A 72089-nucleotide genomic window follows, 5' to 3' on the forward strand; every position below is an offset into this window, starting at 1 on the left:
TCCTTGTCTTTAAACTCTTTGTCTCTGTCTCAACCCTCATATCAGCGCAGTAGCACTCTCTGTGCTCAGCTACCTCTTGTCTCTCTGTGTTTTAATAAACTTCTTGTCTTGATAAATTTGTGGATTAACCTGTAGCACCAAAAATTCCTGACAGTTATCTTGACAAAATAAAAACAATTTTTAAGACAGTTTTTTTATAAATGTTATCAAGAACAATATAATATTTTTAAGATAGCCTGGTTGTTATGAGCTTAGAGAATTAAGTTTTAGTTTAACATCAGTACATTAAATTTTACAAAACCTTTAATGTAACTGGATTTTAGTCAACTTAATCACTTATATAAGCATTTAAAAGCTCTATCTTTTTTTTTTTTCTTTTTGGTGTTTAATTTTTGTTGTTCTCGCTACATTTGAATATTAATTTTTTATTTGATGAATAGTTGTCAAAATTTTCTTCCATTGTGTACTTTGTCTCTTGACAATGATGATTGCTTCCTTTGCTATGCAGAGGCTTTTAATTTGATGCAATTCCATTTGTCAGTTTTTGTTCTCTTTTCCTGAGTAATTGTAGTTCTAGTCAGAAAGGACTTTCTTTCACTGCCTTCATTTGGTTTATTCCTAGCTATTTAATTTCTTGAGGCTATCTTCAACGTGATGATGCTCTATCTTTTTATGACAACTTACTCTGTACCTTTATGACAACTTATTTTGCATCCTCTGGGGGAACTTGTTTTTATCCTTTTTTTTTTAAGTATTTATATAACCTTTTATTTTTTAAAAACTATATCCTTAATACTTTATATATATTTTTGTTACTTGTTGAAAATGACTTATAAACCCTTTTAACTTAGAGCCTTATATTTGTATAAAAAAAAGGAAGTAATCTTAAAATTATTTTTGCATAAAAACAATTTATAAAAAGCCCATTTGTTAATAGACCCATGTATTATATGAGAGAATTAAAACCCAGATTTTATTTATGACAGAATGAAATAGGCTAAGGTCATTTTTTTAACTACCCAAATTTTAAGATTTTTGCTGTAGGCTGTGCCTGCCCCCTCTTTTCTCCCCCTCTGGTCTGAGCCAGAGTGTTAATCCCTGAATGCCTGTAACCTAGTGAGATGTGATTAAAATAAGTTTGAAAACTGTTTTTCTTAAAAGTAGTGGTAGAACAGAGTAGCAATTTTTTTACATTGACTTTATAATAAGAATCATCCTCAAGATGTTTACACATTCATATGTAAAAAGCTTAAGCAGTTTATAACAGATCTTTACAATAAACACCCTGGTGTTCTGTTACCTTGAATATCATATTAACCTTATAACAGCAGTTTAAGAACCATTTTGAAGATGCTTATACACACACACACACACAAAAGTTTTATAAAGTAAGCATGCCAGAAAAAAATGTCAACTTAAGCACACATAAGATGAGCTGGAATTCCAGGTGTAAATTAAATTTTACCCAATGTTGTAAACAAATTGATGTACACAAAATTAGAGTGCACTCTCAGAAAAACCTATTTAAACCACAACCAGAAGGCTATCCAGTGGAATGGTGAATGATGCATCTGTTCTCTTGTGAGTCTCCCTCTTTGGAACTGAATTTTTGCTATCTATCCCTTAACCTCAGTTGTGGCTATTTACAGGGAAGAGCTCAAACTCCTCCATCCTGTACTGGAGGGTTTTTGCATTTAACCCAAAGTGTTTTCTTTTTACTTGTGTTGTTTCTCATCCCGGTCTATCTTATTGGTGAGAAAATCTGGTAGGTGCTCAACCTTGCCAATTCCCAGAGGTGTCTCACATATTTTTGTCTGGCTCCCTAAACCTGAGAGACCCAGTTTCACCCTAGACAAGGTTACTCAGAGTTCTCTGGGAGGTGATCGGTCTCCCCTTCTGCCTTCTAAAGGCAGGCCTATTATTTGAATCCAGGTTCTTACCAGTCCGACAGGTGGTGCTCTCCTCCCCTCCCTGGTTCCTGCACCTCATCAGTTCAATTGTGCATCCAAGGCCTTTACCCCACTCCCCGGGATGACAAGTCCCTCCTCTGGATCAAGCTGTCCATTTGTGCCTGGCAGGATCACTTCTCTTGGGGGTCTGGGGATGCACCTGGTGACAAGGGAGGTGACAAACCACCATCTCCACAATCCTGGACAAGCCCCCAAGAAATGTTGTAGGAATCTCAAGCCAAGATATGGGACACTGAGGCAGTTTAGCAGGAAGAAACATTTCATTGTGTCAGCACAGACTCAGCAGACTCGGGTCCAAAGGCTGAGCCCTGAGAACAAAGAGGTCTCACCTTGTGTACCCTTGCAAGCAAATGCAAGGTTTAACCCATATATATGGTTGTATGTGACTTTATTGGCTATTTTATTCTTCCAGTGCTATGTGACCTTTTTTATGTTTTAATTCTTTAAGTTTTATCTCTCTGTTATGCCATACCTTCCCCCATTACATTTTCAGAACACAGTAGTGTCTGTTTCTTTTCTGGTCTTCCTCCCTGCTACATAAGTACATCTTCAGCTGCCCTTCCCCACCCGCCAGAGAGTCAGGGATGGAGTTTGAAGCTGTTTTCTGCTTTTCTCAGTCACCTTTCTATTTCCCCATGTTTTTCAGTTTTCCTGCCTCCACTTTCATGATCCCCAATGTTCTTCCTCTGTCATGTAGTAAGATTTATTCTTTCCCACAATTTCATGTTACACACAGACAGAAAATACTGTCTGCAAGTTCCTGCCTCTCAGGAGCTAGGCTCCTAACCTCCTAGTTCACTGCAGGATTGTTCCCCACTGGTGTGGACTCTGGTCCTGCTCCCTGTTCAAAATGTGGCAACTTCCACATCTCCTACACTCCCACCAACTCATGACGAGCATGGTTCCCACATCTGTTACTCTGTGCCAGGTTCTGTGTTTTCTGTTACTGCCCACACCCACACCACTTATGCTTGCACCAAAATTTCCAACTGCTTTCCATTCAACTCTTGCTAAATGCACCTGAGGCTAAATGTACCTGAGGCTAGCAGAACTGTGCCAGCTATCAGAGCTCTGGTTGTCAACTCACAGGATTCTCTCTTGGGTCTCTTTCATGGCTTCTCCACTGATTCCCAGATACCTCGAGGATTGTGGCATCTCCATGCCAGCAGTTTCTCTCTGTGTAGCAACTCAACTCTGATGTGCAACATCAAAACCTCACAGAGAAGTTGGAGAGTGTTGCTGGCTTCTTGGGGTTGGGGGTGAGAGGAACCTAAGCATTTAATTTTTTTGTTACATTTCCTTTTCAGATAGCACATTATTAGATATAGAAATATAACTGATTTTTGTGTGTTGATTTTGTATCTTGCAACTTTATTGAATTTATGTATCAGTTCTAGAAGGAGTTTTTTTGGTGGAGTCTTTAGGACTTTCTACTGTAAGAGCATATAATCAACCCAGGTGCCAGTGGTTCATGCCTGTCATCATACCTACTCAGGAGGCAGAAATCAGGAAGATCCAGGTTTGAGTCCAGCCCAGGCAAATAGTTCGTAAGACCCTATCTCAAAAAAACCCATCACAAAAAAGGGCTGGAGGAGTGGCTCAAGATGTAGGCCCTGAATTCAAATTCCAGTTCACAGAAAAAACAAAGAGCATGTTATCAGCAAACAGACTATCTCACTTCTTCCTTTCCAATTAGGATGACTTTTCTTTCTTGCTCTTTCCTCACTGCTCTGTATCGGACTTCAGATAATATGTTGAAGAGAAATGGTGAGATTAAACATCCTTGCCTGGTCACCTGATCTTAAAGGAAAAGCTTTCAACTTTTTACCACTGAGAAGGATATTACCTTCAGGTTTGTCATGTATGTGATTATTATGTTGAGGTACCTTACCTTTATATCTAATTTCTTCAGAGTTTTTATCATGAAAAAACTCTTGTCAAATGCTTTTTTTGTATCTATCAAAATGGCCACATAATTTTTTTCTTTCATTTTGTTAAGGCAGTGTGTCACATTTATAATTTGCACATGTTCAACCATCCTAACATCCCAGGGATAAATCCCACTTGATCATGAATAATTTTTATGTGTCCTTGAATTCAATTTGCTAATATTTTTTATTGTCTGAATCCACTCAAGTTATTTATTTCTGACAAGAACACATAACCTCAATATGAGATGTCTAACTAAAGCAAGGACTTCCAACAAGACCAGGACAGCATTTCTTTTTCTAAGGTTTAGGTTTTGCCCAGAATTCCCAACACATGGAATAGCCCATATCAAGAGTCATTGCTCCCACAACGAAGTCTTGGGCCACCACATGCATGTAAATCAGGTCAATGAACATTTTTGTATTTCCTCTACTCTTCAATTTGTATAATCCATATGCAACAATTGCTGCAAAACCTGCCATTCCAATAGAGACAAATGTGCCTCTTTAGCTTTTCGGATAAACTTAGAACCTTGATCGTCATCATATGAAGAAAGAGAAACATCTGTGTTGGTTGACATTGTGACTTCTTAAAGAATCTTCCAAGGATAACAGGACACCTTATGACCCAACTAGCTTCTCAATTTGCTAATATTTTGAAGATTTTTGCATTTTTGATCATCAGGAATATTGGCCTATAATTTTCTTTTCTTGTAGTATCTTTATCTGGCTTTGGAATTGCCACAATGTTAACCTCATAAAACAAGTATGGAAGCATTCCTTCTACTTTGATTTTTTTAAAGAACTTGAGAATTGGTGTTAGTTCTTTAAATGTTTGGCAGAAACCAGCAGTGAAACTATCCAGTCTGGGAAGGGAGATGGTAGGAGACCTCTTATTACTGATTCAAAATCCTTACTGGATATTGGTCTGTTAAGATTTCTTATTTCTGCCGGGCTCCCGTGGTTCATGCCTGTAATCCTAGCTACTCAGGAGGCAGAGACCAGGAGGATCAAAGTTCAAAGCCAGCCTGGGCAAATAGTTCATGAGACCTATCTTGAGAAAAACCATCACAAAAAAGGCTTGGTGGAGTGGCTCAAGGTGTAGGCCTGAATTCAAGACCCAATGCAGAAAAAAAAAAAAAAAAAAGATTTCCTATTTCTGGGCTGGTGAAGTGGCTCAAGTGGAAGAGTACCTGCCTCGCAAGTGTGAACTCCCTGAGTTCAAACCCAGCACTGCCAAAAAAAAAAAAAAACCCAAAAAACAGGAAAAGAGAGATTTTTCTATTTCTTCATGATTCAATCCTGATAGGTTGTATGTGTCTAAGAATCTGTCATTTATTCTAGGTTTTCCAAATTGTTGATACATAATTTTCATAATAGTTTACCTTTTGCATTTTAGTAATATCAGTTGTAATGCCTCCTCTTTCATTTCTCATCTTATTTATTTGAGTAGTTTCTCTTTTTTCCTAATCTAGCTAAGGGTTTATTTTTTGTAGAAAATAACTCTTACTTTTTTGATTTTCCTTTTATTTTTCTAGTCTCTATTTCAACTACTTTTGTTATAATCTTTGTAACTTTCTTTATTCTGCTAACTTTGGGTTTTACTTAATATTTTTCTAGTTCCTTGAGGTGTAAGGATGATTATTTATTTTGGATTGTGTGCCTGTACATGTGTGCACTTGATTTTTTGTTCATATTGCTTATTTGGCAGTACTGTAGTTTGAACTTAGGGCCTTGCACTTGATAGAAAAACACTCTATCACTTGAGCCACACTGCCAGCCCAAAAGTGGGTTGGGCTAATAAGATTTAACACAGAAGACACGGATGTTGCTTTTTGTTTTTGTTTTTAACATAGAAGGCATTTTTTTGGTGGTACTGGGGTTTGAATTAGTACCACCAAAGGTCTCACACTTTCTAGGCAGGAGTTCTACTACTTGGATCATCCTCCCAGCTCTGTGTTCAATTGGGATTGAACCCAGGGTTTTGCACAAGCCAAGCACATACCCTGTCACTGAGCTACCCCTCAGTCTATCTTCTCTTTTGACATAAGCATTTATCATTATCATTCTCTCTCTTGTTTTCTCTTGCACTGCATCCCATAAGTCATGGCTTGTTATATCTCCATTTTCATTTATCTCAAGATATTTTTTAACTTCCTTTTTTACTTCTTCTGTGACTCATTGGTTGTTTAGGATCATATGGATTAATTTCCACATGCTAGTGCATTTTCCAAGATTTCTCCTGCTATTGATGATGGTTTCATACCATTGTGATCAAAAGTAATACGTGGTATTATCTTGGTCCTCTCAAATTTGTTAAGATTTATTTGTGGCCTATAATCATGGAGAATATTTCATGTGCACTTGAGAAGAATCCATGTTCAACTGCTATTGGATGGCATGTTCTGTATATATATCTATTAGGTCCATTTAGCTTAAGGTGTTATTTTTCCTTTACTTAACCAATAATCTTTTAAAGATATCTTTAAAAATTAAAATGTCTTGTGTATTTTTACACATATTTATCATTTCTAGTGTTCTGGATTCCCTTTAAATTTCCTGTAGATATTTAAATTTCTGGTTGGTATAAGTTTTCTTTCTGGCAGAACTTCTTTCTTTTAATATGTCTTTTGATGTTCTCCTTGCCATGAGTTGTCTTAGTTTTTCTTTATGTAAAGAAAAAACATAATTTGCTTTCATTTTTTTTCAAAGTATTTTTGTGTAACTATAACTTTTGGTTGATAGGATTTCCCACACCTTTCCCAGTACTTTGATAATTTTCCATGTCTCAGAAACATGAGAGTAGCAAACGATGAGGGAACTCTTAGCAATCTAACTTAACCGGAATTGACAGAGAGGGATTTGGATAAAAACCACAATCCTTTGACTTTCAAAACCTTAACTATCTCATCTAAGAAATGCAGGATAATAAAACTGACATTTGTAGGATCAAAGAAGGCATTATAAAATCCTGAGGATAATCTGCCAATGGTAGGCATTAACAAATAGTAGTTATTATTATGAAGATGACTTCCCATTAAAAATTCAGTGGCTTGGGCGTCACAGGGGCTACTCTGGTTGATAATCCCTGTCACTTTCTCTTCCTCTCTCTCTCTCTCTCTCTCTCTCTGTCTCTCTCTCCCCCGCCCCTCTCTAAAGTACGGGGTTTGAACTCAAGGCTTTATAGGCTAGGTAGGCACTCTACAGCTTGAGCCATACCTCCAGCCTACCTGTAATTCTCTTAAAGGTGAGCCCACCATGTGGGCTACAGAGTCTTGCTATGTAGCCTAGGTTGACCTCAAATTTGCAATCCTCCTGCCTTACCCCTCAAGTAGCTAGTATTGCTATGCCTTGCTTTCTACTCTGTTTTTAAAGACCTGTTAACATGATTTATGGTAAGCTGTCCATTAAGATTTTAAATGCTCAATAAACCTGCCAACCACCTTATAAACTACTCTTAATAAATTAATAATAGAAATAATTTTGATTGCATAATCACGTGTCCCCTGATCTTCATTGTAGAAAGTGATTATAGATATAGAACAGTGAACTGACTAAAGACAGAAAGAAAAGACAATGTAAAGTAACTTCTCCATTCACCATCTGAGCAATCAGCACTCATCTCAGCCTCAGTTTCCCCATCTATTGGACAACACGTAATAGGATGTTTCCTAAGCCTTTCACATCTGTGGTTGTTGCCAAATTGGACCCCTACTTATATAACTACTTACTAAATGTCTTCTTAAAATAAATCCAATCTAATATCTACTCCCCCCTAAAAAAAAATGTCTAATTTCTTCTGGCTTACACAGTTCCTGATGTGAAATATGTCATTGTATATATTTTTCCTGTGGCTACTTTCAAGATATTCTAGTTATCACTAATTTTTCATAGCTTGATAATAATGTACTTTTGTGTACTTTTTTCATGTTTCTTCCATTTGACATCATTGAACATCTTTGATCTGTGAGTAGTTTCCATTAAATTTGGGGAATTTTTGCTAACTGCTCTCTTTTGAAACCTTAAATACATAAGTAGATATATATGTTATGTTGATTGATATGTCACTACAGCTCTGATCATTTTTTTGATGGAGGTCTTTTTTCTCCATGTGTTTGAGATATTTTTTAATTTTATGTTTTCAAGTTAAATGATATTTCTTTCAGCAGTTTCTAATCTATTTTTCAACCCATTCAGTATATATTCATTTTATTATTTCAGATTTTATCATGTCTTTCCACAGGGAAAGAAAAAATGAATCTTAACCCACATTCAACCATACTCAAAAATTCAAAATAGATTAGATATTAGCATATAAAACTATAAGGCTAGAAGAAAACAGACCTACAATCCAAATGCCCATCAAAGGAATGAATAAATAAGGTGTGGAATATTCATCCAATATAATACTACCCAACTAATTTCACACAAGAGCAGTATTTCATAAATATTATGTTGTGAAGGAAATCAAACAGATTCAAAAGATACATAGCACATGATTCAACTTAATGAAATTCTAGGATAGGCAAAACTGATACATGGAGAAAAAAATCAGAGCAATAGTTGCCCATAGGGCTAAGAGAAATAAGTGGAAAGGGACATGATGAAACTTTCTTGGGTTATGAAAATCTTGTAAATCCTAATTATAGAGTGGTAACAGTTATGATGCATTTGATAAAACTCATTGAATTGCATACTTAAGAAGTATGTCTTTCATCACTTATGAATATTACACATCTACATGTATTAACATATCACATTACCCTATTAATATGTACAAAATATATGCTTTATGTATCAGTTAAAACTTTTCAAGTTAAAAAAAAAAAAAACTGAATTGTCCTCATTCTAGTCCCTCAGGCTATTGCTGTGAAGCAGATGGTCTAAACTATTGGTAAAATTGTAAATGGGTTATAACACCTGTCAAACCACATGGTTTTCCCCACAGGCTTCTATGCACATTAACAACTCGGGCAGTTATATACATCTGTTACAGATGTAGCGGCTAAATAGAAAGGAATCTATAGCATCTCATTCCTCACTCTAAGCCCTTCCCATACTATTTTCTCTACATGTCGCAGAATGTTCAAGGAGCGGCTGAGCAGGAATCCACAGACTGAATTGGTTGGAAACAACCACCTGATTACACTCCTGTTTATTGAGAGTGTCTCCTTCTGATGAGGTAGAAATTTCCTGCTTTAATTGTTGTTGGTATTATTAATTATTCATCCTGTTACTTTTATGAACTAATGCAATTTTTCCAATAATGAAATTATGAGAAATTTTATTGACTGCTATTCATTTGTTGATATTTTAATTCCAAAAATAAAATTAATTTTACCTCAACAACTAAAATGGAACTTTAAATGAATATTGAATTCTAATCAGTAGGATTGCTTTACACAGTGCTATGACTTATCACTTATATAACTACTTCCTATGCTTTCTTTTGTGTGAACAAATGTCAAGAGCGATTATATGAAGTCAGTGAGAAACTGGGTCACTCTTGGAAATATGCAGAGGCTTTCTAGCTCTGCTGAGGAACTAAGGCAAAGACACACAGGCAGCTGCAAACACAATTTGTAGCCAGGTTCCTCAATTCCATTCTCCACGAAAGAACCTATTGAAGAAATGCCACATTCTAGGGTAGGAAAGTTACATCTTTTTTATTTTTTAATTTTTATTGTACATATTTAAGGCATGCATGTTTTGATAAACATATACACAGTGATTATTATATCCAAAGAAATTAACATATCTGTCACTTCATGGACTAATCTTCCTTTCCATACTTTCTCTCCCTTTCTCTTTCCCCTTTTCTTTTTTTCATGGTAAGAGGACCTAAAATCTACTAGTACACAATCTTTGCATTATTCATTAGAATTCAGATTTACACATCCTATATAACTGCAACTTTGAACCCCTTGACCTATATCTTCTCATTTCCTCCACCTCCACCCCTGGTAACCACCTTTCTTCTCTTTGTATGTAATTCTTTAAGATCTCACATACAAATGAGATCATGTGGTATTTTTATTTCTGTGTCTGCTTTGTTTCATTTAGTATAACGTCCTGCAAGTTCATCCATGTTGAAAAATACAAGATAAGCATAGAAATCTAATGTGGCTAAAGGTAAAAAAAAAAAAAAAAAGAATTAAAAAAATGATGTAGCTATATCAAAAGGATAAAGGAACCACCATAAAGAGGCTCCCAGTGGTTATTCAACAGTGGCCCACACCCTCCAAAAGCAATTCGTCTGCCTCATCAGTGGGCTACATGTTCCTGTGACAGGAACCACACCCTCTCCTGAGAAGTCTGAATCTCTAACCTTGTGGTTGAGGAAGGGAGCATTTCCTTTAAGTTTTTAAGTTACTCCTTTAACAACTCTTCAGCTTTAGAGGTAACAGTGGATTCATATAGTTGCTACTTCTGTATAAGAATCCTTTTATCTCTTTTAGTAATTGATCATGTCTTTTAATACTAAAAAACATTTAAATTTTTCCTATTAAAAGGAAACAAAAAATGAACCCAAAATAAGAGTCATTCTACAAAATAAGTGGCCTGCACTTTTGAAAATTTCAAGGTCAAATAAGGTAAATAACTAATTGCAACCTGTGACTCTGGCTTGGTTCCTGTGGTTGGGGAATGTGGAATAATTACGAAAAGCATTTATCAGGACATTTGATGAAATTCTGAATACAGACTGTGGATGACATAGTGTTTTATCAATGTTATAACTCCTAACTTTGATAATCATGTTGTGTTAATGTAAGAGAATATTAATGGTTTAAGGAAATACACCCTGATATATTTAATAGCAATGGAGAACTTATTCTTAAATTGTTCAAAATAAACTAATGTAGAGGGGTGGGAAGAATAAAGTAGCTGGGATAAGATGAATCTAGGTATTTACAAGCATTCTTTGTACTACAATAATCCCACCTTATTTGTGGATTTATTACACATGGTTTTGACCAAGCATGGTAAATAAATAAATAAATAAATAAATAAAAAGAAAAAGAAATTTCAAAACCAAAAATTTAAAGACAGGCTGAGGGTGTGGCTCAAGTGATAGAGTACCTGCCTCGATAGTTTGAAGGCCTGAATTCAAACTTCAGTATGACAAAAAAAAAGGTGTTTGTTTTTTAACTTCTGCAAGCACATTACATAGCTCAATTGATGTAGAGAAACTCTCACTCAAGCCTAGAAGTTTAGAGGAAACTGGGTGGCACTACAGGAAAAAATGAATCAAGCATCTACAGTACAGTACTGAGCTCTATGCAACCTGAGCATCTGTATCTGTAGGTATTCCTCAATAGTAGTCTCCTTGGATATACTTGGAGATACCAAGGGTCTGCTATATTCTTTTCTTTTCATATATATTTAATTCTTGAAATATGTTAAATGTTATCATTTGGAAAAGCATCAGTAAAAATTCAAAATTAAAATCTGACTTAAGATGGCAAGTTGAATCATGCATGACAAACCCCAGAAAACACAAATAAATTCCAAAAGATATCTGAGCAGATAAGAAACTGTGAACAGGTCAGATGTGTTTGACAGAAAACCACAGCAAAAATCTGTTAACACAAAGCTCATGCCAACGACATCAAGAGGTTAAAAAACAACAACACTCGCAGCTCAGTCAACAACTTTAGCCATGGCAAGAACCTTGAGCTCTGCTCTCTGCGGCAGGAAAAGCACACAGAATGGGCACTGAGGCCCTAGACCCAGGGAAGTAACCAGGATTATTTTATCTTTGTTCTCTACTTCATCTTGAAAAGTTATAGTAGTGTTTGGCACATAGTAGTTGCTCAAGAAATACTTGATGGATGATTGATAAGAGCAAGTCAGTAGAAATAAACTAGCTGTCCAACATTATTGGCATTAGTTAAGTTGCAATCTGTAAAGCTAAATAGTATGCAACTATTGAAAAGTCTCTTTGTGGGTCTAGGGGTATAGTTCAGTTGAAGAGTGCTTGCCTACCATGTGACAGGCCCCCCACTTTGATCCTCAGCTCTGAAAACCAAAAATCGAAAAAAATATTTCCTTCATGAATTTTCCTTTTTTCACAAATGTAATATGTCAAATATTTCTCCGTATCATTAACTTTACAAGTAAACGTATTTCTTTAATTTTTTTTTCCCTGAGGAACCACCCAATATTCAGCCCACATGTGATTTCTAACTAGCCTGAACTGAAGGTACCAATCAATGAATTTATCTGAATAAGTGCCCATGCCTATGATCCTAGCACTCAGGAGACAAAGGCAGGAAGATTTCAAATTGGAAGTCATCCTGGGCTACATTAGCGAGACCTAATGTAGGTCTCAAAAAACGAAACAAAATAATAACAGTAACAGTAATAATAATTAATAAATAAATGTACAATGACATACGGTCAGAATAGTGGAGTGTTTGAGAGATGGGATTCTGGAGACTAATACTCCTAAATTTGAATATTAACTCCATAACTTAATAGCTGAGGGGCCTGGGGGCAAGTAACATTCTTAGATTCTATCTGCTTTAACTATTCAGCTGTAAAATTTGGTAGGATTAAGTCGATGACTACTCCTTTGAAAGCATTTACAAAAGTGCTGGGCAGCACAGAGCTATGCAATTATTAGCTTTCAGTATTTCTATTATTACTAGATTCAAAACACTGCACTAGGTCTAATGAGATTCGCGGATTTGATCCCTTTTCTAACCCCAGGAGTCAAAACAGAATGAAAGCAAAGACAACGCCAAGTTCAGCGAGCCGCGGTGCTCAGGGGAAGTGAGATCCGCCCTGGAGAGAGAATCCCCGAGCTCACAGCAACGGAGATCTGAGAACCAACGGGGCTTCGACGAGTGGCTCCTAAGACATAAGGCGTCCTCAAAGACCTCAGCAAAGACACAAATGCAAAAATTATCTCGCTTGCTCCCCTGAACACCAGAAATGCCAATGGGATGGAGGGAGCAGGGCAAGCAGAAGAAACCTCTGGTGAGCAGAAACGGTTGCAGAGTACGTTTCTCAAGCAAAGAAAGGTAATCATAAAGATAATAGTGACGAGAATAACACACCCCAAGATACTACATTGTAAGAAGGAAATAAAGAACCCCAAAGTGTCATTAAGAAAACCAGGACACCCACGATACTATCGCTTCACTATCCTATAGGTACAACCACAGACAAGTGTAGACTCTGAGCCTGCAGACGGCTAAATACTGTCTCCCGCAGGCGGCGAAAGACCAGAGCAGTGCCGGGAGACGAGCTAGGCTGCGAACTACAACTCCCAGCGAGGAACTAGCGAAAGGGCTGGCCGCTTTCCGTAGTTTCCGCTTCCGCCGTCTACCCTCACGTTCCCTTTTCAATTGGACCTATCAGAAGCGGACCTCGCGCGTGACCGCGCGTGACCCCGCGTGATTGGGACACATGAGCCAACAATCCCAGGAGGCGGGACTCTGGAACTCTTAGTAGAAAGGCGACCCGAAAAGAAGAAACTAAACTAGACAATCTCGGTAGTGATTGGAGTTAATGGGACAGGGGCGGAGTTAGTCGCCAGAGTTACTGGCCAATCAGAGTTTAGGATTGTCAGGGAGCCCGGAAAGAGGAAAGGGGAGAAATGGTACTGTGGTCACATGGCGCGGGGTCTAGTGGGAGGAGCAGTTGCCCAGCAGCCGCTTGGCGCTTCCTGTTTCCGGTTCCTGGAGTGGGGGACAGCGAAGATCCTGGGGGAACACTGGCCTCTGACAGGAGCTCTGGCACTGGGGTTCGCGGCTGGCCTCTTGCTGGCCGCGTCTCCCTACCTCAGAAAATTATTCATCCGCGGGTTTTGCGCTTTGGCTACGCCATTCTCCCGTGACACGTGAGTGCGAGGGGCGAGGAGGAGGAGGCGGGCTGGGGTACTCACACCCCAGCGTCTGACAGAACGGGTGTCGCCAAGTCAAGCTTGGCCATGGTGCTGGCCAGAGTTCCGGCTGTGGAGCCCTAGGGCCGAGTGAAGGCGGAGGCGTGAGGGTGCCAGCTTCAGAGTCCCCATAGGAGGCAGGGAGAGAGGGGACTTCCACGACCAGAGGGAATGCACCGTATTTTGAAGGGAGGGAAGGGAAGGTCCCCGGGTACGGAGTCCTGTTTGAAGTGTTACTGAGTGCTTGTAGAAGGGGTGTGGGGCTGCATCATGGAAGGAGAGTAAGGCGGCATCGTGTAAGTTAGGTGTAACTCCAAACAGATGGAAAGTGACGGTCTCTGGAATGCTGGACGAGGTTTGAGGGTGTCAGCTTGGTGTGGATCAGCGTGAATAACACAGAGATTATCTTGTGATTCTCCTTGTGGGGAGCTGGGACATAAAACCCCTTCTCTTAGGTTCTTTCAGCACAGGGCTGCTTTTCTAAAAGAGTAGGCTGCTGTAGAAAGGGGATAAGCAATCAGAAAAGAACTAGCGGGAAGAAAGTAGAGATTCCATTGGACAGTGGCCATGGCTAGTCTTCAAGAGTTGGGAAGTAAAGTGCTACAGAGACCCAGAGATGTAAGCTGCTTCCAGGTTCCTGTCATAGCCAATGGCCATCCCAATAAAGGATGATTTTTCAACATTGCCAAAGAGATCTGTCTCCATAGAATAAGAAAATTGAAAGAGATTTTTTTCAAGATCATAAAATTCAAGTTTCCAAAGGATCTGGATAAATGCTTGCACCTGGAGAATCTAATTGTATCAATAAAAAGGGACTGCCCAGCCCTTGGATATCAGACTTTCTCTAATTGTTGTACCCCTGTGTATATCAGTTTCCCAGCAAATACCTCTATGCCATTAATCATCCAAGTTGCCCCAGTAACTTCACAAGTTTAATATTTCTATAACCTGAAGCAAGCATTGGTTTCCTCATCTTTTTAAAAATCTTTTTTTTTTTGGTAGTACCGGGATTTGAATTCAGGGCTTCACACTTGCTAGGCAGGTGCTGCTTGAGCCACTCCACCAGCCCTTTTTTTTTTTCCTTTGGTGTGTGTGTTGGGTGTTTTCAAGAAAGGGTCTCTTGGACTATTTGCTTGGGGCTGGTTTCAAACCACAATCCTTCTGATCTCTGCTTCCCAAGTAGCTAGGATTATAGCTCTGAGCCTCCAGCACTCAGCTAGTTTCCTTGTCTTTAAAATGGGGAAAATTATACCTAATTTTCTGAGTTGTGAAGATTAACAATCTAGGTAAAGCATTTAGAGCATACACCACACTGAATCAAAGAGAAGCATCTTAAATGTAAACCCACAGATTAAGCAGGAAAGAGAGAATAATTTAAATTTATCCTCGTCAACTGTTAACAAATAAGGAACTAACTTTGAGGCCAGTGAACACAGCATTCTGTGTTTAAGCATCCCTCCAGAAACTACGCCTGGGAAAATTAGGCCCTAAGAAAAATAGCATGCTAAATCTAACAAAAAGAGTTTCCTATTTCTTTCTAGTGAATCAGCTGGTCAAGTATGTTAGCAATAGGTTAACTTGGGGAAGGTAGGAGTTTAAAATCTGAGCTCTTTATTCCACTTCAGTGAACCATGTGAGGAGGAGTCACTTCTCCTTCTTGATTTCTCTGGGAGGAGGGGGAAAGCCAGTAGCACAGCTTTGGTTAACTATTCTCATCCCTCAATAATTATGACAAGAGATGTACTGTAATGGTTAAGCATAGCCCATGAGCTATGAAGCCAGAGCTCATGCTTACTCCCTTAGCTGTGTCTATTTTCTTATCTGTGAAATATGGACAATAACTATTTATTGCTTAGGGTTGTTTGGGGGGATTAATTAGTTAATACATGTTAAGTGCTTCAAACAGTGCCTGACTGAATTCTATCACTCTATTAACTGTTTCCTACTGTTGTGGTTTGGGTACTTTAAATGTGTTTGTGGGGGCCTTTGACCTCTTGGCTAGCATTATTCTCTGGAAATACTTTATTAGTATTACTATAGTGAACTGATGTTTAGGATAAATAACTTCCCAAGCATATGTTGCCCTAGTGATGTGTGGGAAATACAAAATCAAATACAAGATTGTCAGGGGAGAAGGGAAAGTACATTTAGGGCTCAGGGTTAGAGCTTCCATTTTCCTGTCTTAAGTAAGCAAAGTTCAGTAGAGTAAATTTTGCATCAGAAAAATTAATGATACTGTTATGAAATTAACAAAAAGCAATGGCCTGAGGGATCATTAATGTATACCAGAGTTAGGTCTTCTTCAAGAGTAAATCAGTGTGTTCTTGGTATAAAAATGGATTAGAGAAAATAAAATGAGACAACTATACTTACAAGAAATCTAGAAGCCCTTGAAATTTGTGACTTGTACAGGGGTGGGGTAGTTTTTAGAAGACTTCTTCAAACTATTTAATTTGACCTAGTGAATTTTCTTCCTCCTATAACTTAAATGATTAAATTATTTTTCAGAGAAGATAAAACATGAGAATATATGAATACGAAGTTTTAGGTACTATAGCTGTATTTACATCTATTTAGCATTCTTATGATAAATATGAGCAAAGATGATTGGATGCTCCTGGAATACTGATATGAGAAATTAGGGCCCAAAATATTCAAGTTCCTTTCTCTATTTCACATCCTTCTTAATAACTGCCAACTACACATACTCAAGGGTTCATTTAAATCATAATTTAAACCAGGTACCTGTGGCTCACACCTGTAATCCTAGCTACTGAGGAGGCTGAGATTGGGAGGATCGCAGTTTGAGGCTAGCCTGGACAAATAGTTCATGAGACCCCATTTCCAAAATAACCAGAGCAAAATGAACTAGAGGTGTGGCTCAAGCAAGAGTGTCTGCTTTGCAAGCATGAAGCCCTGAGTTCAAACCCCTGTTTCACACACACAAAAAAAATTGTAATTAAGTGTTTTCTTAGGGAAGGTAACTAGCTTAAATCTGTAAACTTGTATTAAACTTTGAGTAATGAGCTATCAATGTAACTTTTCACCAAACAGTAAAGAAGCAAAGATGGTTTCACCCAAGCTGTCATAATTAAGTAATTTCTTTATTCTTTCCTCCTTTGTACTCCCATAGTTTGTCTTGAAGGACTCACCTATAAATTAGACTAAAAGTTATATGGGTTTCCTGCTATAGGTACTCTTGACATAGAGATATTTAAATGTACTATTTGTTGGCATATGTCAAAGAATTGTACTTTCTGCATAATCCAAATGCATGCATTTATTATACATTCATGTGGTTTTATCTCTTTCCCTTCTCTTCTGATCCTGCCTGCCCTCTCCAACACATACTCCCTGCCAAAAGAATGTTCCCCTTCTTTAGCTGCTGGAGGACTGGACTGCTATTGCTGCTACTCTTGGCTGTGGCAGTGAAAGAATCTTGGCAGACAGAAGAAAAAACTTGTGACCTGGTAGGAGATAAGGGTAAAGAGTCAGAGAAAGAACTGGCTCTGGTGACAAGGCTGAAACCCCTGTTTAATAAAAGGTAAATGGGGAAACCTTAAAGGGCTTAAGAAACTGTCTTTATTAGAGTCTTTTCTTTTTACTGGTTTTTTATTCAGTTTTGTATAGTGAATGTGTGAATGATAGGTTCTAATCTGAACTTAAAGCAGTATTAATTTTATTTGGTCATGACAAATTGCTCTCTTTAATGATATACAGCAAATTTTCAGCCCAATTTTTTGTAACAGTGTGCAGTTCACTTTATCTTCCACAGAAGTATAGCTATGTCCAAGACTGGATCCAAGAGGCCAGCTTGTAGAAATTCAAGCATTATTTGATGCCTCAGTATAACAGAATTTTAGAAGAATTAGATGACATGTTTTGATCTATACACGTCATCATTAGTGTCGGGAATCCTCAGATACATAAATCTGAAGCCTTAAGAAACGGAAGTAGCCCAGGCACCTGTGCCTCATGCCTGTTATCCTAGCTACTCAGGAGGATCGAAGTTTGGAGGCAGCCTGGGGAAATAGTTTGTGAGACAACACAAAAAAGGGCTAATGGAGTGGCTCAAGTGGTAGAGCAACTGCCTAGCAAGTGTAAAGCCCTGAATTCAAACCCCAGTACTGGCAAAAAAAATCATGGAAGTGTCCATTAACTTGGACCCTTGTTATGGGGAAATGGTAGCTAACACATTAGCATAGCCTAGAATAGGCATTGTAGAAATAATCTAGAAGGTGTAATTGTCTTAGATGGCATATTTTAATCATGTAATTGTCTATCATCAACAATTAGGATGGTCTGTCAGGGTTGTGTCTCATAATTCAACAGATGATACACTGTTACATTTAGCCATGACATCAGATGAGTAAATCAAGCACATTTTGTTTTTGTCACCAAATGATTGGAGGGGAGGATGGTTCTTCCTGAATCTAATAGCTAGTAACTCTTCTTTCTTCCCATTTCACTTTACAGTTTTGAGAGTACTGTGGGCCAAGGCTCAGAAACTTATATCTACATATTCAGAGTGTGCAGGGAAGCTGGCAACCACACCTCTGGGGCAGGCCTGGTGCAGATCAACAAAAGTAATGGGAAGGAGACAGTAGTAGGGAGACTCAATGAGACTCACATCTTCAATGGAAGTAAGACTCCTTCTGATGATTAATTTATCCCAAGTCCATCTTTTCAACAATCCTGCCTTGGCCTTTCTGTTTCTTCAGTATATCACATTATGTGTGATTTGGTACACCTGAGACTATAAAACACAGGGCACCTAGTTCCACAACTGTTGTGGAGCCACAGTTTAAGGCATTTAGTGTTTGAAGATAGTGAAAAACTCATGCTAAAAGAATAATATAGGCATAGGTGTGTAGCTCAAGGGTAGACCATTTGCCTAATGTGGTTCAGTCCCCAGCACCACCAAAAAAAAAAAAAATCAACCAGAATTGTGTAGCCTAGACTCCTTGTATTTATCCAGATACTTAATATATTCCACACCATTTGACTTCTCATCAAATTAATCAAAGCATGCCAGTTAAATTTGAATGGTTTAAGCTTTTTTGCAAACCAGGAAGTCTGTAAAAAATTTCCCACCTACTTATGCTAAGGTGGTAATGTTTCTCAAAAGTCATAAAACCGTGTTGCTGAAAAGGACTGTGTGATGAGCACTTATTGTCTAACTCCTTCCCATAAGCAGATAAATAACTAAATTGTCCAGTGTAAATACTCACTCCTATAAATAATAAAATGTAAGACAGTTTGGGGCCAAGATCAGGTAAGTGCATTCTTGACTGAGCTCACCATATTTCCTAGTCCTGTAGCTTTGAAAAAGTCATCTCAAGTTGTTTATCTTGTTTTTATATGCAAAATTGAAAATCTAAGATTGTTGGATCAAATGATACTTTAAATACAGTACATACTAAAGAGAAATGTATTCCCATCTCAAAAAACTCATATACTTTGAATTTATCTGTGGCTAATTTTAAGTGATAGGCTTCTCCCTGCTGCCTACCAGTTATATGGAACCTCTTCTTTTGCTGTTAGCATGTATTCAGAAAATGTGAATCAGTACTAAGGTATGGACCATAAAGGTTTTCACACTGTAAGTTGCCTATCTTTAATGTGGAAAGATTATTCTTACATGAATAGGACTTCAGTTGTCTAAAACAAGGGAACATAAAGTTTTATAAAGAAGCAGGTTCTAATTTGACACTTCTGGTATACAGAGCTCTTACCAATGAGGATTATTACTACCTAGTTGCCTGTTTTCCCTTCCATCCCATAGTGTCATTTCCTTGTCCCTCCTTAGGTAATTGGATTATGCTGATTTATAAAGGGGGTGATGAATACGACAACCACTGTGGCAAGGAGCAGCGTCGAGCAGTGGTGATGATCTCCTGTAATCGACATACCCTGGCGGTGAGGCACCCTGGGGAATATTATAGGCAAGAGATTGAAAGGACTGACCCAAGGTGGAGAAAATATCCAAAGGGAACAAGATTCTTAATGTCGGGGTGGACATCAGAAAACTAGTTTAGTTTTTCCCTGTGCCAGACACCCATCATCCATCTTACAAGGAAAATAGGCTACTGGACCAGGAAGAACAAATGTTTGAGTTTTTTTCCTTCATTGATTGGATAATAGTTAAAACACTTTACCACATAAATATTATGTTTGGTCCTGTCATTATTAGGACAATTTTAACCCAGTGTCTGAGGAGCGAGGCAAAGTCCAAGATTGTTTCTACCTCTTTGAGATGGATAGCAGCCTAGCCTGTTCCCCAGAGGTCTCCCACCTCAGTGTGGGTTCTATCTTACTTGTCACGTGAGTACTTTTCCTTTCTTATTAGTAAAATCCCCTTTTTTTAACTGAATCAGTGACTATTTGGTGATTAAGGACACACATTGTGGTATGTGCATGTGTTACACAAATTAGAGGTGACTGAAAATACTGACTCTTGACTATGCAAGCTTAAAGAAATTAAATATTGAGAATATTTACTCCCCAATAAATATTTGCCTTTGGAGATTCCCCCTCACCAACTGGAGGGCTGGACAGTTTTTAGTACTATCCCATTAGATTATTGAAACACTGGAGAAACAAAACCATGTCTACTGTATTGTTCCTGGCTGCTACAAGCACACACTGGGTCACTTTTTTTTCTGAGCCTTTGCTTCTATCAAATTGATAGCATTCTTGGTGGGTTTTCTAAGGAAGCTACCAGCCCCCCTTTTTCATTTTCATCACTACCCTTTTTTCTCTTTTCATAGAACATCGCTTAGAAAATAGCTAACATTGAACATAGAAGTTACCCGTAATATCTACATTTCATTGTTTCTTTGGAGGGAAGAATGTTGGTTTTTTGTTTGAGGCAGGGTCTCACTCTGTAACCCCAGATTAGCCTGGAATTGGTGATCCTCCTGCCTCAGCCTCCCAAGTAGGTGGGAATACATGTATACAGCTCCAAGCTTCAGGCTTTTGTTTGTCTTTTGACAGTGCTAGGGTTTGAATTCAGGGCTTCATGCTTGCTAGGCAGGCAGTCTACCTACCACTTGAGCCACTCCACCAGCTCTTTCAGTGTTGGGTTTTTCAAGATGGGGTCTCCCAAACTATTTGCCTAGGCTGGCTATATGAACCATGATCCTCCTGATCTCTGCCTTCTGAGTAGCTAAGGTTACAGGCCTGATAGACCGGGCTTCAGTTTTTAAGTATAGATGCCTTTCTTCCTCTGCAGGTTTGCATCACTGGTTTCTGTCTATATCATCGGGGGTTTCTTATACCAGCGACTAGTAGTAGGAGCCAAAGGAATGGAGCAGTTTCCTCACTTAGCCTTCTGGCAGGATCTTGGCAACCTGGTGGCAGTAAGTAACAGGAAACTGGCTGAGTCTATAGCCTGTGGACAAGGTTGGGTAACCAATAGTCTTGGTTTGCTCAACAGACAAGTTTGCTGGGACATTGGGTGCCAATATCATAAAGTCCTAGCAAAGCAAAACAGTTGATTGCCATAATATAAAGAAATAAGTAGTATGTCATCAGTTTTTGGACTTCTTAAGATGTAGCTGAAAAGATCAATATTGTCAATTAGATGATCTCCAAATCCAATTTAGTTATGACAGCCGAGGTGGGGAAAAGTTGTAGCCTGATTAGAAAAAATCTCTTTGTATTCCCTAAGTTGAATTTAAGCTAATCCTTGGATTGGGGGCAGGGGGTCCTTTTAATTATCCCCAAGGAAAACTACTTATCACATTCTGAAACCATAAATATCCCCTCAAGTTGGAAATACTAGATTATCATTTCTTTTTTTTTCCTTACAGGATGGTTGTGATTTTGTGTGCCGTTCTAAACCCCGCAACGTTCCTGCTGCATATCGTGGTGTGGGGGATGACCAGCTAGGGGAGGAGTCAGAAGAAAGGGATGATCATTTATTACCAATGTGATTGCACTTTAAATTTCCAGCCTCTTCTTCAGTCCCCCAAACCAAAGCATACTCAAGCCAGATTTCTCAAGCAGTCTCCACTACAGTCTCATCTTGCCCTTAATGCTGTTCCTGCTTTCCAGTTTTTGATTTGCATCCTCTTCTCACTAAAACTGCTTTCCCTTTGCTTCCTGTTTTGCTCTTCTCTAGAAAGGTACAGTTCTAGGACAGAGATTATATAACAGGACTGTGAAAGCAGAGGCTACTGTACTATCTCTTGCTATCAGAAGATACAAGTAGGACAGTTAAAAGTGGACAAAAGGGTCATTGGCCCCATCCTTTAGAACATATTTCCTAAGTTTTTGAGACACTGGATTCCTCTAATTACAAAAAAAAAGCATACATTTATTTATTCATTTGACTGTTTTCATGCTATTACTCTGTGCCCTATAGTTGTCTCCATGAGAATCTGGATGTCACTTCTGCTTCTTAGAACTACTTTGCTGTGATTACTTGGTAATCACAAGTATTCCCATTTGATCTGAGCCTGGAGATATTCTAGACTTCTTTCTCCCATTTCTGGGATTAGGACAGGAAAAATGTGAAATTTCCTAGTTATAGATTTCTAAGGTACCACCAAATCCTTTGTAGGCATTGGGGTGACTTTATAGCTGGAATTGGGCCCTGGATTGGTCTTGTGGCTGTCAATCCCATGTGTAGCCAGAATGGCTAATCTGCCAATCCAGTCCATTGGAAGGGGAAGTTGAAACAGACCTATGCTGTAGGGGTTCCAGAACAGGAGTATGTTTACCTTGTGGTGTGGGGTCTTTTCCTCCCATTTGTACAGCTGGTAAAGCTGTTGTTAACCCTATTTCCCTCTACCAGTATTTCTAAACATAAGTTGCACTTTTTTCACAGGCCTGTGGTTATTTGACTTTTGTTTTTTTTTCCAATCTTCTGGAAAGGGAATGGAAGTAGAAGTAGGACATGGGGGGCTTTGCAGTCCTCTACTCTGGGTGTGGAATGCTGCACCTGTCCCTTCTGCTGGCTCAGGGAAGTGTCTTCTTGCCCACATTTATGTGGGGAAAGGTTTTTAATCCTCTGATGCTTTTATCTTTCTGTTTAGGTCATGTGCCCAGAATTCTAGGCTGATCTTTCTGTAACAGTGAACCCCTAGGCCACTAACATGGCTCCACTGGATATAAGGGATGGAATTACTAGGCAGGGGGCCTTTTATAATATAGCTTTAGAGAAGAAAATGAAATTATTTCATCTTTGGACTTTTCAATACTGTTAGAGCTGGGTTTTTTTCTCCTTTCTAAACAGGGAAATAATGTTACAAAATATTATTATAAAAAGCATCTTCTTTGTTACTGGTTTGCATTCCTCCCCCATACCCTGGTGTTTTAAAATGTAAAAAAAAAAAAAAAAATTACACCACTTTTTTTGTACAAAAACACTTAATGATTAAAAAAACAAACAAAACATGCTGTCTTTGTTATTTGTGTGAGAGAGCTGAATTACTGGAATGGAGTTAGACAACTGAGACCAATATTCATCCTTTTACTAAGGAAGAAAAAAATATTTAATATTTGTTGTATAAGCGCCTAAGGCAGGTAACTTATAATCCTGACCTCAGCCCCACACACTCCTGTTTATAAAGCTATAGGACAAAGCAGAGTTGGAATTGAAAAAAAAAAGGTACGGTAGAAGATGACAGATACACTGGAAGGGAGGAGGGGGATGCAGAAAGAATGACAACAGCCACACATGTGCCAGTCAAACACTTTTAGTCCCTGCAGCAAATCAGAAAGATGCCAACCAAGTGTCTACACTGGCTGGTAACCCTGCCATGGATGCAGGAGAAAATATTCAATACTAAGGGAGCAAGTGATAACAAAGGAAACTGAGCCACAGCTACAGTGAGACAATCCAGAGGGAAAAGGGGGAGTACCAGATTTTGCTACTTGTGTCACACAAGCTAGGAAAACCCTACCTCTCCCACTGGGGAGGCAAATCTACATTCCACCCATTTCCTTGCCTTACCATACAATATATTCCTCCTCTTGAGAACAGACCCTGGCCAGATGCTCCACTCCAGGATAAGGCTAAGCAGTTCAGTTCTCTAGACTGCTTCTTTATAAAGATTGGACTAAGGTAGGTGGAAATGTGAAAAACTGTAAAGATTTTTTTTAAAGTGAAACCCAGAGAAAATGTCAAAGCTGCCACCATGTAGCACCAGCAACCAATTCTTGCACTTCTCTTCCCTGTCTTGTTAATCCCCCTATAGAAGGAACAGCTCTTTCTTGCCTGCAAAGTCTGCTAGTTCCAGGTTATAACCTAGACAGTGGGGAGTGTCTGCCTTAGGCTAGTTTGTGCAAGAGGGCCACCTTAGGTCTCCTTGAGGACATTTATCTTGGCACAGATCTTGAGGGCAGGGCCCAGTTTGATGTTCATGGCACTCATAAGATGTTCTTCTTTAAGTAATAAAAGGGCCTGTCCATCAATCTCCTGGGAACGAAACTCCTCTGCAATCTCCTGGCAGCCTAGAAGGAAAAGGTGAGACGTGTGAGAAACTGCACGGTAGCAGCATGAGAGGGGAACTAAAACAGGCCTAGGAATGGTTAACCCCAAAGCATTTTTTCTAAGACAGCAAGCTTTGAAAGCAAAATTAGAGCCATTAGCTATTACAAAAAAAAAAAAAAAAAAAAAACTCAGTGGTTCAACCATGCAAATAACTTCAAATAACTTAGGAAAAAGAATATATGCATGTTTTCTTTTACACTGGAAAAAAAGATTGAAGTTAAGAGCCTTTACAACATTTTTGTTTTAGGGCCCGGAATTCAGGCAAATAGCAAGGATAAAGTGATTTTGTCTTATGAACAGCAGTTCTGCCTTAGAAGTGGAGCAACAATGGTCCTTTAGTTTCTAATGTTCTCCACTGAAAATAGTCCTTCATTCATAGAGGGATCATACTTAAATCACACAACGTATTTTATCCAGAATTTACTGGTGAGAAATACAGCTGAAACATAGTATGAAAATTAAACACTACAAAATTTTTGTCATGGTAGAAGATAAGTGTCAACCCGGAGTGAAACTAGGAAACCAAGCTGTAGGCAAGCAACTTGAATAACTTACTGGAAGAGCTTCTGTACTACTGTACTCAAGCCCAACTGCTTACAAGTCAGTTATGTTCCCTCTTATGAAGGCCCATGTGGGATGACCTAAGACCAAAGGCCCGTATTCTGTTGGAGGGACCCCTTCATACCTTGGAGAGAAGCAATAAATTCATACACCTCCTCTACACTCCATCGGCTAGGATTACTAGACAAGAACACAGGGTTGATCCCATGCAATTCTGGTGTTGGTGGAGCTGTAATGGTGTTCCCTAGGTCACGGTCTCCATGCCCAGCTCTGACTGACAGTGGCCCAGGAGATGTTGGGGAGAGTGCTTCATCATAACTGGAATTATCTGAACCCCGGCTAGAGTCCTCCTGACCCTGTAAAGAAACAAGCAAAACAGGTCAGCAAAACAGTTTCATGAGCTCCCCACTCCCTTCCCATGTGAATCTGCACTTCACCTGCAGATGCCAGAAGCCTACTCACAAGTACCTTTCAAATTCGAACTGTAATATCACTTTCTTTGTACTAACAAGTGATCTAGTGTTGTCTCCTCAAGTACAGTGTAAGGATTTACAAATATGATTAGGTGAAAGAAGACAAAGGAGGCCAGAATGCTTAGAATTTGGAGTAATGCAATCAATGTGAAACCACAGTTCTGGTCTCACATCCTTTTACTTCAACAAAGGAATTGCCCTCTGGGGGAAGTGGAAAGGCCCGTTTTCAAAGTAGCTGGCTCTGCTACTCACCCGGTGGCGCTTGCCCTGGATCTTGGCACGGGCAATGTCAGATGAGCTGCGGCGAGGTCCTCGCCTACGAACACGAGCATAGTTGGCTTCTTGAAACTCTTTCATTTTTTTCCTCTTCAGCCGGAACTGGTGGCTACAGCTCACATTATACCTACAAGTCAGGGCACATGTAGGATGTCAAGGTGCTACAGTAGCCTACATCATATCCTTCCCTAAGTATGAGCTGGTATTTTAAGAGCTGATTTGGAGAAACTAAAGCAAGGAGTGGAACACAAAGTATCAGCTGTAGGTCATCCTGGAGAAGGAATGTAACATTCAACAGGGAACCAGTGCTGAGGGCCAAGCAGATGTGTCCACAGTACCTCTTAGCACAAGTCATGGAGCAAAACCTCTTAGAGCCACGAAACTGTTCAGCAGGGGCATACTTCCCACAGTACTCGCACTTGAGGAGATTGGCCTTCTTCTCTAACTCTAAAAAACAAGGAATCACTGGAGTTAACCATGGGTTTTTGCTGTCCTTAGTATTAAAGCTCAGAACTGCATACTAATTTTTCTCAGTGTTTGCCCCCAAAGACCTGCACGACCTAGTGTAGACTGAATTTCTAAACCAGACACCATGAAGATTCGTCCTTCAGGAAAACTATGGTCAGGAGTGGCAGTGCAGGCCTGAAATTCCAGAACTCCAGAAACTGAGGCAGGAAGCAGTTCAAGGCCAGCCTAAATTACAAAGTGAGACCTCGTCTTTAATTAAAAAAGATCTTCCTAACCTTAAACCAGTCTATTTACATTTTGAATGTCTCACTCATTTTTATCCTAATGCAACTCATTTCAGATATGATTCCATTTCTGAGCAGGAACAGAAAGCTGTAACAATTCCTTTCCTACAAAGACTTCTAAAAGCATGGAGGAAAATTTTAAGAGTCCTTTACTAGGTTACAATATCTAAAAAAAAGAACTAGAAATTAAGAATTTAAATGTCCTAATTTCTTTTTTCTCTAGCAATGAACAGGATCATAGCCAGTGCTTCATGCATGCTAGGCAAGTGTGAGCTATACACCTGGCCTATATCAGCTTTTAAAAAATATAAACTTACATAGTAAAGAGTAATTCAAAAGGTTACTTTGGCTTGATAAAATTCTCCTACTCTTGGAACTCCTTTTGTGTGATTCTACATAGTCTGTAGAATACACTTGTATATAGATGGACTTCCTCTCAATTCCTACTTTAATTAAACAAGCCCTGATCAGGCGTGGTGGTACATGCCTGTATTTGTGCCTGTAATTCCAGCACTCAGGAAGCAGAGGCAGAAGGATCTAGAATTCAAGACCAACCTGAGCTACATAGTAAGCCCCATCTCAAAAATTCAAGAGCTAAGGACATAGCTTGATGGTAGAATATTTGCCTAGCATGCATAAGGCCCTGGATTTGATCCCTAGCACGACAATAATAATGATAATAATAATTACTACTGTACACTGAATCATCAAACACATCTCTATGAGCTTCCTTCCCCCAAGTGAATCTCAATAAATACTCACCTACAGAGGGGCTGTCCCCTCCCAAAGGGCCACTTGACTGACTCTCATTCAGCCCCGTTGGGAGGCCAGTCTGTAGTGGCTTCTCAGATTCCTTCAGTAACTGAGAACATCCCACCTGTCCCAGAAAAAGTTCACAGTTAAGGCAGCCTAGTTCCCTTCTGCCTCTCCATAGCCTTCCCCAGAATTTCCCATCATTTTGTCTGTGCCTGGATCTGATTCAGAGAATGTCTTTCAAAAGGGCAATCAAGGGTCTCTAATTGGCTTTATTCAGAAAAGCTCCCTCCTTATCTTGTCCTTTGAAAGTGGATGGAAAGCAAGAGAAGTAAAGATATAATAGGGTTCTAGTCTTGATTCTGCAACTCCTATACTAGGAAACTCCCTCAACTGCTCTACCACACGTTTCTTCATTATAAAGTCATTTAGTCTACCTAACCAAGCATTATAGTTTTAAAGGCTATTTTCTTCTCCTCTTCCTAACCTTTTCCCTATCTGATCCACTCTCCTTTTCTCCTTTCCTTCTGCAATTAACTAAGCAGCATAAGCACAACTGAAATGTTCTCTAATAATTAAATAGTTCTGTGCCTCTTGTTTTCAGAGGAATTTTAAGACAACAAAAATACCAAATCCCCACCTGCAAGTCCCATCTTATGGCCCTGCCCTCACCGGGAAAGGTTCTGCTCCTTCTTGGATGACAAAGCCTTCAATGATGTGTGTGAGAATCTGGGGCTTCACAATGGCCTGTGGGGGTTTGGAGTCACCCATCTGTCTGGACACCATGGCTAACGTAGGAGGTGGTGCTGATGGAGCAGGGGTCAAGGCTACCAGTTCACTGCTTGGAGTATTAGCATTCACACTGGCCACTGGATCAGCTTTCTCTGGAAAATAAGCACATATAAAGGAACAGGTATGAGATCACATAATTGATCTTCTATAACTGAGCCAGCCTCATCTTCCACAATAATACATGTTCACCTTTGAGCATTGACCCTGGATTCTACTCATTTGTCTACCAAGTACAGGCCCATTTCCTACTGAATCAGATTTATCTTTAAATGAAGAACATTCCTCTATCATCTGCACCTTCAACAACATCTTAGAAGTTACTCACTCACCTCCAAGACTGCTCTTCTCCTCCATGACCTTTGGACTCTCTGCTGCTGGAGATGCCTTGACAGGAAGCACTGAACCCAACGAGGAGACATCATCTCTCTCCTCCTCAGACTCAGCTTTGCGTTTCACAGCCAATGTCTGGGGTTTACCCTAAAGTGAAGTACAGGAAAGAAACCAAGATTTAAAATGAAGGATATAAAGGAACTACAATTATTTCCATACTTTTAGAGCAAATTTTCTTAGTTCCAAATGCCCCAATTTGCACACTTCCCATGATGCACTAAGAATCTTGGTACCCCAATTAGTGTACTTCCTGTATCAGGACAAAAGGCAACTTCAATTAGTCCTAACTTAATATTGTAAGACCTTGCATTCATTGTAGACCAACCAAGAACTGCTGTCTTTCCAAAAACTGATTTGGTTAAAGCTATCTTGATCTAAGTTACGATTTATACAAAAATCCAGAATGACCAGGTAACCCCAGCATTCGACAGAAGTGAGGAGGATTATGAGTTTGAGGCCAGTATGGGATCCATAGCAAGACCTTGTCTCAAAAAAAAAAAAAAAAAAAAGTAGATGATTTCAATAACAAATTTTAGGAGTATGAAGTTCAGGTATACATATTAACATCTTACTCTCCTTTTTTGGTGGGACTAAGATTTGAATTCAGGGCTTCATGCTTGAATAGTTGACTCTTTACTGCTTGAGCCACACTCCAGTTCATTTTGCCCTGGTTATTTTGGAGATGGAGGTCTCAAGTACTTGCCCATCTTGGCTTCCAACCTCAATTCTCCTAATCTCAGCATTCTCAAGTAGCTAGGATTACAGGTGTAAGCCATGGGCACCAGAATTAAATCTCACTCTTAACAAAAACAGCAGATAAATATCACTTTAAACTTTCTCAACTCTATTCTCCCTTTAAGTTAAGCTCTATCTGTACTTAGTCCCAGATCACCTCTCTCATGGGTGGTAGTGCCTTCAAACCATCAGACATCACTCACCGGCAGGTGCACAGACTGCATGTAGAAGGCAGCAGGAACCTGGGCTACAACAGGTGAAGAGGTGGTAGCCCCACCCTTTACTACATGTGCTGTTCCCTGCATAGGAGCAAGGCTCATCCCAGGGGCCAAGGCAGGAGGACATTCCTGCAGCGCACCAGGAGCCTGGGACGAAGGTGGTGAGGAGGCCAAATGGGCCTGGCCAGGCTGCACTGTACCTGGCATCCCTCGGGAAGTAGGTACAGCAGCTGCCAGCTGTGCCAAACCTAAAGCCTGTGCCTGGGCTGTACCTGGCTGCCGGGTACCCACAACTTGCACAGGGATGTGGGGTGGTGGTTGTTGAGCAGCTGACATCTTGGCAGTTCCTAACTGAGGAGGCTTGATAGGTGCTACAGATGGTTTGGACTGGATAGGGATTGGTGGCTTGGGGGTTGGGTCAGGTGGAAGGGACAGGGGTGAAGACTGAAGCATGGGTTGAACCACCAGGGTCTGGGCTTGCTGTTGGGACTGGGAAGGTGGGACCTGCTGAGTAGGTGGGACCTGGGGTGGCTGAGGGGCAGTGAGGGTTGTAGCCTGCTGCTGCTGTGGCTGCTGCTGCTGCTGCTGTTGTTGCTGCTGCTGCTGCTGCTGTGCTAACTGGAGGTGTGTAGCTGTGTGAAGCAGCTGAGACTGACGGTGCTGGAACTGTTGCTGGTGGTGGATGGCAATCTGCTGCTGGATCACAACCTGCTTCTGCTGGAGGTGTATCTGCTGCTGTTGCTGAATCAGTGAATGAGGTTGGATCTGTGTGTATGTGGCTATAGGAAAAAGACCAGAATGGAACAAAGGGGAAAAGAGCAGAATAAAAATAAAATCATCGTCCCACAGTGGACCTAGAATCATACAGTGAATAGAAATCTAGCCTGCACGGAACTTGCACATCTCTTCATTCATACTCTTTCCACTGATTCAAACGTTACCAACCACCTCTAGTGTTAAAAATATCAAAGAAAGAACTGCTGTGCCTGATAACATGACAATCCTCAGTCATTTCTTGTGTTTATTTTCTTTACTATACTTAAACACCTATCCTTTTACTCTGTTCTCAGCAAAGGAGAACAGAGTAATATGATCAGAATTTGACTTCTCAAAGGCTGAGTACATGTTTTATTTATTTTCACATCCCTAAGACCCAGTCTCTGACACATGAGAAACATTTACTATTCACTGAAAGAATATCCACAAAGTTAAAGATAGCAACATCTTCCTATGAACACCTCAGTTTTTAAAGTTCATCAGTTCAGGTTGCCATCTAAGAAGTCTTAAGAGTCAGTGGCTTGTAAGCTTTGACTACTCATTTCCTCCACTGCAAACTTGGGTGGGAATTCATCAATTCCACCCCTCCATATTTTACCATTGTCTGGAGAACACACAAAGAATGTGATATGAAAGCACTTATGGAATGGAAGTGCTACAGTATTTAAATACCTAATATTAGCAACAAACTAAATTTTGTGACTAAATTATTCAAGAATATCAATATTAGTGATTCAGGTGTTAGAAACGAAGGAGGCAAAAATCAAGTAAGATATACACATTTAACTTTATCTTCCCACAATCTGAAAAAAAGTAGAACTATTTAAGATTACCATTACTACTTACTGTTTTTTATATCAGAAAGAGGAATACAAGTTGACTACACTTAGCATTGTTCTATTTGCTAGTCTTAAGTGCTTTACCTGCTTTACATTGGACCAACTAGACAGTGAGGAAAGAATTCATCCCTTATACTAAACTGTATGTAACATGAGGAGAGGAAATCTGCTTTTCAAAGATGCATCGCCTGCTCAGTAAGCAATTCAGTAAGAATTGTGTGAATGAATAGGTAGAATGAGTAAACTAAAGAACTCAAAAGACCTAAGAAAATAGACAAGGCACCTTGTAAGCTTGGGGGAAACACATAATCTTCATCTGTTTCTGAGCTAGTGTATTTAAGTATAATGTAATTCTTTCCTTCCACTACTACAGGGCCAAGAGAAACAAAAAAGTGGCAATGAAAAGTAATCTGAGATTTGAAATGACTTCTGAAAGGTTAATGACAATGTGAGAGATGACAACTTACCTGAGCTTATAAGTGTCTGGCTGGGTGCAGGTGTAGCTGTTCGTGTCAGATTCATGCCCACATTCTGCTGACCACTCCCATCTGCTTCTGCCTTCTTGGCCGCTGCACTTTCTGCCTCTGTCTGGCTGCCCTGGCTCACAGTCACTGTTTGGGCTGCAGGCAAGGGCTGTACTACTCCTGTGCCCTTCCTGGGACAGCTTGCACCACCCATTCCTGAGGAAGGCAACTGACCTAAACCCCCAGGTGTCTGGCTACCTCCACCTGGACCCATGGACCCTGGGAGACTATTCCCACTGCCTCCAGCAGCTTGACTAAGGTTGAGGGACTGGCCTGAGGCCCCAGAAGAAGCCTGTGCCACAGCTAAGGCCTGGCTAGAGGCCTGGGAGAGACTAGACACAGGAGAGGCTCCAGGAGGAATGGCCTTCTGAGTAGAGCCTGGAATTTGGGGTCCTTGGGCTGAGGCCTGTTGGTTCCTCACTGCCAAGTTCTGCACCTGAAAGACATTTTTTAAAAGTAGATTGCTGTGACTGACTCAAAAGCATTAAAGATAGCTGCAAAGTCATATTCGATTACACACTCAATATATTCCGGCCCTATCTCTATAACAATACATATTACAGGCCTTCTAGTCTCCCAGAGGGGAGCTTTTTAACATCTGACTTTTCAGTCTCCTTTATTCACTATCAAGTCCACCACCAAGTTTCATCATTCTTTCCTTCAAAGTGTCTCACATTTTCCCTTTCCTCTATCCATTCATTCAATACCTACCCAATACCTATGATACTTCAGGTACTACACTGGATACTAGAAATGTAGGGATGAAAAACAGTCCTTGCTCCCAATGAATACTTTCTGTTAGAGGAGAAATTCACCAAGTGTAGTATAATAATCTACATATATATATATATAAAAAACAAGTTCTATGAGAGAACAGAGGAGGAAAATCAAGTTAAACTAAGGAGATCAAGGAACACTTCCCAACACAGAGAAGTGATATCTGTTGTGAGACTCTGTAGATATTAGTGAGGTACAAATACCAACAAATTTGCAAGACTACACAATCAAGAAAGAGCACAGCATTTTTAGAAAGTATAAATATTTCATTATGCTTGCTTATAGAAAGAAATTAAGAAAGATAGATTGGTGCTAGGGAGGAAGAAAAGTGCTAGATCACTAAGAGCCTAGTATGTTAAAATAAAGACAGTCTGAACTTTAACTTAGAAACAGCAAGTGTTTTTTTTTTTTTTGGGGGGGGATTGTTTTGTCTTATTCACTGTTATGGACCTAGCACCTAACACAGTGCCAGGCATACAGTGTTCCAAGATGAGTAGAGAAAAGGAATGATGCCTACTCATACTGGTTATAAGAAGCCACTGAAGAATATTAATCAGAATAAATATGATCAAACCTAGAGTTGAAACCATTGTTTTATAAATACTTTGGAAAAAAACTGCCATCATATGCTAAAGCTGAATATTCACATACACACTCAAACCTCGAGTTCCACGAGGTAAACTCCTGCCATGTGCAACAAAAGCCATGTATAGGAAAGATCCTAGCAATACCATTCAGAGTAACAAAGGCCTGGAAACAATCCAAGTTGCCATCTATAGATTATATGAGGTATAAACTATAGTATGTTCACATAATAGAGTATTATATAAAATTAAAATTAATAAACAGTGACTACAAAACAAATGGATCTCAACAATATGTTATTAAGAAAGTATTCTCAGGCTAGATGATCCAGGGCTGTATGCCTATAGTGCCAGCTCCTGGGGAAGCTGAGGCAGGACAATCACTTGAGCTCAGGAGTTTGAGATAAGCCTGAGCAACACAGAAAGAACCTGTATCAAAAAAGAAAAAAAAAAAGATTCCCCAAAAAATTACATACAAAACAAGTACTTTGAGAATTTAAATACTAATAAAACACATAATAGATATATAATATAGATTATTTGCATCTTACTGTATTTATGTGTATATGTGTGGACATACACACAAACTGTATCTTTGCTTCAAATGAATCCATAGGCAGAAGGGAAGAGCCTGAACAGAATGGCCATGTGTTGGTATCTGTGGAAGCTGGATGATAGGCACATAAAGATTCATATTTTTGTTTTTATATATGTTTGAAATTTTTCATCACAAAAATATCTTCTAGAATTTCTAGAAGGTACATAAAAGTACCTTCTAGAAATATATAGAGATATAACAAAACTAAAATAAAAGGGACCCAAGAGAAGGATGAACCTAGAAATCAGAATGATGGATATCATGGAAAAAGGCAGATAGAAGTGAGCAAGTGTTCATTATATTTTGTTCTTATTTTGTAGTGCTGGGTATTCAACCAAAGGCCTCATGCACGCTAGCGAAGTGCTCTACCACTGAGCTACAACCCCAGTCTGCTTATTACATTATTAAAAATTACTGAATAAATAAATAAAAGTGGGCCATGTATGGACCAATGATGAGAATGTTATGACCAAGGACTATCATTTATCAAATTGTGCGCGCTAGAGGTACAACTTTTTTAAAGATAGTAATGAAATGTTCCTTATTTTTTAAAAAAACATCCTAGCAGTAATGTGGAAGAGGATTACAAGCTGATTAAGACTGAAGACAACCAGACCATTTAGAAAACTAGTGAAGTTCTGCCAGGTGGAATAACCTGAATTCAGACAGCAGCAGTAGAGACAAGGGCCTGCCTTTGGAGAGACATTTACCCAGGTCATCAGACCTGGGTGCTGGGGCAGTTACAGTTTTTCTTCTTTTTGGAGGTACTGAGGTTTGAACTCAGGACCTCATGCTTGCTAGGCAGGTGCTCTGCCACTTGAACCATGTCACCAGCCCTACAGTTTTTCTAATCAGCTTCCTTTCTGCAAAGGCTATTCAAACTTTCCTACTCTCCCTATGCCTCAGAACCGCCTCTTTCTCCTTTCACTCTTCACCTCTGCAGCGAATATAAAAACCATATCAGCTCCACCACCAGTTACCTACATATGTCCCTACCACTTCTCCCTTCAGTCTCTACTCTTCCTCCTAGCAAAGGACAGTCCTTCTCTATGCTCCGGATCTACCTCCTCCAGCCTTCCAAGAAGCTTATCACATCAACTGTCTTCTATCTTATAACCTCTCCTCTTACCAACCCCTCCCCCATCACTGTTTGAACGCTGCATTCCCCTCCCAGCTTTGCCATCCTTTTCCAGTGTCTGCTAACCTCTTGTGTACATTCATTCACACTCTCCATTCATTCCTCAAATTCATACTTCTTCGGATTCAACCCCTCCTCCAACTCCACAGAACTAGCTCTCCCTCCACCTTAAGAAATCCATCCTTTTCTCTTTACTACATCTGAAAGAGATGAGCAGGTGTGTAAGTACATAAGCGCACATGCATGCATGTCTTCTAATATCCTATTCCCTTGTCTTTATGACACTACAGTCCAGACTTGCCTTTCTCTCTTGCTCTTTCTTGCTTGCCTTTGTCAGACCATCATCCTCAACCTAATTTGAACTACTTTTCTAAGGACTCATCCTAAATCTTAAGAGAGAGGAGAGAAGGAGGGGGAGACAGAGAGAGTGGGAATGGGAAAGGGGGAGAGGGGGAGGGTGGAGAGGGAGGAGGGGGAAAGGAGGGGACAGAGAGAGAGAGACTCCTCCCCAGGTACTTTTAAAACTTATGCTAATCTATGGGAAAGGAAGAACCAGGGATTCCCATCCAATAATCAATGAGTAGAAAGGGGCACGAATGGCTCCTGGCCAGGTGAGGTGGTCCCTGAGCCAAAGCAATATTAATCTGAGATGTAATATTTTTTGAGTCCTGAACTTTCCCTAATTTTAGCCTGCCTCCACAGCTCCCAAGACCCTGCAAGATGAGGTCCCTCTCACTTGTCTAGCACCCTCTGCCAAACTCCAGGACAAGAAGCCTTCTTTTAATCCCTCAAACAAACCAAGCTCCTTCCCTCCTCAGGACCTTTAGACATCATGTTTTCCTGGCCTTCATCACTTTACCACATCCACACCTGACCACCTCCTTGATTTCTGTCCCCCATCCGAAGGCAAAACTAAGTCCCTTTGCATGTTCTTAGAATAATACCCTATCCTTTCTAATGAAGCAATTATTATACCATTCCAGTGACTGTTCAATGTCTATGGCTTTAATGGTCCATCATCTTCATGATCATGACTTTCTTGGGCATCTAAGACTAAGGAATGTCTTCCAGACACTGTTCAAGCAATATAAGCCCATTTAGCCTTCACAACACACCATGAGGCAGAGTTGTGTGTGTATATGTGTGTGTGTTATGGTGAGAACTGGGCTTTGAACTCAGGGCTTTGAGCTTGCAAAGCAGGATCTCTACTACTTGAACCACACCTCCAGTCCATTTTACTCTGTTTATTTTGGAGACAGGATCTCACAAACTATTTGCCTGGGCAGGACTTGAACCACAGTCTTCTGAATCTCAGCCTCCCAAGTAGCTAGGATTACAAGTATGAGCCATTGGTACCCAGCAGGAGGTAGGAATATTATAAATCTATTTTATAGATGGAGAAACCACAGAATTAGATTTTAGGTCATTTTCCCAAGGGCATTCAATTAAGTAGTGAGGCTAGAATCTCACCCAAACATAACAGGCATGTTTTTAATTACCACCCACCCTATGTCCCTCAACATACTGATACTCAAATAGTTGTGAATGAATAGATTAATAAATCTGAATGAACAGATGAATAAATAAAGGAACTGTATATGGAAGCAAGACCAACCTCATCTTTGGCTCTCACTGCTACTACCAGTGTCCAGTGAAGGTCTTACTTTTAATTTAAGAGTGTTTCAGCAGTTTCCCAAACTTCTCTTCTTCAGGCACATACTCCTAGATGATTTATCTCTCAAGCACTTTTCTTATCCTATTAGTTTGTTGTTCAATAGCCAGTAATGGCTCTGCCACCTACAAAGTTAACTATAACCTCCTTTTCTTGACTTTCAGGCACCTCTCTAATAATGGCCCCTTCTACCTTTCAGACTACTATAATCATGTTTTTTGGATTTTTTTATTTTGTGCAATGGTGGCAACAGAATCCTACCACTGAGCTATATCCCCAGACCTGCTGTCTCCACATTGTCCACTTTCTCACCACCAATCCCACCATACACTTTTATTTACGTAAGTGAACTAACTATACCTAACACTTACTGTTTTCTCTCCAGTTTTCCCTACTCCAAATTAAACCCTGCCTATCCTATAAGACTCTGTTCAAGTACACAAAAATATAGCCAACTCTTCTCTAAACTCATGTCACTCAAAGTTAGTACCATTTAGTTTAGCACTTTTCTTCTCTAAGCCACATACAGTAAACCACCTTATTAGCAGATTTAATACAATTTTGACCAAATGTAGTTCAAAAAATTAAATAAGTAAATAAATAAAAGAAATTTCAAAAACAAATTTTTTTAATTCCCACATGTGCATTACACTGCTCAACTAATGCAAAGAAATTCTCAGTCAGTCCCACATTATCAACAGTTGAGATCTGCTGCGTTTTCCTGCCCTTAGTCTTGTGAAAGTATGCCTCCTGAAAAGCAAATGGTGCCCAAAATGCAAGGTAAAAGTTATGGCAATCCCTCCAAACCAAAAAGGGTAAGTAAAGTGATAAAATAAAAATTTCAGATTTGTTTTGAAAGGCAGCATGTCTTTAGCAGAAGTTAGATGGCATTATGGGAAAAATAATCGAGTATTCAGAGTATTCAAATAAAGAACATAAACTAAGATCAAGCTTTTGATGAGCAGTATTAATATGCACAACATAAATTTTGTGACAATAATGTAGCCTACTCCATGCAATTTCAATTTATGGGTACTCAGAGCTACAGTATGTACAATATAGATAAATTTGAGTAATTTTAGAGTTCTGAACTCTATCCTGAGTATTTGTGGTTTCTCAATGGTGAGCTCTTTGGAACCACATACCCTGGGATACCAAGGGTCTACTGTGTTTTTTATTCCTCCCAGTACATATTTGAGCAAATCAATAAAAAAGCTCAATATTTACTTGCTGACAGACTAACAGAATGAAACAACTAGTATAAGATCCTACTTTATATCCCATACATAAGCTAAAAATTAAAATATATATGTTCAGAGAACAAGTCACAAAAAGCAATGGTGAGGAAGACTTTTCCTAGAAAAACAGTTAATAGAAGCAGGAAAGTGAAAGTTGAGAATTATAGTAACTCATGAGCAAGAAGCAGCAAATACTCCTCCAGCAACTCAGCCAGGTCCTTCACATGTAACTAAGAACACAATTTCCTTAGCCATCCCTTATCTTCAAGAGACACTACTATGATAGAATTAAAATTAAGACTCTTAATAAAATTTAGCCAGAGGACTAGCAGGGTGGTCAGAAAAATTACCTAGTATTAAAAGACTTCCCAGATCCCTAGGGCTCTTTTTAGGCAATTCTACTCCCCTTTCTAACTCAAATCAGCTCAAAAGCTATAAGGCATTCAAGTTTTATAGGAGTTAAGGAGAGGGAAAATGACATATACACAAAGTAAGAATTCTGAAAAGCAGTAATAGGGCAGAGGGTGGGGCCTGGTCCATGGTTGTTCCCTCCATGCTCCCCAGCACTCGCCCACAGCAGAGTGGTTGCCACTGACCTGATCTGCATCTGCATGGACTCCAGGAGACTGTGCAGATGGCACCTCCTGCTGGACGGCAGCCACTGCCCCGTTAGGCATCAGGATGAGTTGGGAGGCTAGAGGCACATTCCGGCCCAGGGTCCGGTTTACCTGCAATAGGTTCCCCAGCTGTGGCTGGCAAGGAGAGGAGAAGAAGAGCAAAGAGTACAGAAGAAAAGAGGAGACAGAAGAAATGGAAGGACCACAAGACAAAATAAACAGCTGATATTAAACAGCTAAGCCCTGCCTCGTTCCACACCAACCCAGGAACTTCTTATCCTCCATGTGATGTATCATCGAGAAGAAAACCTAGAATGTATAGAAAACTATGGACTGACAACAAAAAGTCAAACATCAAAGAAGTTTAGACAAAAAAGACTAGCATAAGTAGTTATGTATAGCAAGCAGATAAGCTGAGAAATACAGCACTTGAGAGTTTGTGTACCTGAGCCGTTAAGTCCAAATGTTAGATTACATCTAACACTAATTTAGTCAAATGTTAAGACCACATCTAGCATGGGATCTCAATGGTATCTGAAGACCACCTGTGAATACTGAGCATCACCTCTAGTGTAAGGCATAGGAGGGAAATAGATCAGCTTGTCTCAAAACATCTGAGTAACCACAGTTATGTAAAACAGCTTTCAGGCTGGAGTGCAGCTCAGTGATGGAATACTTGACTATCATGCATAAAGCCCTTGGTTCCTTCCCCAGCACACAAAAAACCAAATAAGTAAATAAATAAAAGAGCTTTCACGCAAGTCCTTGGCCAGAGAAAGCACAATTATGAACCATGTCCCTGGAACAATGCTGACTGCCTGTGGCTTACCCGCAGATACATCTGGGCCTGGGACTGGTTGAGGGGTGGGGAAGTGGTGTTCCCCAGTAGCACAGATTGGGTCAAGGTGGTAGCACTGGGAGAGCTCACACTCTGGGATCGACTGATAAGCTGGGCGGCCGATGTGGTAGCCAGATTGATCTGTGTGGTACAGAAAGGATCCAGGTCTAAGGACTTTGGAAGATGTAAAAAGAAATGTACACAACTGACAAATTCAGAGAAACACAATCAAGAACAGAATATCTCACTTTCATGGAGTTGAACAAATAATAACATCCCATCCAAAAACTGTCATGCCGGGTGCTGGTGGCTCACACCTGTAATCCTAACTATTCAGGAGGTAGAGATCAGAAGGATCTTGGTTCGAAGCCATCCCTGGCATTGTTCAAGAGACCCTATCTTAAAGAAAACCCATCACAAAAAAGGGTTGGTGGAGTGGCTCAAATTGTAGGCCCTGAGTTCAAACCTCTGTACCACATTAAAAAAAAAAAACAAAAAAACCCTGTCATCATGGCTATTCTCAGGTATTATCAAAAGAAAGAGGAAAAAAAACAGCCCCTAAGCACTAATGTTAACATCTGAGAAGGCAAAAAAAGGAAATGGAGATTTTATCTCTCTATGAAGAGGTGACCCTTTCCTGTGTTATCTCTTCTTCTTCCCCAGGATTCCCGTCTTCCTTCCTTATGGTTCCTCATTAGAATCCGATACAGATCCAAGTTGGTTACCTTCCCTTCAGTACTGTTCTCTACACATTGATGGCTACATTCTCAGATCTGCTGCACAAAGCAGTTTAACCCAGAGAAGACCATACAAGTCCCCACAGAGGGAGGGGCAGTACTCACTGAGGCCTGGGTAGTTGTGGTCTGCTGCTGTGCAGTGCTGGTGTTTGGAGAGCTGGCCTGCCGACTAGCAGCAATCGTAGCCTGTTAAAAGGGAAGTATAACAGAGACAATGCAGGAGAAAGCTCAGTCTTCCAGTAATAAATCAGAGACACAAAACAGAGACTTCAGGTAAGAACAGAGACTCTACTCTAGCATAAGGAAGACTGTATTCACTACCCCAGTAACCCTCCCATTACCACCTATGCTAACTCAATAACCTTCACATAGCCTTCCTGGCTCAGACAGGCAATCTGTCCTACATCTCTGGCTTTCTTTTAGGTAGAAGATCAACCTATGGTCAGTTCAAAACATAAGTCACTGATAAATCTAGTGCAAAGTTATCCAATACAAACATAATGTGATCCACAAATATAATTTCCTATTATGCACATTATAAAAAGAAACAGGAGAGCTGATGGAGTGGCTCAAGTGGTACAGTCACCTCCCTAGCAAGCATGAGGCCCTGAGTTCAACCCCAGTGCTGCCCCCCCAAAATAAAAAGATTACCTAAAAAAAGAACAGGAGATGTTAGCTTTAATAATTTAATTTAACCCAATGTATGTAAAATAAATATTATATGGGGTTGGAGGTATGGCTCAAGTGGCAGAGCACCTGCCTAGCAAGCACAAGGTCCTGAGTTCAAACCTCAGTACCACCAAATAAATAAGTAAATAAATATAACATTTATTTATTTTTTTGGTGGGGGGGATGATTCCTAAGGATTGAACCCAGGCTTTCATACACACAAACACATTTTCTACCACTGAGCTACACCCTCAGCCCCTAAAATATTACCATTTCAATGTGAAATTGATATAAAAAAATTACTGAGATATTTACATTCTTTTGTCATCCCAAGTCTTGAAACTAAAACCTTATAATACATCTTAATTTGGACTAGCCACATTTCACGCAATCAATAGCTACATGTGGATAGTAATGCCATACTGGACAGAGCATGTCTGCAGCAGTCATTCTACCTCTAAAATGTGATTTTCCCATAGTTCTTACTGCAACTCCAGAAACTAAGATCCATCCATCCTCCTCCAAGAGGATAGGAGGCAAAGGAGATTACCTTAGTGCAGGATGTGGTATGCCCAGAATTCTCCCCTACCCACCTGTAGTGCCTGTGCCCTCCCTCTTGGGCCAGCTGGCTGCTGACCGCTCACCTGCTGGACGGCAGCCAAGCTGTGCAGCTGGGCATTACTGAGCTGCTGCTGGAGCATGAACTGGTGGAAATACTGAGCTGCATTGGGCTGCCGCTGCAGTGCCTGCAAAGCCTAAAGGAAGACAGACAGGAAACAACATTAGAATAGATCACTGCTAACTCCCTCTCTATGCAAATCACCATAATTACCAGAATAGGAGTCATGGAAGGAGAGAAACCAAAGAGATGGGAGGTTGGGCTAAATCATCAACATCTGACTTGTCCATTTTTATATTAGAACCAGTAAGTCTATACAGTCCTCTAAAAATTGGGAAAGCATTTAATAATATGGTCTATCCTAACAAATAAAGAAAAGTAAAGCAGTACAATTCATACCAACTTACTTCCCAAAATAGGACCTCGACATACATGATATAGCAAGAACAACACAGGTTAAAAATAAATGGGATATCAATTAATGTAAAGAAAAGAAAAAAAATGAAAGACTATCTTCTAGGTAGACAGTAAGCAGTATGGAAACCTAAAGGGTTAGAAACAATGGAAAAACAGAATACGGAGTGGCTTCTGAAAGATTCTGTCAGGTAAATTTTTCAACAAGTTGGCATTTTCACATGTCTATAGTATAATACTAATCGATGTTTACTAAAACAACGCTGTCAGTTCATTTCAGTGTTAACTGGATTTTACTATATTCCTATTCTTTAACTATTACAAGTGTTCGTATGATGTGCAGTTATTCTAGTAACCAAAATCCCTTCTTACTTAAAGTAAAAAGCTTTATCACAAACACAATTTTTAAAACATGAAATTTGCTATTTGTCTAAACAAAAATCTAGGAAGCCCATGATACTTCCATGAATTAGTCAGGGTAATTTATAAGAAAGGTCAAAAGGCCTGGCACCAGTGGCTCATGCCTACAATCCTAGCTACTTGGGAGGCTGAGATAGCAAGGATCGTGGTTCAAGACCAGCCCACCCAAATAGTTTACAAGACCCTATCTCCAAATCACCACAGCAAAAAATGGACTAGTGGCATGCTCAAGCGGCAGAGCACCTGCTTTGCAAGCACAAAGCTGAGTTTATACCCCAATCCCACCAAAAAAAGAAAAAAAAAAGGCCAAAGATCAAAAACCTGATAACCCAGGAGAGAAACAGCTACAGTCTAGCTAGACTGAATGTTATTTGAAAAATTCTTACTTGAAAAACTGAATTTCACTCTCTATTTGCTTGTACAAACTTTTGTAAACTCTTAAGATTCTCAGAGCTGGAAAGGTCCCTATTCATTACCTAATCTAACTGTCTCCAAGAAACTGAGGACAATTATCTTGCAGCATCTTTGCCTACCCCACACCAATACTCACAGCCGCTCAAGAGTTGAGGCTCACCTGCACTGCTTGCCGTTCATACAGGGACATTTGGGCTATCTGGGGCCGAGAGTTGCTCCCTGAGCTGGAACTCCCATTGGTGGAGCTGGAGTTCTGCTCACTCTCAGTCTCCATGATAGCGTTCCAGGGTCCCGGGGGGTGGTGCTCTGACTCAAGACCTAGATGAAAGCAGTAAAGGATTAATCTAACTGTTATTTTAGGCTATTAAGTCAGGACTTACCACAGTAAGTCTAAAAGCTATCTAAGATCTTCCTTGTGGAAGATCACAGAACTCGAATCTGCAATACAATCTTTCAACCGTATCTTCCTCTCCTTACCATCTTCTGAAGCTATTTACTCACTGTCTCAAAAGAAGTTAACTTTTACTGATTCCCTCCTGGCTGTCATTAAATAAAATGGTAAGAATATAACAAGGCTCCTTATAATACTGAAGTCAGTTTATACCCCTGTGGTGCTTTTTTAACATCTGAAAGCCTCCCCCTCTAAAATTTGCTGTTATTTTTATCTACATCTCCATCATTATCATTTTAACAATAGTCAGATTACCGGGAAGCCTCTAGCTTCCTCCTTTCTCTGGGCTGTGCCCTTCACCTATACTGTTATTTCTCACAATGCTATAAGGTAAAAATTACCCTCATTTTATAATGGTGAATATCAAGTCTTTACAGTAGTATATGTTTCTTCCTCAAACCAAAAGATCTGTGATTAAAGCAGTATCACCAGATGAGTATTTATTATCCTCACTTGTGGAGGCTGGCCTTAAAATACAGATCTGTTGAGTGAGTCATGGAAGGGCATTAAAGGTAGAGGCAGAGGAGCTAATGTATAGCCCAAATAGCACCTGGTTCCAGCCCAGGCCACTAGAAACAACTCAGGCATGCAACTTTTCTTCCTTATACCTCAGTTACCCTGTTTGCAAAGGTATCACACTGAATCTAGTACATCATTTTAACAATGACTCCCAGGTATGACACATATTTCATATATATATATATATATATATATATATATATATATATATTTCAACTTTTTAGCCTATGAAAGTATCAGAATTTACCCCCTGGGGACTATCAAAATTTGCAAAAAGACACATGAAATCATTGCTAAGAACTAAGCAGAGACAAGAAATGAAAAGAAATATTCCTCCAAAGCAGTACTCGATGACAACAAATGCTTTTGCTCATTCTTGGTTTTTTTTTTTCTCTTTTGTTAGACTTACATACTATATTCTCTACTTTTGAGACACTGGAAATATCAAGTCACCAAAGCACTATTTGGTTTAGCAACATAAACATCAAACCAGAATCTCTGCTAAGGGCTGTCAACAGTTTTATTAGGTGAATGGATTTATCTGAGGAATTGTATCCCAAGCAAGTAAACGAAAGTCAAACCACTTGTCCCTGGTAATAAAGTTGAGCAGATTTCTCCTTATTTCATTCCCAGCATCATTGGATCACATCATCACCCCCCAAGAACTCTACCCATCTCTTCCATTTCATTTAGGAACAGCAAATGTGACCACAAACATGGACATAATCCAAAAGGTACACAGGAGAAATCTTGTCAGTTTTAACTCCAGTCTACCTTCTCCCCATATCTTTTGCCAAAATATCAAAGCACTAAACAGATACAGACCCATGAGTCCTCATTATCAGCATGTGAAGAAAAAAAGTGGGTAAGGATTAGAGGCAGCACGGCATAGTTGTAGAGATTACTGGATTTATCTCACTAGACTCTGAGACATGAGACCCTATTACTAGCTACAGTGGGAACATTAATTCCTACAGGCATGTGTAAAAATGCTCATAAACTCTGAGACCCCCTCATCTCCCCCAAAAATGGAAGTCTTATTAATATTTTTTTTCAGATTGTTCAATAGAAATAGAAATGGAAAGGAACCAACTTAACGTTGGTTTCAAAATTGCCATCAAAACCAGGATTCCTGGATCCCAAGCACTTAATTCGTGTGTGATCGATGTTGTGACTGCAAGGTGAAACACAGAAAGTGCAGACAACGAATAGTTTGGGAGGCACAATGAACTGAAATTTTCTGAATTAAACTGGAAGGGAGTGTGAGGAGGTGGTCTGGTCATTCTGCAAGGCAGCACTGGGTGTGTACGGGACCCACTGGGTAGGCACACAGACCTGTAGATCGGAACTAGAATGGGATTTTGAAGGGGACCTGGTACTGAGCCTATTGGGTCAAGAGTTGGAGGAAGTAAATATCCCTAAGTATAAAAGAAATTTGTCTTGCAGAAAGAATGGGGCATGAGAAGGAAGACAGAGGAAGGACGGTGGTCCGGGGAAGACTGCCAAAGGGGTTCTTGTTCTGGAGAGAAGGGTGATGAAAATGCCAGTGCCAACAGAACTCAAATGGACCGTGGGAAGGGGGTGAAGAGTGGTGTGCCGGGAGCTAAGTGATCGAATGGGCAGAGAAATGTGCATTCTGATAGTGGGGAGACAGGCAGTGGGGACCCGGAGCACAAGCCAGGGACAGCATGCTCGGGTGGAAGGACCCAAGTCAGACAGGGGGAATGAATGGGAGGTGAGTGGCGAGAGGCGGCTGGGGTGACTGACGGACAGACGGACGGAGCAGCGGGAAGGAAGCAGCCCCGGGCCGCGGCGCGCAGGGGCGCCGAGGTGGGCAGGGACAGCGCCCGGGGGAGGTACCTGGCGTCACGCCGCCCGAGGTGGCCGAGCGCCTGCCCCGCGCGGCCCGGCCCCCGGAGGTCCTGCCCTCCCCGGCCCGCGGCTGCCCGGTTACCTCCGCGCGCGGCTCTGCACCCAGGTCCTCGCGGGGGGCGTCCACCTCATGTGCAAGGGGGTGGGGGGACCCCACAGTCGCCGGGCTGGGCGGGGGGCTCGTCGGCCTCGGCGGCGGGCTCCCCTCGCCGCCTCCCCTTCCTGGAGGGGCGGGGGCGCCGAGGGCGGGGTGGGAGGTGCCCGGCGCGGCCGCAGCTCCCCGCCCCTCCTGCCGCTCCGGGTGCCGGCCCGGCCGCGGCTCCGCCAAGCCGAGGGGCTCGCTCGGGGCCTGTCACTTCCTGCCCGGCCGAGAGGTGGGGGCTACAGGCCGGGGGCTGCGGGCCGGGCCGGAGGAGGGGGCTGGCGGGGAGGTGCTTCCGGGGCAGCCGGACCCCTCCCCCGGTCCGCCCCCTCCCCTCCCGCGCGTCCCTCGTTTCCTGCCGGCGCCCGTTGCCATGGCGACGCCGCTACCGGGCCTCTGCGCTCCAGGCCCTGGGGTTGCTTTTTTTTTTTTTTTTCCTTCCCCCCTCCGCTTTCTCTATCGCTCTCTTTCTTTTTTTTTCCCCTCTCCTTTCTTTCTCCGGCTTCTGCTCGCCCCCTGGAAGGAGGAAGCTAAGAAAGTGCTGGCCCCTAGTGGGGAACTCACCTCTCTCTCTCGGAGAGGAGAGGGAGATGGGAGAAGGCCGGGAAGTGACGTGAAAGGAGAAAAAGAAGGGATTTTCTGCATGTTCTGGGAATAAGGCATAGAAAGAAAGGATCAAAGGGGCCAACAGGCAGACGGAGAAACAGCAAAGCAACGGCCCCAGAGAAATCAGTGTCTGGCAAAGGAAAGAAAAACTTTAAGAGTGAGGGAAAGGAGAGGGAAGGTTGATTGTTTCCATCCCTCACCTCAACTCCAAGAAGGCGGGAAAGGAGCAGCGCACCCATTAGGAGTTGACATCCACTTAAAGGCAGAAACCTCATATAGCTTGTCTTAAAGAACACCTAAGTCTGCAGATTCAGAGACTGTGTGCTTTGTGTTCCTCGATTTACATTTGCATGTAAAAGCTAGAACGACAAAAACAATGGGAAGGGCAAGGTGTAAAGAGATGTATAACAATGGTGCTGTTTTGGGGAACCTAAACATTTGATGGAGGAAGACTTTGTCGTGTTGTTTATGACATCAATTTATGACTGTTTAATAACTCAGTCTTTCTACCTTCATAGAGCACCTACTATGCACTGGCCATTATTCTAGAAGCTTGAATCAGTGTACAAAACAGATAACTGCTCCCATTAACCTGTACAGAAGCGGTGGGGTGTTCCCTTGTTTAATAGCTAGGACTGATGCGTTTCTATTGCTGTCTTAGTCTTTTGCTAACCACTTATTTCTCTACTAACCCACTCTTCATTCTCTCCTTTAAAAGCCCATGTGTGATTTGTATTTAGAGAAAAAAATTGAAGTGTTCTCCTTATTTATAAATTATATTCATATAGGCTTGTATTAAGAGTATTTTAACTGCAGCTCTTAATTTGTGGTAGCCAGATTTATGTCAGGTAAAATTTCTGCCAGGCTTCTAGGAACCAGTCAGACAAGTATTTGAGAGAAGAAACTGAGGGCAGCCAAAGGCCTGGATAAGAGAAAACAAGGTGTGGGAAGGTGAAAAGGTAGGTTGCCAGCCATGGATGACAGACCTTGGCTGAGGATGAATTGAAAAGACTCTGGCAAGGAGACCCAGTGGTTAAAAACTAGGTGAAGCATTAATCACTTAATTCACACCTAAATTCTTGGCATGTCAAAGAAACTTTAAAAGCTTTCTTACAGAAGCTTACAAATGGATATATTTAGCCTAAGCTGAATTTAAGACCAATGAAAATGGACCTATGGAAGGTTTTCAAATTATACAATCTAAAGACCAAGAAACATTACTCATATGTTTCCACAGGAGAACTATCACTGTTGAAGGATCTAAAGAAAACCTGTAGTATATTCCAAAAATAAGGAATCAAGTTGCCAGAAGGTATTTGCTTATTTCTCCAAAAACCTATGGAACTTGTATACCGTCTCAATAGCACATAGCCTTCACATTTCAGCTCCTTTAGAATCACTACTGCTGCGTATAATTACATTCCACTTCAAGATTGTGTGTGTGTGTGTGTGTGTGCTTCCTGGGTCACTGGCTCCTACATCTACTAGCTATAAAGGAATAAGATAATGATGTATAATTTCATTGAGTGCCTGATACAAATTTAGCCTGAGAATATTCTTATCACAGAGTATGCTATATTGATTATGAGCCAGTAGTTCTATTCTCATATGTAAAGGTCTCTCTGAGACAGATCAGTTTTCCAAGGTCATAGGTCTAGGCAATTTCCACTAAAATAAATTTAGCATAAAAAAGAAACATATCTACAGCAAACTGAACTTACAGGAAAGCTTCCATCCATAAGAAAATCATCTTGTAGAGTAAAGTAGCTTGAGAGCAGGCACTAAAGAGTTATCTCAGTCTAAACAAAGGAGAATGATCTGTGTTCCCTAGAGAATCTTCAGCTGACTTCTTTTTTATTTTTTTCTTTTTGTTAAACTTTCTCATTTTCATTTAATGATTCTGCTGGAATTAGTCTTTTCTTTTTCAAATCAAATAGTTCCTCTGAATAGAGACTAGATAATTTCTTTTCTCTGCATAACACTGAAGGTCATTTAGCCTAAACATGTGACAAGGAAATGCATTCAACCTGTTTTGTAGAAATGGAAGCCCTCCTGCAAACTTATCTAAATAAGGAAAGACCCGGATTTGAAAGGAAGTCATCTATTTGGCAGCAACTAAAACAAAAAGAATAGAAAGTAAGCTAATATTTTGCATTGAGCATTGAATAGCATTCATTAGCTTCCCCTCTAAACCCTCCCTTGTGCAGGGTACCGTAACAAAGAAATGGTTCTTACCCTGGATGTGGTAGTGTTACTGGAATGCATCTATCTATAATTAATCAAGAATGTGTGACCATGGTTTTATGCAAATATGGATAAGACTAAGTAGAGAAAAGGGAAATCATAACCTTTTTTCTAAAACACATAGCAATTTATTGTGAATAAGAGCCATCATACACACCCCACCCCCATCTCCCCACAATTCTTTAGGCCACTTTAAGGTCTTGTTGGGAGAAAATGAAGATTAAGAAGATTTCTAGACTCTTGGATATTTAAAGCCAAAGAACATTTAAATTATCCAGGTCTCTCAGTTTTCAGTGGAGAAAATAAAAACCTAAAAAAGATACATGTAGAAGGGAGACATTTCAGAGCTGGAGGTATGTATAGGTCAGTGGTTGAGCATGTGTAAGGCTCTGAGATGGATCTCAACACCACAAAAAGAAAGGAGCAGGAAGAGGCAGACATTTCATAATTCCTGGCAAATTGAAAATGTCTAATTATAGTTAACTAAATTTTCTTGATTCTTGTTCTCTCAAATGAAAAGAATATGGAATTAAAGGTTATAAGGGTAGGGTGCCTCTTATCACTTGCCATTAATACCTTTTCTTCAAAGCAATTTTAAATTAACGATTGTTCAACTCAGTATTCCATCCATCCTTACTTTCAAGAAATAGATATATCCCCACATAGATTTTTCTTGTGCGTGTGTGTGTGTGTGTGTGTGTGTGTGTGTGTGTGTGTGTGTGGTGGACGAGAGAGAGAGAGAGAGAGAGAGAGAGAGAGAGAGAGAGAAAGAAAGCATGTATGTAGTTGCTTTATAACTGAACTATAAGTAGCATGAGACTGAATAACATGGGCATCAACAGTTTAGATAGTTACTGTTTGAATGAGAGCAAGTCATGCTTCTCTCACCTTCGGTTCTTTCAATAAAGTGGGTCTAACACCTAGTGCTTGATAGAAATAAATGAAATGTTTATAAAGTACTTCATCCACTACCTGACGCAAACAAAGCACAAGCTCTTATTGTTACCTTTTAGTAACCCAAGTCTTTTTGCCATTACCAAATGTATCCGAACACCACTTTATTTTTTATTCAGCTTACAATTTCAACTTTACTCACAATTTAACAAGTTTATTCAGTAATGAGTTCAGTTAATGAACTTTCTGTGATTTATATAAAAAGAACATTTCCTTTCTTTGAAGCCTACCTTTGTTAGGCTTCAAATGTGCTTTCTGGTCTACTATTTTAGATTAGTTAGGGTACAGATTCATGTTGATACCAAGCACTAGCTTTATACCATCAGGATTTTGTGCCCTGTGCTCAGCACCTGGGAAGAGGTCTAAAGGGAAAAACAATTCAAAATACATTTTGAATCTCTGCTTATGGCTTCACACACATTGTTGAATGTAACCTTCACAATTATCTTACCTGCTAGCTATTATTAGTCTTTAATTTAACAGAAAAGGAAATTCAAGATTAGGAAGATTAGATAAATTGCTCAAGGTTCATGGGGGTAGCAAACATTGGAGTTAGAAAAAATTTTTTTGGCAGTACTAGGGTTTGACTCAGGGCCTCAAGCTTGCTAGACAGGTGCTCTACCACTTGAGCCATTCCACCAGCCCTTTTTTGTGTTGGGTATTTTCAAGATAAGGTCTCTCAAACTATTTGCCAGGGCTGGCTTCAAACTGTGATCCTCCTGATCTCTGCCTCCTGAGTAGCTAGGATTAGACAAGAGCCACCAGCTCCTGGTTTGGAGTTAGAATTTAAATTCAGGTCTGTAGAACTCCAAAACTCACAACTACATCACATGCTTCACACTGTGAAAACAGAGTAGTGCAAAAATACTTACTTAAAATGCTTAGCACACTCATATATGTTTGCACAAAGAAGCTTAACATTTGCCACTGTAAATGCCTGCAATGGGAGGCCCATTCTGCCTTTGTTGACTAAGGAAATAGCTCTGGTTATCAGTCCTCAGAGACACAGGGGAAATGTCTCAGCAAACAATAAAGAGAAATGTGTATGTGATTCCCCTACATTCTGTTTTCTGTCTTGCCTACTTGTCAACTGTGATTAGCAATAATGGACCCCAAAAATGTTCTCATCCATGAAATCTGTGAATATGTTATGCTATGTAGCAAAGGGAAATTAAAGTTGTTAATCAACTGACCTTTTAATAAGGTCATCCTGGAGTATCATCATAGATAATCTTTAATGAGATTATCATGAATTATCTGGGCAACCCAATGCATTGCAGGTATCTTTAAAAGTGAAAGTAGGAGTGGAAGAGACAGGTTGAGTGACATGATGTGAGAGGTACTCAACCTGTCATTGCTGTCTTTGAAGGTGGAAAGGAGCACCAGTCAAGCAATGTGAGAAATCACTAGAAGCTAGGAAAAAAACAAGACTCAGACCCTCTCCAAATCTTCCAGAAAAGAACATAGCCCTGCCAACACATTGATTTTTACCCAGAGAGATACATGTCAGATTTCTGATTTACAGAACCAGAAGATAACACATTTATTCATTTTAAGCCACTGAAGATATTATAGCAGCAACAGAACACTAACATATAAGACAGTATGGGAGGAAATTTTCCTTCTGTGCCCTTAGGTTCTGGGCTGGAGGCATGACTCAAGTGGTAGAGGGCCTGCCTATTCTTTTAGATTCTATGGCTGCCTTGAGAACTAAACTGAAATAAAGCCAAGCATTATGGCTCATGCCTGTAATCCTAGCTATTTGGAAGGACAATTGTGGTTCAAGGCCAGTCTAGTCAAAAAGTTCAAGAGACCCCATCTCAATCAATGGCTGGACACAGTGATGCATGCACACCTGTCATCCCAGCTCTTCAGGGAAACACAAAGAGGAGGATCATGGTTCAGGCTGGCCTGGACATAAAGTGAGACCCTATCTCAAAAATAATCCATGTGAAAAGGACTGGGGGCGTGGCTCAAGTGGTAGAGTGTCTGCCTGGCAAGCATGCACTCCTCCCCTGAGTTCAATCCCAAGTACTGCCAAAAAGAAAAAAGAATTAAACTGAAATGAAACAGATTAATAAGAGAAAAACATATAGATGTATTTAATATTTTTACATGTATGTGTGAATCATCAAAAGGAAAATGAAGACCCAAAGAGGTTGTTAGGCTCAAAATATTTTTACACAAAGAATGGTCAATTATTAGCCGGGCACTGGTGGCTCATAGCTGTAATCCTAGCTACTCAGGAGGCAGAGATCAGGAGGATCATGGTTCAAAGCCAGCCTGGGCAAATAGTTCATGAGACTTCATCTCAAAGTAAACCATCACAAAAAATGGCTGGTGGAGTAGCTCAAGGTGTAGGTCCTGAGGTTAAGCCCCAGTACTGAGAAAAAAAACAAGAATGATCAATTACGGAGATGTGATAAAAACAAAAGGCCTTGTTCTAAAGGCAGTAAACCATGGGATAGTGACTAGGAACTATATTGAGGAAATCGGGCTGTTTTTAGTAAGCTTGTTGAACGTGTCCGTTGCAGTGGCAAGTCCCACTTTCTGGTGATAAAAATGTTCTTCTCTGCCAGCACAGTCGTCATCCCTTATCCAAGGTTTTGCTTCCCACTGTTACCCACAGTGAGGCATGGTCCAAAAGTGTCTAGTGGAAAATCTCAAATAAAATATAAGTTTTAAATTGCATGCCATCTTGCACCACTGGCTATCCTGCTACATCCCACCCAGGACATGAGTCATCTCTTTGTCCAGTGTATCACACTGCATACACTATCCGTTAGTCACTTTGTATCCCATCCTGGTTTGCAGATGGACTGTAGGTCATGGGTGCAGTGCTTGACTTCAACTAACTATTTTATAGTAACCCTAGGATACAATACCTACGTCTTTCACCTCACTCCATCATTGTATCATCTCACATCATAAACAAAAGAAGGGTAGAGTTAGTTATTTTGAGAGAAAGGTCGCATTGCATAACTTTATTACATCATATTGTTTTAATTTATCTATTTTATTATTAGTTATTATTAATATCTTACTGTGCCAAATTTAAAAATTAAATGTATCACTGTTAGGTACATATAGGAAAATCACAGTATAGAAAGAATTCAGAACTATCTGTGGTTTCATGCATCCATGGGATGTCATAGAACATACCCCCTGCTTGTAAAGGAGGATTACTGCATTTCAAAAAGCAATGACTGGGGTGGGGGAGTGGCTCAAGTGGTAGAGAACTTGCCTAGTGAGCACAGGTCCACGAGTTTGAACCCCAGTACTGCCAAAATCAAAAGCATCAGCTAAAATTACTGCCAAAAGTTCAGCAATTGCCAACTGCATCAGTCCTTTGTTTGATATCCACAAGGGAATTCCTTGTATCACAAGATTAGACCAATCAATGAACAAGTGCTCAGGAACCATTTTGTGTGGCAGCTTTTCTGTTCTATGAAAATAATATTAAAGTATCATTTTTTAAAAGTAGAGTCATAACTCTCATGCAAATATAAAATGAACACGTGTCAAAGATTTCATACAACTTGTTAATTGATGAAAGAATCAGTATCAAAGTCAGTTCAAAGTGCATTCAAGAAACTTAGGTGAGGCAGATACCAGTGGCTCATATCTGTAATCCTAGCTACTCAGGAGGCAGAGATCAGGAGCATCATGATTCCGTTTGAAGACAACCCCAGGCAAATAGTTCCAAGACCCTATCTCACAAACTCCCTCATAAGAAAGGGCTGATGAGTAGCTCAAGGGGTAAGAGTGCCCACCTAGCAAGGGTGAGGCCCTGAGTTCAAATTCCAGTGCTGCCAAAAAAAAAAAAGAAGAAAAAGCTTAAGTGATTTCAAGTAACTTAATAAAAGAATGTTCGGATAAGATTGCTGGGTTGGATACAAAATTGTTTATGTCTACTGGACCATAAGCCATAAACCTCAGGGCTTTCTTTTCCACCACCAGACAGAAATCTGAAGGCAGGAACTATTTGAATCTATGAGATAATCTCTGACTCTTCAGAGCTGTGAAGTAACCAGATCAAGAGTAAATCAATCAAAGGTTAAAACCCAGAAGCCAAATGAAGCTTACCTCTCCCTTCTGGTCCCAACTTTCAAGTAACTTTTTTGTCACTTATAAATCTGACTAAAGAAACTGTTAAAGTTGTCAAAATCAGGGAAGAATAGGTCTCCCTATCAGAGCACTCTAAGTTCTCTTTCTTGAATGGACTCTGGAGATGGCAGTAATCAACACTTTGGCAGACTTGCTTCTCTCTCAGATTTCCCTCACTTGGAAAATGACAATTACTCCAGGGCACAGTAGCTCATGCCTATATTCCCAACTACTTGGGAGGTGTAGATCAGGAGGAGGAGATTGAGAGGATTGCTGTTTAAATACAGCCCAGGCAAAAAGTTCCCAAGACCTCATGTCAACAAAAAAAAATCTGAGCATGGTGGTGCTCCTGTCACCCCAACTATGTGAGAAGTTTGCATAGAAGGATCACAGTCTGGGTGGCCAGGACATAAATGTGAGACCCTATCTCAGAAGTAACCACATCAAAAAAAAAATCTGAGCATGGTGGTGCTCCTGTCACCCCAACTATGTGGGAAGTTTGCATAGAAGGATCACAGTCTGGGTGGCCAGGACATAAATGTGAGACCCTATCTCAGAAGTAACCACATCAAAAGGGCATGGAGTATGGCTCAAGAGTGCCTTCTTTGCAAGCTCGAGGCCATGAGCTCAACCCCCCCCAAAAATTTCAATTACCTAGACTAAAAACCTTACCTTGGTCTCTCTCTATACCTAATTCATCTATTTGTTCAATATTCAGCAAAAATACATTGAAGGCCTTTTATAAGACAGGTCACTTTTCTGTCATGGATGTCCATCAAAGGTAAACAAAGCACACAAAGATCCCTACCCTTGTGGAACTTGCATTGCCATAGGGAATGAAAACTACTTAAAAATAAATAAAATCTAAAATCTACAGGATATTAGATGATGACAGTACAATAGGAAAAAAATTTAAAGAAAAATTGTTGGGAGAATTGAGGGATGGGGTTAAGAGTTTAAATAGGATGATCAGAAAAGACCTGGCAGAGGAAGTGTCACTTAAGAAGTATCTGAAGAGACTGAAAGCGGGTCGTGTGCATGTCGCTCCAGGCAGAGGGGTTTTATGTCCAGTGTGTTAGAACAGAAAGCAGTGTGACTGGACCAGAGAGAGATGCAAAAAGAAGAGTTGGTCATATTAGTAAATATTAATGCATTTAACCTGCTTAATACAAAAAAATTTTACTTTAATTCATAATGCAAGACCTAACCACCTTCTGTGTACAAAAGAAATTTCTAAAATGAAGTGATTTAGATAGATGAGACATAAAGAATAAATGTGCACCAGGAAATGCAAACAGTAAGAGAATAAGACTACTGCTACTGATAACAAGTTTGTGTTGGCATTTCATTTTATTTTTGGCAATGCTGGGGTTTGAACTCAGGGCCTCATGCTTGTAAAGCAGGTGCTCTACCACTTGAACCACTCCACCAGCTCTGATAACAAGGTTGAATGCAAACCAAAAGTATAATACTTGACAAAGAAAGACATATGTTTTAAGGCTAAAAATAACAATTTAAAGCAAGGACATGAATACAGCTATTTCATACACTAAATAGTCTAGTAACCATTTCTATGAAGCAAACAAAACTATAGGAGATGCCACAAGATAGAAACTCTCAATCAAGAAGAAATTAATATGCCACACTCAAGACATTTCACATGGATGGAATAACACAGCAAGATAGTTCTTATTGATATATAACAAATGCTACATGCTAATAACAGAAAATACATCTTTTTATGTGCTACAGAATGCTTAAGAATCAGTCATGTGTTAAGTAACAAAAAACCAATAAATTACTTAATATATAAATGGCTTGAACATAATCCAACCAAACTAAAAATCATAAATCATACGTAAGTCAGAAAGGTCCTTTCCAATGGAAATTTAAAGCAACAAAATCCAAAATCTTCTATTTAAAAACACTGTGATGAACTGGGAGCCAGTGACTCATGCCTATAATCCTAGCTACTTGGAAGGCTGAGATAGGGAGGATTGAGATTCAAGGCCAGCCCTTGCAAATAGGTCGTAAGATTACATCTTCAAAATAACCAAAGCAAAATGGACTAGAGGCAATGGTTCAAGCAGTAGAGCACCTGCTTTGCAAGTGTGAAGCCCTGAGTTCAAACCCCAGTACCATTTTTTTTTAGTGGTACTGGGGTTTGAACTCAGGGCCTTCACCTTGAGCCACTCCACCAGCCCTATTTTTGTGAAGGGTTTTTCAAGATAGGGTCTCAAGAACTATTTGCCTGGGCTGGCTTCAAACCGTGATCCTCCTGATCTCTGCCTCCTGAGTAGCTAGGATTACAGGCATGAGCCACTGGCGCCCAGCTCTTTCTTTCTTTTATAGGGAAAAAACAAAGATTTATTAGGATACCATTCAAAGAGGATAGAAGGATGGGCAGCTATTTAAAGGACCATAGCACTGGTTTTCAGTTTTTGAGACAGGGTCTCACTATGCTCCTAGACTGGCCTTGAACTTGCTATGTAGCCCAGGCTAGTCTCAACTCATGATTCTGCTGCCTGAGCCTCTGGAATGCTGGGACTACAGGTGCGTGCCATCACACTCAGCAACCTGGTTAGTTTTAATCAGAAGTTAAAGGGAATTAAGTCCAGAAATTTGGAGACAGCCAGGCAAGTGCACAGAGTGGTAATTAAGTTATAAAGTCTAATTAGATCTCAGCTTTGTGGCAAAGATTAAATTGAAGTATAATAGTTACATTGCTTGTTATAACCTCAGAATGGATTAATACACTGCTCAACAGATCCTTTCAGTTAGATAAAATAGTTCAAAGTTTTTGAAACCTAAATTGAGAAAGAGGTAAGGCTTGAAAGAAAGATTTGTGGGTGTAGTTATTGACAGATGGGTTGAGAAGAACAAAACAGACTACAGGCTAACAAAATTTTGAAACCATGGGCCTGCATAAAGAATTATGTGAGTTTTGAGACTGAAAAATGACTGTTAGGCTCTTAATCTTCTACAGGATGGACTACTAAAACCTGTTTAGTAGTCCAATGGCCCATAGGAAATCAGTATGGTACCCTAAAATGTGTCACTCTGGCAATAAGGATTATTTTGAGCTGAAGACAATTGAGAAAAAGCAAACATAGGAAAAGCTGTCTTTATGACAGCTTTTATGCTGTCTTTATGCCCAGCTTTATGAAAATGGGCATAAATTCTCACAAAGGTGCTTCTGCTTTTCTCCAGAAGGAAGGGAAGAACAATTCTAAACCTTACTAACTAGCTCTTCTCAGGTTGGTTTTACTTGTTTGTTGTTTGCAATTCTTTGTTTTTGTTTCTGGTTTTGGTTTTGGTTTTTTTTGGCAGCACTAGGGTTTGAACTCAGGACTTCATGCTTGCTATGCAGGCACTCTACTTGAGTCAAACTCCAGTATCCAAACTAGCCCTTCTCTACCACGTGTCCCCATATGCTTACCTTCCCGCAATTTGCCACCTCCTAAAAGGACCAGAAAACCCTTTCTTTTTTCTTGCACTTCTCTGCAAGTTTATTGACCTTTATCTAAATGGTCATAAAAGCCTCCAACCTCACGACTTCTTTGGGTCTTTTCCTCTTCTCTACGGACCACACTCAACACCACCCCCAAGCCATACAAAATTTATAACATCAAATAAAATTTGTATGCTTTTCTTCTGTTAACCTGTCTTTTGTCAATCTGATTTATAGGTTTCCAACTGAGGAACATAGGAAGGTAGAGGAAAAAGACTGTTTCTCTTCCTACTCTACAGGGCTGGGGAAGTGGCTCAAATGGTAGAGCGCCTGCCTCTTCCTACTCTACAACCCTTTTCATGTATGGCTGAGGAAGCACTCTCAAGGAGGAACCATAGTCACAGAGGACACAAACTAGTAATCCCCAACAAATTGGGGCCTAGTTAGGAAATTCCTCATCCCCAGGGCAAGACTCTCTGAACATCTTTCTAGGATTCCTAGAGTACATTGTATTTCAATTTCCTAATGGGATTGTTTCCCAGTCCTCATTCTGCCATTGTATGTTGTGAGTACAGGGAACAAATAACTTGTCTTTTTAGTTCATAAGTCTCCAAATTAAAAGCAGCCCACATCTGAAGTAGGCATGGTGGCTCACATCTGTATTCCTACCTACTTGGGATGCAGGAATCAGGAGGATCACCATCTGAGGCCAGCCTGGGCAAAAAGTTTCAAAATTCCATCTCAATCAATAAAAAGCGGGGTGTGGCCCACATAAATAGGAGGATCGTGGTCCAGACTGGTCCAGGCTGGCCTGGGCATAAACATGACACCCTATCTCAAAAATAACCAAAGCAAAAATGGCTAGGTACATGGCTCAGGTAGTAGAGTGCCTGCCTAGCAAGGAAGGAAGGAAAAAAAAAAGGAAGAAGCAACCACATTGGGACCTGATGTAAACACTACCAGGCATCATTCCCTAATATAGACTATCACACATCAGCCATTCTGGACTTTGAGCTTGACTTTGTAACTGGATAGATTGGATCTGAAGGCTGTCTCTGTCTCTCTCTTTTTTTGTGGGGGGGGCAGGAGGGTTCCATTTGGGAAGGAGAGGGACTAATATTGATAAATGGATAAAAGTGATATCATAGGTATCAGAGAGCTTTTTTTTTTTTATGGATGTATAAGTATTGGGGAATTAAACCCAGTGCTAAACATGCATTCTGCCACTGAGTAGATAATCATGTTTATTTTATCAGATAGATGATAAAGATTTTTTAAAAGGGTAGATTTTATTCGTGTTAGGGTTGTTCACAAACTTTCTGCCATTTCTCCTGGGCACTTAGTAAATGGAACAATTTGAAGTGAAGTGTAGCTACTTGATGCATTTGACTGATGGAATATGTTGATTCTGAACAGAATTTTAGTGGGTTTTTTTTGTTTGGTTGGTTTTATAGTGCTGGGGATCAAGCCCAGGGCCTGTCCATGCTAGATTGAGCACACCAACAACTGAGCTATATCCCCAGCCTTGGGCATGACAGGGGCATGTGTTGATGCCAGCCTGTGTCATGGCTAGAAGTTTCTAGACAGTAGCTGTTCCATCAATGCATGGATATAAGAACAGTGGAGCTCAGCTTCCAACCAGCTCTTGATGGAGGGAGCCGTGAGTAAGAAAGAAGCAATCCTTTAGTGTAAGCCACAGAGAAACAAACCTTTAGTTCTCAAAACTAAAAAAATCTAAAAAAATCTAAAAAATCTAAAAAACTAGCTAGCATTTGTTGCCCTTAACGCAGAGAAACTAAAGTAGATACCTTAAAAGCAACTGAGGCCAATAGGAAAAGGGGACCAGGTACTAGAGAAAAGGTTAGATCAAAAAGAATTAACCTAGAAGGTAACACACACTCACAGGAAATCAATGTGAGTCAATGCCCTGTATAGCTATCCTTATCTCAACCAGCAAAACCCCTTGTTCCTTCCTATTATTGCTTATACTCTCTCTACAACAAAATTAGAGATAAGGGCAAAATAGTTTCTGCTGGGTATTGAGGGGGGTGAGCGGGAGGGGGTGGAGTGGGTGGTAAGGGGGGAGAAATGAACCAAGCCTTGTATGCACATATGAATAATAAAAGAAAAATGAAAAAAAAATACATTTAAAAAATAAAACAAAATAAAATAAAAATTGGAAAAAAAAAAAAAACAAAGACATCTCTGTAAGTAAACAAAGTGAAAAGCCTTGCCTTCAGAGATATCAAGAATTAATATAACACTATAGTAATGATTGCAATATTTGTACAAGGACAGAAAGAAGGTCACATGAGCAGAGAGAGAGCTCAAAAACACATAGAAACATACATGCACACACTCGATTTTCAATAAATGTAGCACTGTAAGACAATGAAGACAGTGTGGTTTATTTATTTATTGTTTTTTTTTGCTTTGTTTTGCCATACTTGGGTTTGAACTTAGAACCTATGCCTTGAGACATTCCAGCAGCCTTTCTCTTTTTTTGATAGGTGTTTTCAAGATAGGGTCTCAGGAACGATTTGTCTGGGCTGGCTTTGAACCGTAATCCTCCTGATGTCTGCCTCCTGAGTAGCTAGAATTACAGGCATGAGCCGAGCCCATCACAACTATCCTAACAAGTGAAAGAAGGAGTGGAAGAGACAGGTTGAGTGACATGACGTGAGAGGTACTCAACCTGTCATTGATGGCTTTGAAGGTGGAAAAGGAGCACCAATCAAGCAATGTGAGAAACTACTAGAAGGTAGGGAAAAAAAAAAAAATAAGAAACGGATTCTCCCAAAAGCTTCCAGAAAAGAACATAGTCCTGCCGACACATTGATTTTTACCCAGAGAGATGCATGTCAGATTTCTGATCTACAGAACCAGAAGATAACACATTTATTCATTTTAAGCCACTGAAGATATTATAGCAGCAACAGGACACTAACATATAAGATAGTACAGGAGGAAATTTTCCTTCTGTTCTCTTCGGTTCTGGGCTGGAGGCATGACTCAAGTGGTAGAGTGTCTGCCTGGCAAGCATGCACTCCTCCCCCCAGTTCAATCCCAAGTACAGCCAAAAAGAAAAAGAATTAAACTGAAATGAAACATTAATAAAAGAAAAACATACATATGTATTTAATATTTTACATGTATGTGTGAATCATCAAAAGGAAAATGAAGACCCAAAGAAGTTGTTAGGCCCAAAATATTTTTACACAAAGAGTGGTCAATTATGGAGATGTGACAAAAACAAAAGGGCTTGTTCTAAAGGCAGTAAACCATGGGATAGTGACTAGGAACTATATTGGGGAAATCTAATTGAAATACGGGCTTTTTTTAGTAAGTTTGTTGAACGTGTCCATTGCAGTGTCAAGTCCCACTTTCTGGTGATAAGAATGTTCTCTTCCTAGCACAGCTGTCATCCCTTATCCAAGGTTTTGCTTCCCACTGTTATCCACAGTGAGGCATGGTCCAAAAGTGTGTAGTGGAAAAATCCCAGAAATAAAATAGTATTTATAAGTTCTTTTTAATATTTCAATGTTATTTTATTCTTTTAATTATAAATTTTTATTAGGATTTATGCTTTATACAGGGGGGTTATTTATGAGTTTTAAATTGCATGCCGTTCTGAATAGTATGATGACGTCTTACACCGCTGGCTGTCCTGCTACATCCCATCCAGGACATGAGTTGCCTCTTTGTCCAGTGTACCATGCTGTATACACTACACACCTATTAGTCACTTAATCCCACTTTGGTTAGTAGATGGACTATAGGTAATGGGTGCGGTGCTTGTCTTCAAGTCTTCAAGTAACCATTATGTAGTCCCTAATGCCAGGATACAATACCTACATCTTTCACTTCACTCCATCATTGTATCATCTCACTTCACAACCAAAAGAAGGGTAAAGTAAGGTATTTTGAGAGATAGATCACATTCATATAACTTTTATTATAGCCTGGGCAAATAGTTTGTGAGACCCTATCTTAAAAAAAAAAAAAAAAAGCACATAAAAGGGCTAGTAAAGTGACTCAAGGTATAGGCCTTGAGTTCAAACCCCAGTACCACACACACAAAAAGAGTTCAGTATTATCTAGTAAAATTAGACACAACTATCTGTGACCTAGTCAATGGAATAATACCACAAAAACAATGAAAATTAAAGTAGAGCTACATGCAACAATATGGATGAATTAAAAAACCTAATTATAGGAGGTGTGACTTATAGGAGGTGTGCCTGCCTAAAAACCTAATGATAAGTGAAAGAAATTCTACAAAAGAATACATGGCTGGGGCTGGGGCTCAGTGGGTACCACCTGTCTGTTACATATCAAGTTCAGAATAAGTCAGAACTAATCTTCAGTGTCTGGAAATAGACATGTGGTATTAGGGTTATAAAGTAAACAAGAAAGTGATTACTGGCAATGTAAAGACAAGTAGACACCTCTGCGGGCTGGGGAGGGTTGTTGCTCTGGGTTGCTGGTAACCTATTTCTGCATCTAAGGAGTAGTTACACAAATGTTCTCTTTAAATTAACCAAAGCAAATACTTGGGAACTTTCTTTTTTTTTGAAATCTATGAAATGCATGTTCATACTTATTTATGTTGGTGGTACTGGAGTTTGAGCTCTGGGCTTTGCACTTGCTATGCAGATGCTCTACCACTTGAGCCAAGACCCCAGCCCATAGCACTCTTCTTTTAATAAAAGTTGAACTCTGGAAAACCAACATTAGAAACCAAGATTATGAGTGATTCCTGCTACTCTCACATTCACTTGTGGTAAAGATTTCTTGTCTGTTGACATTTTTGTTGTCACAATGGAAAAGGGAAAGAGGGAACTAAGTAATGAGTCAGCCCTTTCACAGCATCTCCATGTTTTAAGATGAAGTTTTGTGGTTTGTAATGTATTTCCCCTAAAAGACACAAAGTTAACATAAGAATTCAGAGAATCACGTATGCAAATTAACTTTTCTTACTTAACTTTTTAATTTTAAAGTAAAATGTGTATCAAAATGAAAAATTATAGGGGGGCATGGTGGTGCATGCTGGTGATCCCACCTGTGTAGGAGGCAAAGGTAGTAGGATCCCAGTTGGAGATCCTAACTGAAAAATATAAAAGAGAGAGCCAGGCACCAGTAATCCTAGCTACTTGGGAGGCTGAGATTGGGAGGATCATGGTTTAAGGCCCGCCCCAGCAAATAGTTCAGGAGACCCCCCATCCCCAAAATAACCAGAGCAAAATGGGCTGAAAGTGTGGCTCAAGTGTTAGAGCATCCAATTTGGAATCGTGAGGTCCTGAGTTCAAATCCCAGTCCAACAACAACAAAAAATTACTAAAGAACAAAAGGTCTGAGGGCAGGCATGGCTCAAGTGGTAGAGGGCAAGTTTGACCCCCTGAGTTCAAGAACCAGTACTGAAGAAAATATATATACATATTTATACCAATGACACTTTTTTTTTTTTGGTGGCACTAGGGTTTGAACTCAGGGCCTCACACTTGCAGGTAGGCACTCTATTACTTGAGCCACTACTCTAGCCCTGTTTCTGTGCTAGGTTTTTTTGAGATAAGATCTTGCAAACTATTTGCCCAAGCTTTGAACCTTGATCTCTGCCTCCTGAGTAGCTAGCATTACAGGTGAGAGCCACCAGCACCTGGCTCCCCAACCCTTAATGAAAATATTTTTAGCAGGTATGGTGGTGCACACCTGTGATCTCAGAACTTCACAGAGGCTGAGGCATGAAGATCAAGAGTTAGAGGCCAGCCTGGGTACATAGAGAGAATCTCAAAAAAAAAGGAGCAGTGGGGCATTCCTGGCTCAAGGTCTGCTGGAACAAATAGTTCACAAGAACCCATCTTCAAAATAACCAGAGCAAAATGGGCTGGAGGTGTGGCTCAAGTGGTAGAGCACCTGCTTTGCAAGTGTGAAGCCCAGTTCCCATCAGTCCCACCAAAAAAAAAAAAAACCAAAAAGGAAGGAAATGCGTTTGTTAAATTTCGTATCATATTCCCTCCCTGAGCTGATATTTGTATTCCATTTCTCCTCACATATTTATCTTAACCTATTTTATGCTTATATTAACCATCTTCTTCTTCAGAGTCCTGGAAGAGGACAGCCCTGACAACAACTTGGCTTCAGCCCCATGAAACCTATTTCACACTTCTGAACTATAAATTAAACTCACACTCTGTTGGAAAAATCTTTTTGTTTTAAACTTGCCCTCATAAGGGTCTAAGTGTCTGCAAAGTACATTCCGAATTGAGTTACCATTGCAATTATCAGTAGCACATGATGGCTTAAGACACCAATAATCAAATTTTGTTGATAAATTATTATTAAGGAAAAAAGAAATCTCTCTTCTCTCCTCTTCTCTCTCTCTCTCTCTTTCTTTCTCCCTTTCTCGAGTGCTGAGGGTCAAACTCAGGTCCTTGAACATGCTAGGTAAGTGATTTACAGTTGAGGTACATCCTCAGTTCTAAGGGACATATTCTTCTCTAAAGACTCGAGGAAGCATTGGCCCTGCTGATGAGTTGGTTTTGCTTTTTTGGTGTGTGGGAGGAGGTTGTTTTGTTTTTGTTTTTGAGACAGTCTCACTATGTAGCCCAAGTTGGCCTCAAATGAATGATCCTCCTGCCTCCACCACCCCAAGGGTCAAAACACCTTGGTTTTGACCTGGTGACACTCATTTCAGACTTCTGACTTCTAGGATGATAAAATAATTAGTGCTGTGTGAAGCCACCAAGTTGGTAATGTGTCACAGCGGTGATCCTTAGGAAGACTACTTTTTGTACCAAGGAGTAGACACATTTGTCAAAATAAACAATGTGAAATGCAATGTTCTGTTTGTAGACAATTTTTTTCTGGCTTAAAAAAGAAATAAAGAACCTAGAATACCTGATTCTATATTTCAAATCACCACCATCCCCACATATCCCAGAAGGCTAACTGTTTGGGGAGACGTCAGTTGCATCAATTTCCTGAGGAGTTAGGACCTTTCTGTCTCTGGAGTTCTTGGGTTTCCTGGACTACTTAGCTTGGATACAGTAAAGAATTCGGTGGCTGGGAGTGTAGCTCAGTGGTACACCCTAGCATGTGTGAGGCCCTGGATTCCATCCCAGCACCACCAAATAATTAAATTAATAATAGTTGTGTCACATGATACCTACTTAAGATGGAAAGACCCAAAATGCACAACTGGTCATAGTCTTAGCTCTATAATGAGTAAGTTTTAAAGTTTTGAGTTTTCATGTGCAATTATAGGACTCAGCTTCCTAATTACTGAGACATAAAACCTGGATAGGGTTTCTGGGGACTTTCTAGGTCTAACATTATACATCTCTTTGGTTCTACAGGTCATTCATTTAGGGTTGGCAGAGTGGCTCAAATGGTAGTATGCCTCCCTAGCAAGCATGAGGCCCTGAATTCAGACCCAGTGCCACCAAAAAATTTTAAAAGAATAAAGTTCATTCATTTACTAAACATACACTCATTATGTCACCATTATCCCCTTAACTAATCTCCCTGTGACCCATTTCTGATCCTCTATATTCCATTCTTCATCTGGCAGCCTAAAACATTCATTTATAAAATAAAAAGTTAAAATGCTTTCAATTCTAAAAATTATAATTCCACTTTCTGCCAATGGTGTGCACTTCTTGGAGTTTATCTAAAATTCAAAAAACAACCTTCACTGCATCTCCCGAGAACTGGAAGAAAGTCCAGGTTTGTCTCCCTAGGACCACTGACATGAGAGGCTTGCACAGGTGAAGGGCTTCAGAGACAGGGTAAATAGGTTCTTTTTGTTATTATTATTTTATTTTTGGTGGTACTGGGGTTTGAACTTAGGGTTTTGCACTTCCTAGACATGAGATCTGCCATCTGAGAAACACCCCTAGGCCTTTTTTGCTTTAGTTATTTTTCAGGTAGGGTTTCACATTTTTGCCAGGGGCCAGCCTCAGAAGGTAATTCTCCTATCTCTGTCTCCCACATAGCTGAGATTACAGGTGTGGGCTACCATGTCTGACCCTCCAAACATGAAAATTCTATGTGTACATTCCTATTCAAAATATTTAGAAAAGAGACCACAAGATGTAGAGACCAAGTGGCCGTACACATAAAGCAGAACAATAGAGAACAATAACCTCAGTTCCATAAGCTATTTCCTCTGGCTGGCTCACTCCTCTGCATCTCACCCCTTTACTTATACCATCCGTGCTTATCCTTCAGTTTGCAACTCAAGCATCACTTCTAGGATTCTTACTTCAGTCCCAAGATCAGTTTAGGCTTCCAAAACCTACCTGCCTTTTTTTACATTCACCCCATTCAGAACTATACATTCACCGTTTTTCTTCTTAACTAAGCTCTAAGCCCCACACGGATGGGGTATCACCCGGTCATCCTCTATCTAGCACACGGCCTGTACCCACTCAGTGGGTGCCCAGTTACCTCCAGATTTCAGTGCTTATAGAATAAATATTTCTGCCCCCTGTCACTCAGCACTGTAATTGTGCTTTATGAAGGAAAAGAAGAAACCAGGATAAAAACAAAAAAAGAAAACGGCTTTGCCCAAACCATAATCTGTTAGATAAATTGCTAAGGTTGAAAATACAAATGGAATCCTTTAAGCGGAAATGCCATTCAACACAAAAGATTACAATACAGCTACTCTGAAGGGGATATCATGTAATAACCACAGAGCAAATGCTGTTAGATAGCCACATTTAAAAGATATCTCATACTCAGTTTCTGTATTTCTGTAACAATAGTTAAAGGGTGGAAAATCATATTTCTTTTTTCTTTTTCGGAAGTACTGGGGATTGAACTCAGGGCCTCGCATTTGCTAGACAGGCACTGTACCATTTGAGCCACAGCCCCAGTCCAAAAGATTGCAGTTTCAAATGTATACACATATAATTGAGCATACAAGACTACTCTGAGCCAGGTGCTGGTGGTTCACACCTTTAATCCCAGCTACTTGGGAGGAAGAGATCAGTAGGATCACCAGCTCAGGCAACTAGTTCACAAGACCCTATCTCAAAAATACCGAACACAAAGAAGGACTGGTGGAGTGACTCAAGTGATAGCAAGTGTGAGGCCCTGAGTTCAAACCCCAGTATTGGAAAAAAAAAAAAAAAGAATATTCTGAAAATCTGTACAAGAACCTGAGAACTATCAGCACCCATTCAGTTAACTGCTGACATGAAGTTGACTGTACTGTTCCATTGTCTTCATCTACAGGGTTCAAGTTCTAGGAACTCTTGCCCAGAAGATAAAAGTTGAAATCAAGTTTATTGTTCATTACAGGAACATCCAGACAATATATTTTAAATGGCTCAGCTTTTCAACAGACAGTTATCAAATGATTGCTTAGTTTCTAAGATTTTTTTTTAAACCCTCTTCATATAGGATTGTGTCCACATCCTCAACCATGATCCTTAGCCAAACTTAATCAAAGTCCTACACTGAAAGACCTGCCTTAAACCAGACCCCAAAACCTCATAATCCTGACTCTCCCCTCCCCTCCCCTTTTCTCCCCTCCCAGAAGTTGCCAAAGCTCCAGCAAGGTGGTGAGAAGCCTGGCTTTGCCTGACCAAGGGGGGATATTTTCAGGGAGCTTACATTCAACAAAACTGATAATAGTGGTTGTGAGTGAAGAGGAAATGGAGGAAGAGATGTGGAAGTTGTCCTTTTGTGCACTAGGATTTTTTGTGCGCTAGGACATGGGAACATCATCTATTGCAAAATAAATGCTAAAACTTTTTTTTTTTTTAACTTCAGGGTGGAAGACACCATATGCACTTTCCTCTCTGACCAGAAGGTGTCGCTTTCTTGCCTATGTACCAGCACTCTCCACCTGCCCTGGGGCTGGGGAAAGAGAGCCTCAGTGATATGACAGAGGCCCTAAACGGGACTGGAAATTTTCACTCTTGGAAACAGGGACTGTAGATAAATATTATCTACAGTAGTAGATAATATTTTTTGGATATATACTAAATGCCAATTAAGACGTGTGTGTGTGTGTGTGTGTGTGTGTGTGTGTGACACTCAATCCCTGAGCTACACCTCCAGCTCCTCAACAGCTTTCTTTAAGGTGAAATTGGTACATGATTAATTGCTCATATTTAAAATGTACAAATGATGAGGTGTTTGTCTGATGGGAGTGAAACTTGAACTCAGGACCTCATACTCTCTAAGCAGGCACTCTATCACTTGAGCATTCTACCAAATGTTTTTTTGGTCAGGTATTTTCAAGATAGGCTGGCTTCGAACCTCTGCCTCCCAAGTAGCTAGGATTATAGGCCACCTGCTCCAGCCACACACAAATAATCTTATTTTATCCTAGAGGTAAACACTATCACTCCCATTTTACCAAAGAGGAAACTGAGGTATAGATAGTCTACATAAGCTGCCTACCCAAATTATTTAGCTAGCAAGTTGTAGAGCTATTATTTGAATATAGGAAGGTACACCAACACCAGGTATACACTAAATCAGCTTTTTATTGGGGGGTGGGGCTGATGAGGATCAACCCCAGGTCTTCAAACATGCTAGGTAAATACTCTACCATTAAGCTATACTCTCAACTCCTAAAACAACAATTCTCAAACTGGACTACACATGTGTCCCTGGAAATATAAAGACCTTTTACAATGTCCAAGGGCTTAAATTTCCAAATGTTCAATTTTCATATATACTCTGCATCTGGACTCACATTGAGAATGGGTCATAATAGTCAAAGCTTCATGATCATGGACTTTCCCATCTCCCTTTTCACTGCATAAAAGGTATAATTAAACCAGGTGTCAGTGGTTCACGTCTGTAATCCTAGCTACTCAGGAGGCAGAGATCAAGAGGATCACAGTTCGAAGCCAGCCTGGGCAAATAGTTCACAAGACCCTCTCTCGAAAAAACTCATCACAAAAATAAAAAGGCTGGTGGAGTGGCTCAAGTGGTAGAGGGCCTGAGCAAGCATAAGACCCTGAGTTCAAACCCCAATACCACCAAAAAAAAAAAAGTATGTCATTCATTCCATAGTATATTGTCCTGAGGAGGAAAACAACAAAACCCCACAAAATACAAAGAAGAAAAAATTCTCTTGACCATCAAAGATAATTTGAAATATTGTCATTTCAGGATACATAAATTGTTTGTTGCAAATTTTTTTCAAGTCAAGACATACAGTTCTTTCAACCAAATTGAAAGAGGATCTAATCAAGTTGAGCACTGATCATTAAAAATAATTTTTGGTGAAAGATTATTACAAGATTTGAAAGAGTTCAGAAAAACCGGCGGCACTGCTAAACTGAAAAGTCTTCATTCCTACTTGCTTATTTATATGTGTGAGATTTCTCAAAGAATGCATCAGGGACATTAAAGAGGAATAAAATTTATCCTGATTCCTGCTCATTGTAGAAAAAAGTAATATTCATCTATGGGTATGTGCATTAATTGAAAAAATACCAACTGTATCCATCTCACTAGAAGTCTTTTTTTTTTTTTTTTGGTGGTACTGGGGTTTGAACCCATACTTGCTAACCAACTGCTTTACCACTTGAGTCACACCCCAAGTCCTATAAGAAGTCTTTAACAAACTTGAACCTTGCAAAATAAAAAACATGTTTTAAATTATGTGATATTTTTAATGTCAAGAAGTTTGATAGAATGATTAATAAAACTAGCATGAGGGGTTTTTGGTTGCTTTTGTTTGTTTTGTGTTTCTGCTGTGTAGCCCAGGCTGGCCTCCAGCTCTCCAACCTGCCTCAGCCTCCTGAGTGCTGGATGACAGTGTGTACCACCATGCACCCTGTACCATGCTTCTAAAGTGATACAGCACTCTACTCCAGCCAATATCATCAGGTCCTTCAACTATTTAGATACAGGATGAAAATTTTAGATGTTGACTAAGGCATTTCAAGGAATATATACTTTTCAAACCTTATTTCAGGAAGCATGCAATAGAAAATATTTGAGTTTGGCTGGAGGCATGTTTAAGCTGTAGAGTGTCTACCTAGCAAGTGCAAAGCTCTGAATTCAAACCCCAGTACCATAAAAAAAAAATTAAATAAATAAAATGTTTGAACCCATGTTTCCTTTCGTGTTTGCTTCAAGCAAACAATTGATAGTCCTGACTGGTAGATCCCAATTCCCTTATGGTTGTATTATGGACTGAATTGTGTTTCCCTAAAATTTTCATGTTGAAGCCCTAAGTCCCATTATGGCAAATATGGAGATGGTGCCTTCTTTTCTTTATTTTTTATTTTTATTCTTTATTCATTTATTCATATGTGTATACACTGTTTGGGCTATTTCTCTTCCCTGTTCCCTTTCCCCCCTCCCCTTCTCACTTCCAGGCAGATCCTGTTCTGCGAAATGGAGCCTTCTTAAGGAGATCACTAAGATTAAATAAGATTATAAGTGTGGGACCCTAACCTAATGTGACTAGTATCCTTATAAGAAAGAGGCAGGAATGTGCATTCACAGAGAAAAGGCCATGTGACAACACAGTGGGAAGATGACCACCTGCAAGCCTAGGAGAGGGGCCACAGGTAAAACCAAACATGCTGAGACCTCAATCTTTGACCTCCATCCTTCAGAAGTGAGAAGGAAATATCTGCTTTTATTATTGTTAGGAAAAACACCGCTCACAAAGAAAGCTCACCAGAAAAGTCTCACATCCAAGAGCAAAGTTTAATGGCAGGCTGGAACTGCCAGGCTGGCCAGGGAAAGATGGCACAGCACAGACTCTGGGCCAGGCGTGGCTTTTATAGAAGAGGGAGCTTGAAGAATTTGGCGCATATGCACAATAGTCTCTGGTAGGGGTGGGGCTGTTTTAGAGTGCAGGAATTTCTGTTAAGGGTGGGACTGCCATTTTGGCAGCCGATTCACAAAATGGCGACATTATTACTCTGTCAATTATGACACCCTAGCAGACTTATATAGGATGCTTTGACTGTTTAGTGGCAGAGACCACAACCTGAAAGAAGGCCCTGTTATTTTATTTGGTGGGACTGGGGTTTGAACTAAGGGATTCATGCTTGTTAGGCAGGTGCTCTACTGCTTGAGCCACACTGCCAGTCCTTTTGAAGGACAGACAGTGGGAGGTCAAGGAGACACTTCTCCTCCCTAGGGAACACCCACCTGCATCTGAAAGGCATCTCTGCCCTCAGGCAATACACAAAGAAAAATGAGTTTCTAGGTCCCCCTGCATTCCCCAACATGCGGTCTTTCTCTACAAATAAAATCTTTCTGACCTCGGCTGCTGGAGTCTGTGCTTTCATTCTCAGAGCAGGCTCAAGAACCCTGAGCACCTAAAATTCCTACGTGTGTCATCAGTGCATCACTTTCTGCTCTGATTATTGTAGAAATAGTGTCTCACTTTCTACTGAAGCCAGACTGGACCATTGATAGAACAATATTGCTGCCATTTTATAAATCAGAGGCCATTTTATCCTCAGGTCTCACCTCTTGGAAAATGGAACCATTCCCAATAAACAGCCCTGCCTTTTAACAAAATTTCCCACACCAGACAAGCTCCACCCAAGTTCCACCCCCATCAGGGACCCCTGCGCACATGCCAACCTCTTACCCTCCCTCTTCCATAAAAGGCCATGCCTGGCCCAGACTCTCTCTCTTCCTGTGCCATCTTTCCCAGGTCAGCCAGGTGGCTCATGCCTGCCATTAAACCCTGCTCTTGGACATGAGTTTTTCTCATGAGCTTTCTTTGTGAGTGGCATTTTTCCTAACATTTGGTGCCATGACTCAGATCAGGGTGCACTCTCAGCATTGACCTTGTTGTCCCGGCCTCCCCCACCCCATCCTCTCTCTCTTTCTCTCAACTCCCATTCCCTTCCTCTGGGATCTGAGCTGCTTTGCCAGAAGCCCCGATCCTAGAAAATGCTACTCCCTCACTAGTTCACAGGGACGTTCCTCTGCCCCAGCGTGCCTCCAACCACCATCTACCACCGGCCAATCTTCCTTCAAGGTCATCTCTCAGTGAGTCCTCCTTGCATGTAGAGCTGTGATCGCTCTCATTTCCTTGAAATCCTAGCACTAGATCTCGGCTCGCTCTCATCCCTGGGAACCAGGTTCCCCACTAGGGACTGTGGACCCCCGGGGTGAAGACATTCCCTCTGGGTGCTCCACATCTCTCTCTCTCTCTCTCTCTCTCTCTCCTGGGGGCCTGATATTTTGGGGAAGCCCACCATATCTCTCCTCAGGTCAGGCCTCACCGTGGGAGTTGGACTGTCCCAAATTCCTTCAGACTCCCGATTGGGATGTCTTCTGGCCAACCTTGGGCCCCTACACCTCACACCTGATCTTAAGCACCAAAAGCTCATTTTTCTCTGTAATCAGGCCTGGCCCCAATACCCACTTCACAATGCCTCCAAGTGGCCACTTAGTGGCACTTTTGATCCCAATATTTTAAGGGAGATATACAATTTCTGTGAGCACACTGATAAATTGAAGGAACTTTCCTACATCCAATCCTTTCTTATCTCCACACCAAACCCTCCTTCTGTACTTCCTATTCCCCTGCACAGATTCTATTAGCTTCTAAACCAGTCTGAAAACCAGCCAAATCCTCTTCAGAACCCCCTCCTGACTCTGAAACTTTCCCTTTTTTTCGACCCTGCTAACAAGCCTCCACCTTATCAGAGATGGGCTTCCATTGTTCAACTGTCTGCCCCTGCCCCTCCTTCTGCCCCTCCTTCCACCTGCCCTTCCACCCATCCTTCTACCCACCCAGAACCACAGGATCCCATGAGCCCCACACACACTCGTTCCCACAGACCCCCCAGTCAGCTAGTTTCCATCTACCCTTTCCAGGAAGTGGCTGGAGCACTGGAGCAGAGGCACTGTGAGGGTCCATGTCCCCTTCTCCCTCACTGACCTCTCTCAGATAGAAAAGCGCCTTGGCTCCTTCACCACTAACCCTGATTCTTATGTTAAGGAATTTCAGTACTTGGCTCAATCCTATGATGTTACTTGCCATGACATCTATCTCATTCTTTCCTCCACCCTCCTCCCAGAGGCGAGACACAGGGTCTGGGATGTGCCTAGGGCACATGCAGATGAGGTCCATATCACCACCCCTGCCCATCCTGTAGGGGCCACAGCAATCCCCACTGAGGAGCATAATTGGAATTATCAAACCAGTGGTAGAACGCTTAGAGATCAGATGGTTACCTGTTTGGTGGCAGGATTAAAAAAGGCAGACCAAAAGGTTGTTAATTTTGATAAACTCAGAGAAATTCAGTGAGAAAAAGGAAAATCTAGCTAGTTTCTTGTCCTGGCTCACAGAGGCACTACAACGCCATATGAAATTGACTCTGAAACTCAGGATGGGACAATCATTCTTATGACCTACTTTATCTCCCAGTCAACCCCAGATATAAGAAGAAAACTTGAAGGCTGGAAAATGGCCCTCAGACTCCACAGGCTGAAATTTTAAATGTGGCCTTCAAGGTCTGTAATTACAGAGAAGAACAACAAAGTGTTGATAAGGAGAGGAGAGATAGGATGAAATTCCAGATGTTGGCCCAAGCCCTCTGACAAAGGCCTCTGACCTCTAACTCCCAAGGCCAGGAAAAATCCTGAACACCTCCCAGCCCATGTTTTCAGTGTGGC

General features: G+C 40.4%; 2 protein-coding genes and 1 pseudogene across 5 annotated transcripts; 1 reads left to right on the plus strand and 2 right to left on the minus strand.

Annotated features, from left to right (window-relative positions):
* Positions 1-4091: 4091 nt before the first annotated feature.
* LOC109697728 (HIG1 domain family member 1A, mitochondrial pseudogene) lies at positions 4092-4479 on the minus strand (annotated as a pseudogene).
* Positions 4480-13449: 8970 nt separating this feature from the next.
* M6pr (mannose-6-phosphate receptor, cation dependent) lies at positions 13450-23187 on the plus strand. 2 transcript variants are annotated; one of them, XM_020181547.2, is made up of 7 exons: positions 13450-13745; positions 17170-17331; positions 18264-18430; positions 19597-19706; positions 19981-20111; positions 21022-21148; positions 21602-23187. In XM_020181547.2, exons 1-7 carry the CDS (start codon positions 13519-13521, stop codon positions 21722-21724), a joined length of 1047 nt encoding a protein of 348 aa, XP_020037136.1. In that variant the 5' UTR covers positions 13450-13518; the 3' UTR covers positions 21725-23187. The 2 variants fall into 2 exon arrangements, with proteins under 2 accessions (XP_020037136.1, XP_020037135.1); XM_020181546.2 differs by having other exon boundaries at positions 13533-13745; positions 17152-17331.
* On the minus strand, positions 21725-45195 carry Phc1 (polyhomeotic homolog 1). Of its 3 annotated transcripts, none has more exons than XM_020181544.2 (15): positions 45038-45195; positions 42274-42431; positions 40891-41001; positions 39683-39763; positions 38832-38981; positions 37982-38113; positions 31322-31814; positions 29224-30017; positions 28225-28372; positions 27776-27987; positions 27113-27227; positions 25937-26045; positions 25575-25725; positions 24974-25205; positions 21725-24248 (listed from the first exon to the last, which is right to left on the minus strand). In XM_020181544.2, exons 2-15 carry the CDS (start codon positions 42385-42387, stop codon positions 24094-24096), a joined length of 2997 nt encoding a protein of 998 aa, XP_020037133.2. In that variant the 5' UTR covers positions 42388-42431; positions 45038-45195; the 3' UTR covers positions 21725-24093. The 3 variants fall into 3 exon arrangements, with proteins under 3 accessions (XP_020037133.2, XP_020037132.2, XP_020037134.2); XM_020181543.2 differs by having other exon boundaries at positions 37982-38137; positions 45038-45194; XM_020181545.2 differs by lacking the exon at positions 37982-38113 and having other exon boundaries at positions 45038-45194.
* Positions 45196-72089: the final 26894 nt, after the last annotated feature.

The sequence above is a fragment of the Castor canadensis genome, chromosome 6 (genome assembly GCF_047511655.1).
Source record: "Castor canadensis chromosome 6, mCasCan1.hap1v2, whole genome shotgun sequence".
NCBI lineage: Eukaryota > Metazoa > Chordata > Mammalia > Rodentia > Castoridae > Castor > Castor canadensis.

Bases quoted from the DNA above. Each gene is read 5' to 3' on its own strand.
- M6pr (XM_020181547.2), top strand. From the start codon at position 13,519: ATGGCGCGGGGTCTAGTGGGAGGAGCAGTTGCCCAGCAGCCGCTTGGC. The intron at 18,431-19,596 runs GTAAGACTCCTT...GTCCCTCCTTAG, and splicing joins GACTCACATCTTCAATGGAA to GTAATTGGATTATGCTGATT. The intron at 19,707-19,980 runs GTGAGGCACCCT...TGTCATTATTAG, and splicing joins GTAATCGACATACCCTGGCG to GACAATTTTAACCCAGTGTC.
- Phc1 (XM_020181543.2), bottom strand. From the start codon at position 42,387: ATGGAGACTGAGAGTGAGCAGAACTCCAGCTCCACCAATGGGAGTTCC. The intron at 27,988-28,224 runs GTGAGTGAGTAA...CTTATTTTCCAG, and splicing joins GGAGAAGAGCAGTCTTGGAG to AGAAAGCTGATCCAGTGGCC. The intron at 26,046-27,112 runs GTGAGTATTTAT...CTTGTTTTTTAG, and splicing joins AGGGGACAGCCCCTCTGTAG to AGTTAGAGAAGAAGGCCAAT.